At 41.1% G+C, this 51332-nt stretch overlaps 5 protein-coding genes across 5 annotated transcripts in view; 1 reads left to right on the top strand and 4 right to left on the bottom strand.

Annotated features, from left to right (window-relative positions):
• The first annotated feature begins 7648 nt into the window (after nucleotides 1–7648).
• On the top strand, nucleotides 7649–9247 carry ndufc2 (NADH:ubiquinone oxidoreductase subunit C2). Its single transcript, XM_042064744.1, has 3 exons — nucleotides 7649–7902; nucleotides 8809–8952; nucleotides 9074–9247. Exons 1-3 carry the CDS (start codon nucleotides 7764–7766, stop codon nucleotides 9121–9123), a joined length of 333 nt encoding a protein of 110 aa, XP_041920678.1. The 5' UTR covers nucleotides 7649–7763; the 3' UTR covers nucleotides 9124–9247.
• A 1643-nt stretch (nucleotides 9248–10890) lies between these two features.
• On the bottom strand, nucleotides 10891–11647 carry LOC121684670 (thyroid hormone responsive). Its single transcript, XM_042064743.1, has one exon. The coding sequence runs from the start codon at nucleotides 11630–11632 to the stop codon at nucleotides 11096–11098; it is 537 nt and encodes a 178-aa protein (XP_041920677.1). The 5' UTR covers nucleotides 11633–11647; the 3' UTR covers nucleotides 10891–11095.
• A 4514-nt stretch (nucleotides 11648–16161) lies between these two features.
• Nucleotides 16162–19273, bottom strand: guca1c (guanylate cyclase activator 1C). The gene is made up of 4 exons (XM_042064742.1): nucleotides 18748–19273; nucleotides 18117–18266; nucleotides 17176–17263; nucleotides 16162–16999 (listed from the first exon to the last, which is right to left on the bottom strand). The coding sequence occupies exons 1-4, from the start codon at nucleotides 18940–18942 to the stop codon at nucleotides 16869–16871; spliced, it is 564 nt and encodes a 187-aa protein (XP_041920676.1). The 5' UTR covers nucleotides 18943–19273; the 3' UTR covers nucleotides 16162–16868.
• A 10575-nt stretch (nucleotides 19274–29848) lies between these two features.
• LOC121684666 (TPA-induced transmembrane protein) lies at nucleotides 29849–39446 on the bottom strand. The gene is made up of 8 exons (XM_042064740.1): nucleotides 38921–39446; nucleotides 38277–38354; nucleotides 36199–36279; nucleotides 33974–34106; nucleotides 33081–33223; nucleotides 32378–32448; nucleotides 31473–31657; nucleotides 29849–29965 (listed from the first exon to the last, which is right to left on the bottom strand). The coding sequence occupies exons 1-8, from the start codon at nucleotides 39011–39013 to the stop codon at nucleotides 29940–29942; spliced, it is 810 nt and encodes a 269-aa protein (XP_041920674.1). The 5' UTR covers nucleotides 39014–39446; the 3' UTR covers nucleotides 29849–29939.
• A 5037-nt stretch (nucleotides 39447–44483) lies between these two features.
• The window catches only part of zgc:153184 (uncharacterized protein LOC751652 homolog), a 20037-nt gene continuing 13188 nt past the window's right edge, over nucleotides 44484–51332 (bottom strand). The window contains exons 5-7 of the mRNA XM_042062814.1: nucleotides 48805–49020; nucleotides 46387–46803; nucleotides 44484–45752 (exon numbers count right to left, since the gene is read on the bottom strand). Of these exons, the coding sequence (XP_041918748.1) occupies nucleotides 45747–45752; nucleotides 46387–46803; nucleotides 48805–49020 (639 nt within the window). The 3' untranslated portion in view covers nucleotides 44484–45746. The remainder of the gene's footprint in view (nucleotides 45753–46386; nucleotides 46804–48804; nucleotides 49021–51332) is intronic.

Consider the following 51332-nt stretch of genomic DNA (forward strand, 5'->3'; position numbering starts at 1 on the left):
TACTTTGCATCACATAGCCTAACATGCATCACAGCTAAGATCTTTGGTTGCTATGAAGGCCAGTCGTTAAATGGATGGTTGCTATGGCCAAAGTTCAGTTCTATCTCTGCCATTTTCAAGCGGGCATATCCTAGAATTCAAATTCTTATCGTATTTGAAACATCTCTATTTTACTTAGACTACTTCCATACAGTGGGTCCCATTAAGAAGTGGCCACTTCATTCGCGCTTACTGTGATTCACGCAGCAACATTATTAAATGAATCTGTCACCATATGCCTATGCCTACGTTTGCAAAGAGGAGAGCATTTTAATTTGATTCACAATGAAACGTTACATGTAATGTACACGTTGACAATAGGTTCGTTTTGGTTGTTGTTGGTGGTGTTACTGCATCTCTTAGTTATGCAATGCAAAATTGTTCCCTCGCAATTGGAAGCTGTAGACGCATTTCAAAACATCGCGACATGAAATGACATAAAAAAACTGTTTCTGAATAGGTCTTAGTGAGTTAGGAGTCCTCGCGACTTCTTTTAAGCTTGTCACCGACGTAGGTGCTTTAGGGCTAATGCTTTGTGAATTACTCTTAGTAAAAAAAAAATAGGAGTCCTAAAGTTACTAGTGCAAGCATCTCATATCAAATGACCATGGCATTACGCTAAGCAACAATAAATCCCATACATGGCAACATAGCCTACATCTCCTCCCTATTGATGGGTTTCATCAGGTCCCTTTCCACTGTAGGCTATTAATCAAGCACCATGCAGTCTGCATTGATAATCAAGGTGCTTGATTTTATACACCTGTGGAAAGGGACCTGATGAAACCCATGAATTAAGTTGCATAGGCTACAACTAGCCACATAAAAAATTAATGCTACTAAATCTCTGCTTAACATGCTAAATCTCCGCTTAGCATTCTAATAACAAAAGGGGCACATTTATGTTGACCACTACAACATGACTCATTATGTCTGTAACTCTATGTAACGGGTGGATCAAGTGTACTACATGTCCCAAGATCCCTGCCTATGCTCCGCCTTCACCTGGCTGCGAGGCTTACCTGACGTAGGGCATTCGTCTTTTTAAATTAATGACCCCGCGAAAGCTCACCTGTGCTGTCTTGCTGGGAGAATTGTTTGGTGTCGGCGTTTGGTGTCTGCTTTCTCGTTGCTGTCCCTCCGAACTCATCTGCTGTACCCTTTGTGTCGTTTCAGTCAACGCGTCTTTGGTATGTGTTACTTATTTTATCAGTATAAACAGACATTCACACTGGCGGGATGTTAATCCTGGTAATCACAACCAGTATTGCAGTATTGCTTTACCTCTGTCGTGGTGACTGATTCAGTGACACATAGCTTTATTCCACGTTGTATTTTGTTGCAGCTCAACCGTGTGTTTTTGCGACTAGCGACTGCGGTTGTGCCGGTAGCGCGACTCATCTCTGTAGCCTACGGCCTGGCTGTCTTACTGTGGTGATCCTAAGTTCCCGAACCTGGTAGGCATTTGTTTAGAATGTATTGTTGGTTGCCTACCCTTTGTCTAGTCACCCCAGATGCTCACTATATTCACTGAATAGTTTTACTGCTTGTATGATTATGTTTAAATAGCTCTTTTGAATGTTGTATGTCACTTGTGATTGATTATGTATTCAACTACTCATTTGGTATTGAACGCATATCTGACTAGTGGCATGTTATGCACCCTCACATTGGACTCCCGAGTTCAAATACAGAATTTGGTATCGATATGTGACAGTGTTCCTGAGATATGGACGACTTCCTGTTTTGGAGCTTCGCCACCGATTTCTTTTGGCTGTGACAGGCAAACGCTTTCGAAAATTTTGTGAGGCTTGGTCCAAGGATAATGTACGTCATGTTTCGTGGCGTTCGGACCAAATTTGTGACCTGTGAAAATTTAGTTTCGCTTTCTGTTCAATCCAATATGGCGGACAAACGACACGCCCACCTGATGTCATCTTCGTGAGCAACTTACACCGGTACTCACCGGACATTTTAAAGTTGGAACGGTGTCTCTGTCTCAAAGGGCCTAGGCGCTAGAGCTGACAAAAAATTAGGGAGACTGGAAAAATAAAACTTAAGAAGAACAATAAGTGTGCTGCTTTGCAAGCACACTTAATAAATATAACCGCAAGCGGTGATTTAACGGGGTCCGAGCAAAATGAACATGAGGTAGCATAGCTTTTTAGTTTACATATGCTTTGATTGTTTGGGCCCAATTGTTCAAAAAAACGTGATTGGATTTCGGTTATCGGATTTCCGTTACCGGATTTCGGCTATCGGATTGGATCAAATCTTGAAAATGGGTTGTTCAAAGGGAAACAAGGATCCTGAAATTGGATTAGATCACATAATCTATTCTTGGTTTTGATCTGGATAAAACCTTTGTGTTCAAAACTTTTGAGTTAGATTGGAATAAATTTGATCCATAAAATTAGGATTACCCTGTGCTGTAACATTATAGTGTGCTAACCTCCACAACCCAACAGTATTCTAACAGTACACTATTCTAGTGTGCTAATCTTTACAACCCAATAGTATTCTAACAATACTTGATTCTACAGGACTATGTATTTGTCGTGGATAAGATGAAGGGTTTGATAATGGAAGGCAGTGTTTCCTAGAGAATTTAATTGTATTTGTGGTGATAGGTGAAGGGGGGGGGGTTCTGTGTTGGAGTCAATAAGATACACAGCCTATAATCATACAGTTATACTTGCCTTGTGTGCTAACCTCCACAACCCAACAACATTCTATTCTAGTATGCTAACCTCAGGGGTGAAAGTAGTTTTTATTTCTTGGTGGTACTATGATATAGAGTTATAATGCGCGCCCAGAGCGCGCGCCGAAAATTTCACTTAGCCTAATTATTTATTATTTATTTATTTGTTTATTTACTGTATTACAGTCTACTTATCAAGCATTCACTAGGACTTCTTATCACTCTAGTATCACTCTTTAACCCACCTGCATCTGTTTTTGATTATGAATAAATTGCAAACACTTAATTTCAACATTTATTTATTTATTTAACCTAGTTACTCTGCTCGCTCCCACTTCCAATCAATTTTTTTTATATAGGCTACTGTATATCATGAAACACGTTTCTTTGAGTCATGCCTTTTTATTTGGGAGACTGCAACATACTTCTGTCCGCTAAAACACTTTCATTATTGCTGCGCAAGATCTGGTTAAGCCGTACACGCGCTGTCTGTCTTTTGTCTCTCCAGCAAAACACTGCACACATAAAAGCAGAATAGGCTATTGAAACATCTACATATTTTTCTTTGGCCTGTATGTTTTTTTTATTTGGGAGACTTTCCAAGAAACGTCCGTCTGCTAAAACATTTTGGATACCAGTGCACGTTGGCGCAATTACTGTAGGCACGCTATAGCTTGCTCGTTGTCTGTCCAGCTGCACGGGAGGTTTAGACACAATTCAGAACGATGTATATGAAATATATTTTGGGGGAAACGTGTTGCTTCTGGTAATTTGACATTAGCAGTTGTGTTGTCATGCTGAAAGTGCTATATTTTTCAGAGACAGTATAGTTTTCTTTCCGGTACGGCGTACCCTCTCCAAATATTTTAGTGGTACTCCGTACCGGCCAGTACCGGCTTACTTTCACCCCTGGCTAACCTCCACAACCCAACAGCATGTGAACTCTAATGCTTCAAGTGGGATTTGAACTCTCAACCTAAGGATCACCAGTACAAGGCATTATCCCACTGTCAATACCACATGTTAGCCAGTCACATTCACATGGTGAAAATGTGTATTGGTAAACACACAACAAGAAAAACTCCAAGCATACATTTGACAATAAAATGAAGGGCTTTCCTAAAAGAGTACAGCTGAAAACTTTTTGAAATTCTGGGGCAATTAGACATTTGTAGAGATGAACACTAATGGATGAAATATAAATATGATAGACATAATGATGAAGGAAAAATAGTAAACAAAGAAGTTCCCCTAAATGTAATAGAGAGTCCCGGCATTCTGATTCTTGGCAACTGATGAGAGTGAATGTTAATTGGCTGATGTCATTCAGATGTTGTTCAATGGTGTGAATCTTAAATGACAAATCCTAAAGCTCTAAGGGGGATTCGAACACTCAACCTAAAAAACATCAGTACAAAGCATTAGCCCACTGAGCCACTGACAATCATACACATTGGGCAGTCACATTCACATGGTGAAAATGTGTGTTGGTAAACACACAACAAGGAAAAACTCCAAGCATACATTTGACAATAAAATGAAGGGCTTTCCTGAAAGAGTACACCTGAAAACTTGTAGAAATTCTGGGGCAGACATTTGTAGAGAAGAACACTAATGGATGAAATATAAATATGATAGACTTAATGATGAAGGAAAAATAGTAAACAAAATAGTTCCCCTAAATGTCAGAGTGTCTCAGCATTCTGATTCTTGGCAACTAATGACTGTGTATTTTGATTGCATGATGTCATTCAGGTGCTGTTCAATTGTGTGTATCTTCAATAACCAATAGCATTCGAGCATGAGCCTAAAGCTTGACCAGGGATTCAAACTCTCAACCTAACAAACACCAGCACTAGGCATTATCCCACTGAGCCACTGTCAGTCCTAAATAATGGACAGTCACATTCACATGGTGAAAATGTGTGTTGGCAAACATACAACATCAAGAAAATTCCTAGCATACATTTGACAATAGAATTAAGGGCTTTATAAAAAAAGAGTAGAGATCTGAAAATGTGCACTGTTAATGGTATCCACCTAATGATGGTTGTATGGTTGTTATCCAAGGAAAAAAAATACTCATATAGGAATATAGGTGATATAGGAGAAATGGGCTGAGTGGTCGAACTTTATTGGCCTATATCTGTGAAATGGAACAACATATCCAAATTATTTTGATAACTTGTGTGAGGCTTGGTTTAAACATTGTCTGTGAGAATTTTGGTGAAGATGTGATAATTTTTGAAGCCTGTGAAACTTTTTATGATGTTTGGCTTTTCTCTGAAATTGTGGCAAAAGTAAACATTTTTAGAGCATAAGACCAGGGTGAAAAAGATGCATCTGAATTTAGAGATTAATATGATGAAAGAATTTTGAGTCTAGGTCAATTTGTTAAGGAGAAATAAGCGTTTTTGACAAGAGCGCCACCTTTGGGTGCAGTACCCCAAATTTTGGGTTATGGGTAGTGGGGGGTACTGGTAACAATACTTGAAAATGTCAAGTTTCGAGGACTTACGGTTTAAGTGGTGTAACTGTATTGGCCTATATCTCTGAAATGGAACGAAATATCAAAATTCTGAGCAGTAACTTTTGTGAGGCTTGATCTAAACATTGTCTGTGAGAAGATTTGATTCTTTTTTAAGAGTGTGAAACTTTTTATAATGTTTGGCTTTTCCATGAAATTGTGTCAAAAGTAAACATTTTTAGACCATAAGACCAGGGCCAAAAATATGCATCTGAGTTTAGAGATTAATATTATGAAAGAATTTTGAGTCTAGGTCAATCTGGTAAGGAGAGATTAGCATAATTCACTTTTTTTTCTAATAGCGCCACCTTTGGGTGCAGTACCCCAAATGTTGGGTTATGGGTAGAGGGGGGGTACTGAAAATTTGAAGAGTTTTGGAGTTACGGTTTAGGCTGCAGTATGACTTTTACAGAATTTTGGCCAAAAATTAACGGTACAGAAACAATATGAGTCCTGCAGCTACGCTGCTCGGACCCCTAATAATAAGAAAACTTAAGAAGAACAATAAGTGTGCTGCTTTGCAAGCACATACTTAACTAGATGTACCGCATAGCGGTACAAAATATGACCGCCGCTCAGTCCTGTACATCCGTTCCGCGAAAATAAATCACACTTCAATTTGTCTCCATATTTTACTCCATCCCCCACTCTTGAAACTTTTGTGTATGCTTGTTTGGCATGCCTGAGTGTGTGTGTGCGGCTGCACAGAGAGTAGCCTACTGGTGCTGAAAAGGTGAATAGATTGTAGAATAGCCAAAGAAGATGTAGCATTGTTATAAAACCTTTAACATCTCTAAACAATCACAAGTAGGGCAGTTCATCACAGTTCATCCATTGCAACTGGATTGATGAAAGGTCAATTACACCTGTAGGCTACATTGTATTTGGGAAAAGCAAAAGGTATCAGCATAATGTTATTTATTTATTTATTTATTTATAAACAAAATACATTTTTGTTTGCGCCATCTAGTGGACAAACGACTACTTATCGCCAATACTGGAAATGCAGCCATGATGATGATGATGAATATATATTTTGGCTTTCTTTTAATCCTACTGAATTTGTAATTATGTATCGGCCGTTCTAATACCGATAGTATGTGGGTGCCTGTGTGTGTGTGCATGTGTATATGTGTGCACCGCCATCTACAGGCCAATGAGTGTACAGTCACTAAATGTACACATAATCTATTTTTTTAAGACCCCCCCATGGATGAAATTCTACGAAACTTGGCATACCCCCAGAGAATGCCAGGTCAATCATACAAATAAAATTTGGTGCAGTTCTGAACATCTTAACTGAAGATAGGGGCGATTAAAGCAGAATAATATTGCATTTTCATTTTTTACCGGGGAGGTGCAAATCACAAATGAGTGATTATGGGCCAGATTGATGTGGGCCCTTGAGACCAACATACCATAAAAGATTCTTCATCCTCGGTGCCACGGTTCAGGTTCAAAAACTGCTTTTTTTGCGGTTCGGGGGGCCCAGCACGGGGGGGGGGGGGGGGGGGGGGGGGGAGTGGACCCCGGGAACGAAACGAAATTTTTCCGTAAAGGTCTAGTGGGGCTACATACCCACCAAATTTCATGTGTCCCGGTGGTTCGGTGTCCCGGGTATCGTTGACCAAAAATGACCAAAAATTCAGGAAGTAGATGACGGAAAAAAAAAAAAAAACTTTGACAATCCCTATATGACCCTATATGACCGCTTCGCTAGCTTCGCTAGCGGCGGTCATAATTAGCTCTCCAAGTACTACCACCATTATTACTGGCATTAAAATGCAGTAGCGTAGGCCAGTTTAACATAATTACTACACGTTTTGTGTCGTTTGTTGTTGGTGGAAGCATCAGTCACTTCTGCTGGGCTTATTGTCACCTACTTCCGTTTCGGCTCGACATATTCACCACCCTTATCTTTCCAATACATCCTATGATTTGGAGCCATGATTACATGAATGTTTCTGATCCATCATGTTTGCTTCCTTTTCCTTTGCTGCCATCACAGCTTTGCTTGTCAACCATTTGCTAATGCTCCATACAGTTAAACTATGAAAGACAAAAAATAGTTTAAATTTAACTTCAGTGATCGCGTGGTTAAGGATTTTGCATTTTATATATTTTGATATAATTTTAAGTGTCATCTTTATTTAAAAAAAAAAAAAATAAAAAAAAATTGGAGACTCTTGGAGTACCACTAGAAGGAGTCCGCGTACCACAGTTTAGGAACCACTGTCTAGTGTAATTATGAAGGCTATAAAATAAACAAATAACTCTAATCGCATACATGAAGTTGAACCGGCTCTGCATGAATTCAACGAGTTTCACATGCAGAACCCATGTTTCATTAGTGTAAGTTCCTACCCGGGACGTTGTGTCTGGCGTACATTTCCCTCCAAACACTGCCCTTGGTTTCCTCTGCGAGGTGAAATACTCTCCAGTTGAGTTGGTGTCGGTTGTGTTTGAAGCAAGGCACTTTAACTCCTGTCTTTAAAGATGGGGCTTCTCCCCGAAGAAGCAAAGGTGCTCCCTCCACCTGGGATTGCGAACAGAAATTCAGTTTGGCTCGGCATGACTGGTTTGTTGACATCAATGCTGCACAACACTCTGAACCGAAGGCCTGCCCTGGTGTCCGGTGAGTGATATAGTGATAGCTAACGTTAGCCACAATTGCTAGCTGCGGATTTTATTTTTATAAGTAAAGCGTACAGTCAATTTAGATTGATTCGAAAATTAATTGTTGAGTTATTGAAATAACAGCTGGTTGACACTTTAACAAACATGGTTGAATTAACGGTTGTTAACGTTAGCTTATCGTAAGGTAGCACTACAGGCAGACAGAAATGTTATATTGTCTTGAACGTTAAGTTAATGTCATTCAAGTTAGCGTTATACGTCTTATAAACAAAATAAACACATGGTTCTTTCAAACCAAAGACCAGAGTTGGACGAGAGTGACCTGTGTTCAGCCCTTGGGCAATTCAAACCAAGTGAACGTGGGTGCTCTGTCTAGGCTACTCCAGAAGTCATATAATGTCACAATTACAAAAGAAATGCGCCAGGGTGGGTTGGAGTTTGGAGTACAGACATGCCACCTTTTCCGCCTACTCGGAGTTAGCAGGCCTGAAGGCCATTCACACCTACATTGACCCTGGATGTACATTGGTTCAACCCAGGTAGAGAGATGGGTTGCCAAACAACACTGGTCAAAGCCTTGGTGTGAAAGTGAAAGGAGTGTATTAGCCCTGTAGGGAGTCCATATTCTTTTTATTTGTAAAAGTGTCAGTGTTCACAATCAGCTAGTTTTGATAGCAAACTACCTAATGGTAAGGTAATGTGATGAGTGTGGCTTTAAAACAGACAATACAGTGTACCTGGTATTGTCATAAATCCTGACATCATTTGTTGTATTCCAGTAGGCTTAAATAATGTGATTAGTAGTATTGGCTGAATCGAATTGCTGCTTCCAATTGGCATGTGTAGTTCAGATGTATAGTCTACTCGGACTGGATTGCAAGTAAACATGTTTTCTCCTCTGAAGGTCTCCATCGGCACACCCTGCTTGCAACGGTGGGGTGGTTTGTTGGCTATCACGTCACCAAAATTGTGAATTACAAGCAAGCCAAACTGGACCGGGACATGATGTCATATATCCGATCCCACCCTGAAGAATTTCCTGAAAAAGGTAACCTCAAGTCTATGATTATCTCCCACATTGTTTTGTATTTTGATGCATCTGAAGAGGCCATACTAAATATATGTTAAGTTTCTGACATTATGTCATTTCTGTCATTTTGTTTCTGCAGAGAGGAGGACATATGCTGAGATTGTGGAGCCTTTTCATGCAATCCGTTGATGCATCCAAGAATGCAAGTGTAGACGTTCCACGGATGGGTGTAGTCTACTGTTGTGTGATACACTGCTTCTAATACAATGTATTATATTATACGTCATATAAAGAATAAATATTGTTGTCCATATTTGGTCATTGTTTTGTACTATATGAGAGATATATGATATGTCAGATGTTGATTCATTTTGAATAGTACTGTGCAAAAGTCTTAGGCCCCTTACATCTGTTGCTTTACCAATGCTTCAAGGACCATATATTTACAGTACATACCACTGTTTTCATCAGAATAAGGAAATACGGTGTATGTACACAATATTTAAGAAACACAAAACATTCAGTTTTTTTTCTGGTTCCATTCTAATTTCAGTCTCAGGCCTCCACTGGATTTGTTTGGGGCATCCGTAGCCCACTGGATAGGGAATCCGAAAGGTGGCCGGTTTGATCCCTGACTGGTAGGGAAAATGTGGGTGGGGGGAGTGATTGAACAGCTCTCTCCCACATCCACGGATGAGGTGCCCTTGAGCAAGGCACCTAACCCCCAACTGCTCCCCGGGTGCCAGGATTTAGGCTGCCCACTGTTCTGGGTGTGTATGTGTGCTCCTAGTGTGTTCACTGCACTGAGGGTGTGTGTGCGTGTTTGAATGGGTGTACACTTTGTATGTGAGTGTGTTGTACACTACCCCGGATGGGTGAAATGCAGAGAACAAATTCCTTATAAGTATACTTGGCCCATAAACCTCATTTACATTAACACTGTTATAATGACGAATCTTGCAAAGGGGAAGCTTTGAAAGGGCAGCCATTCCCCACCCAGGCCAATGATCCTGGGCATGTCTAGCCTGCTAGAAGCTGCTGGCAAGTCCAGCTGTGATGGTATCTCAAGATCAGTTGTTGACTTCACCGTGGCTCACCCAAAAGCTGCCCCTGCCCCTGCGGTGTTATGAAGAGCATATTGGCCAGGCACAATGAGGAGGGTCCACCCAAAACGTACTGTATGTCTCTGGTGACCCTCTTCCTTGTAAACCCACGTGGGAATATAGTCTTAGTTCACCTCAAATATTTTTCCATGCCTTTCCCACTTTAGCTGAGGAATAAACTCTTGCAGCTGTAGGTCACTGATAAGATCTTCGATCTGTCAAATGTGTACTCTGCTTCTTCCCACCTCTAATACCAATGTGTCAGAACCAGCAACTTCAACAGCTTGTGAGATTTGTTATAATAGCATTGCTTAAACAACAAATATAATGCTGACCTAAAGGTAACTGCAGACTGGGCAGACTTCAAAGCACTAGCAATGCCACTGACTGGCCACTTAGTTAGTTGTTTTGTGTAACCTTTGCATGGATTTTTTCACTTGATATAATAAGGGTATATTTTCCCTGCAGTTTGTGAGTTCTTGAAAACATTTAATTAGATAAACCATTGTTGTTTGTTGGCTAAAAATACATGCAGGAAATTAGACCCAGTTTGTTTTGAAAACATCTTGGCTACCAGTCTATTTAATGTATGCCCGCCAGGTGGCAGTAGCTGACTTGAATAACTTAAAGGAGGTTAAAACTCTAGGTTAAAACTCTAGTGGTTTGTGAGTTTATCTGATACTGGTGTTGATACATATCAACAGCAGCTCATGGCAATTCAGAGGAGAATTGTGATGAGCTTCATCCCTTCAAAACAGTTTGACAATAGAAATGGATTGCTGTTGTTACTACTGTAGAGATAGGAATGGCTTTGTGGAAGGTATATGATAAAACAAATACAGAGACTCGGAGCTGAAACAACCATTACTTTACTTCACTTTTACAAACTCTGCTACTTTCCATAAAGCTTATGTAAACACATTGACTGGTATGGTTGGCTCTCAAGGTTGTTTTCTGAAAGATGTATTGTTCAAGAAACACATTGTTACATAAGTCATTAAGAAGAGAGATGTAGCTTATTGGCTGCATGTTACAATCGGTCTTCAGCGTTACTTTTTTTAGTTGCTAATGCCAATGATGTCCATGTATTTGGCTGTGAGGTTCTTGGAGCTCTTGGTGAGGTGGCCCATGACTGTGAACAGCCCCTTGAGGTGGAACCGAAAGAGCACATCGGGGTCAGCGTCCAGTAGGGGCTCCAGGCTCTTGTGCAGGCCGGCCTGACCTCTGACCTTGGTGTCGTCGTGGGGACTGACGAGGCCGCTGTCCACCGTGTTGCGTATGGACTTGAGCATCAGGTAGCACTCGTACAGGTCCTTGGCGTCCTCGAAGGCGGTGTCCTGCTCCAACACATCATCGGACGGCACCTCACGCAGCAGGCTGGGGATGAGCACCGTCTGCTCCATGTTATGCACGGCCATACTGTAGCGCTTCAGCAACAGCAGCAGGGAGTTGCGACTCAGCTTGGCTTCGGCAGACTGCATGGTTCCTGGATGTTTTGAGGGGCGCTTGTCCTGTCGGTGTCCAAATGTGTTGTTGGTGGTGGTGGTGACAAGACAGGCAGCCAGCAGTGCCTTGAGCTTCTCAGGGCTCTGCATTTATAGGTGCACAATGGTAGGGGTGGAAGGGGTGGGTTGCTCCCACCAGTTGGGTAATGCAATAGCCTGATTTTGGAGAGAACACTGGCTGCCAGAGTGATGCAAGCTCTCCCACGGGTGTTTGACTTTGACGAGGTTTTACTTTGGCTCAGGGTTTCTGCCAAGGTCACCAGACAGAAGGCACAGTGGAGGGCAATGAACTGTCACGCAAGTTTAGCTTGGCCCATCTCAACCATGCAATGTGTCATTGTACTCGATGGAGTAAGAGTCTTCTCCCAAGCATTGTTCTGTTTGCTTTCCTTTGACTATGCCATGGCATGTAAGGATACCTATGTGATTTGTTTGATAGAAGCTAAGTAGTTTGGTAGAAGCTAGATACTATTAATATAAAAAGAAAGTGAAAAACTAATCTCAAATATTTTTTTATAGAATAAGGTTACAGGTTTATTATAAGATGATACATGCATTATCTGTGGATAAGATTGTCTAATGATGGACCTAGAAAAAAGTATAGGTAATCTCTTAAGAAAACTTTTAAATACAATAGCGTTTACTCTTTAACGGCTTCAGTATATGATCCCTATTGTAAAACTCTATAAATGTTGAAATGCTTATAGTGCTGAAGGCCGGTTTGTTTTGGCAGGGTTACTGCCGTACAGTTTGAGTCGTGCATCTCTTATCTGTCCAGGACCTTTTTGCTCTGGAATCATTTGAAAAAAAGCAAACAAAGACAGTTGGCTAGCTCACTTTTTTATTTGCTCACAAGCTATGTCCAAATGTATGTTAATAGACTATTGTATGTATTTAGTTTGACTTCTTTGTGGTTAAATAAGTTCATGTTAAAAGTACCTAAAGGGATATTATAAAAATATAATATTTTGAATTCATGCCAATAATGTGTTGAATATGTGTTCTTTATGTGGATTTAAAAATATCAACAGTGCCTGCTTCCCTGCTTTCATGCACAGTGCACAGAAGGCAAATGCTCTTTGACAAACTGATTCTCTCTTAACAGATGGAATGACCAAGAGACCAGCATAGAAAAAATACAATTTGTGTTGCAGGTGATTTCATTATGGAGAAAAGAATGGGTGACAATACAGGGACAGCCGTGGCCTACTGGTTAGGGCTTGTAACCGAAGGGTTGCCGGTTCGATCCCCGACCCAGTAGGAAAAAAATGGGCGGGGGAAGTGGTTGAGCACTGCTCTCCTATGCCCACATCCACGGCTGAAGTGTCCTTGAGCAAGCTTGAGCAAGGGTTGAGCACCTAACCCCTCACTGCTCCCTGAGCGCCGCTGTAGCAGGCAGCTCACTGCTCCGGGTTAGTGTGTGCTTCACCTCACTGTCACTGTGTGTGGTGTGTGTTTCACTAATTCACAGATTGGGACAAATGCATAGACCAAATTTCCCTCACGGGATCAAAAGAGTATAATACTTATACTAGACACAGCCCTGTGTATTTAAAACACTGCTGCTGATTTAAGACTGTTCACTCTGACGTGTTTGGTGTTGAAAGTGTTCTTAATCTATTACAGCAGGGTTGTGTTATACAGTATGTTGTGTATGTGCTTGGGTAAGAGTGGTTCAGGCTACTATTCTGTAAATGCCTTGAAACAGTAATAATAGTTGATAGGTACCACAAATAAATATTTTAAAATGTTGTCATTAATTCATATATTCTTTCATAATTCTAAATTTTATTTGTGTCTGGATTCTTGCTAGCCTGGAAACCAGGCGAATCTGAGAGTTCATTGTCCAGGCTAGAATATTGGAGTCTTTGGGAGGATGTTTGACAAGAAGACTTCTTTCAACAAAAAAGTTATGAAACTGAGACATTTCACCATTCCTAGTTGTGAAAGTTAATCCCCAGATTCTAAACCAGCAAGGCCTGCCAAGTAATCAGGAAAGAATACAGAATACCCCTGATAATATGATGAGACTAAGGCCTCTGTATTATATGTACAACAGAGGGCCTCAGCCAAGGTATACACTTCTCATCAGTATCTGAAGATTCTCTAGTGTCCATAGCCTGTTTCTGGTATCTGTACTTAACAAATGTTTCTTTCATCCATGGCTCTGTAGCCAAAACAATGGCTAATGACTGAAATGCTGTTGAGAAGAGGTATTACAAATCTGTAACTACATGCAGCTATTACAATTAAATGCACTTTACTTACTTTACATGCAGTGCTCCTTATGATTACATAGATGAATGGACAATGGCATTATTTGCCCGGGTGGCCAAAAAGTCACACCACTGCTTCCCAATTTAAACTGTTTGCATCATACAGACTGATTATATCAGGCACCCAAGGCCTGATCACAATGCTGCTAAATGCATCTCCTGTGTCCTTTGATCATTTGACTCAGCCCTTCACCAGGGTCAGAGAGACTCAAGATGAGTGGTATTTTGTACTGTAATGTAAAATATTAATGTTTGGTCTCTAATTGATCCTTGTTATATTGGCAGCAGTCTGATCATGGTTTCATTACAATCTGAAATATGTGCCATATTTTTATAGCCCAGCTAGTCCAATGTGATCTCCTTGATTAATGGTGTTATAGTGTTATTTTAGGGCCTCACAGGGATTGGTCACTGGCAAATGCATATGAGTTTTGGCGTATAAAACCAAACACCCGAGAGTGTTGGGGAAATTGGCTTCTCTTCTCCGTCCTGCTCATCTACTCTTTCACACTCTTTGTCACACCCCTTTTCTCTCACTCATTCATCCCAGGTTTGGTTTTGTGTTTACTTGACATCTGTAACATTTAAGCTAATGTGTATTGCAGTATTAAACTGCTGATCTACCATACCGTTGCCCTTGCTCTGTTCCTTGATCTACCATACCATGCCCTTGCGTTTAACATTTGGTTTATAACCTGTTTAGTGATATTGTAGGTTATTTACTAATTATGGAGTCAGATTACATGTGTTTTCTACAATATTCACAAGTCTAATGCATCTTACTGTCCCATAAAGTTATGACACACCTGAACCTTCCCGTCAGCTGTTTTCCAGCCGTCACCGTCAAAGGGGCTGTTCCAACATTTTGACGGTCTTAACAATTTCACAGTCAAATATTCATTTTATTTTGCTTTTTGTCATGGCTAAAATTGTTGGTATACTCTTCCATGGAAATGTTTTTGACTCAAACAAATGAAAATGGCACGTACAAAAATGATGGTACCCATTACCCAATAGTGTGTTGCACAAGCAATCACTGCCAACAAGTGTTTTGTGTAGCTTTTAATGACACTTTGCAACTATCAACAGGTATTGTGGCCCACATTTCCTGTCCTCCAGCTCTTTCCAGAGATTCAATGGGATTCAGATCATCATGAAATAATTGAGGGCCACTTTATGATAGTCTACTGTTTATTTCATGGCCATTCTTGAGTACTTTTAGCCGTGAGTTTTGGTTCATTATCCAGTTGGAGGACCCATGACCTGAGACTGAGCTTTCTGACACTGAGCTGTATGTTTCACTCACAGATGCCTTCCAGTCTTGAGATTTCATTGTGCCCATCACAGACTCAAGGCACCCTGGACCAGACAGGGCAAAGCAGCAACAACACATAACCAAGCCTCCTTTTTTTTTTCAAAATTCTTCTCCTGGACACCTTCATTTTTTTCGTCTGTGAACATAGATATGATTTGCTTAAAATTTTTAAAAAAAAACTATGGTTTCGTCTCAGTCCAAAGGACATTTCTCTTATAAGGATTGTGAGTTCACAATGTGCACAATATGTGAAATGCTCAAATTTGCACTATCCTTCTATCCAGTCTGAGGTCCGTTTTCCTCTTGCAGCTACACCCAGTGAATCTGTCTATGGTCCTATGCACCTGAAAAAGCCAGTCAGTGACACATCACACTGCTTGGCTTGAAGATGTTCTTTAACATACGAATGATTGAATAAAGGATCAAATATGTTTGCAATATTAATTAAGGTGAAACAGTTAGTTCTAATGACTTCTAATCCAATAATCACATCACTAGACATCATCACCATAATGTTAATCATATTTTTATAGTGACAAATCTGTCAAATAAACAACCAATTACATCGCTTTTAAGGAAGAAATTAAGCATTCTTTCAATAATCTCTAAAGGTTCCAACATATCTGCCACAATTGTAAATATACATATAGGCATATAGCAAAAAAAAATCATTTTAGTTTGAACACTTAAAGTTAGAGTATTTATCTTTGTGGTTGTTTTGTAAATATTACATTTCAAATGTAAAATATTTTACATTGAGTTAAGACTCAAACTTTAAAGGCAAAGGTTGCTTTTATTGGTACCACAAGTGTACATAGCAATTGCTTATATAAGCACATCTGACCACACACTCCTGTTGACACTAAGGAATGCAATTACAGATATTTACATGTGTTTGTCTTACAATTCTTTGTGAAAGCAATCTGGAGAAAAAAAAGAACCAAGGTCTTTTCCAACGATGGCTTTTTCAGTCGAACTATCCATGACTTTCTCAGTAGAACCAGAAGATTGTTCCATAGCACTCAACATTTTAATACATTTGACATGCTTTCAACTTCTGTTCCACCAATGTCATATGACCAGCATTTAACATTGAACATCACCACAAAAATACACTTTGAGATGCATATGTTACTCCTTAGTTTTACCTTGCCTGTGCTTATCTTCCGCAGTCAACATAGGCAGCTTTGAGATCCTTATGGCATTAAAGGATAAAGGATCAAGCCTATATAGCACTCTCTCCCACCTCAGCTCTTGATCTGTAACCAAGCGATTATATAGCGTGTCCATGGTTGCCAACCTTCTCTAGCACTGGGACCATGAACTCCCAACTGGAAGGAGACCCAAACCAGACCCATGACTGGATGCTGGACCAAAAGACCCAGTGTAATAAATCTCAGTGAGATGACTTCTCATAGAGAGCCGATTGGCCCAAAGAGATGTCTGATCTTCTCTGAGAGAGATTGTAATGGCGTCGCAGGCACCACAGAGCAGAAGTTGATGTAGGCAGAAGTGATCGGGGCATGCTATCACAGTCCACCATTAGAAGATTTAGCCATTTCCTTCCCAAACTCGCCAAGCCTCCAAGTCAGTCCCATTCCCTCATACATTGTCTTTTTGTCGGTTTTACCACAATACCTTCTTCCTGTAAAAAAAACAATAGGGTTGCATTCCTTGGGGCCAACCCTCTCAAACAAAATGTATTTTAAAAATATGTTTTTCCTTCTTGTGAAAGTCACTGTTTAGGCTTCTGGCCCATGACTATGATTTCCAGGACGTGAGTGAGATCCATCATCTTGCTGAGCATCTCCATGATGTCTGGATGCTCCCGCGCCCCACTGATAAACTCTTCCAGGGTAAGTTCTCCTGGGGAAACAGGAATGAAGGGAAGTGTTGGTGAGCACAACCATTTTCAAAGAAGCATAGTGTAACACCATGAGCAGCACAGTTATAGAACCCAATTCTAAAACGTGCAGATTTCTATGAGCTCAGGTTTTCAACAGACTTAAAAGAGCTAGAAAACATCTGGATGCTTGTCATACCCTCGCCGTTGACATCAACCTTTGTGTAGATGAGTTCCACTATTTCTTCAGGAGGGACATCATATTTCCGAGTGATATCTTGAATGGCCTGGAAAGACAGTGGAGAATACAATATTTGAATCCACTGGCATTCTCCAGGTTTTGTGAAATACAAAAGAACACTGAAAAATACCACATACCTATTGCTAATGAAATGGCCTACTTCAATATCACAAAATGCAAACGATGTACTCTTGATTGGAAAATGCAAGACCTTTGATGAACTTTCTTCATGACTAACATTATCACATCTTTTCAATCTGTCAACAAGGCTGGAGTCAAGTACTGTAGAGACATCTAATCTGAGAGCTGCCAACCCTCACGCATTTGATTAGTTGGAGCGCGTGGAGCCAATCAAATTAATGAATCTCACTCTCAATGTGTGAGAGTTGGCAGCTCAAAGTGGGTCCACTTGCCCCAGACTCATGCAAGGAAAGCTGCTTTAGTTGACCATTCAGTGGCAGGAGTGTCTGTGTCATTTACTCATTTGGTCATATTAACCATCTGTTAAAGATAAATAGCTGAGAATGGGACGATTAACCGTGCTATTCTGGTTTAGCACACAGAAAATCCAAATGACACTCAGCTTGCATATTTTGGACTATGAAGAAAACATATTCTTAAAGGACTACAACATACATAACCAGCACATATGAAAGATTATCTGTTAAAGGTTACCAAAAGGCCATCAAGGATTTAGCTCAGACTTAGGTCAGAGGGGCAACAGACCGTCAGATTAGAAGTAATTGCGGGTCTATCAGAAGCCTTTAGAGGGGGTAATCTCTGCGACTAAACGCTATTTTTAGAGAACTTTTCTCAGAAGTCCACTGCTGAGAGGGACCACTTTGCATCATAAGCCCCATGCCTTGCCAGTGACATACTTCAGTACAGTGAAGACGTACCTTGAATATTGTCTCCATTTCATCTCTGTCTATTTTTCCATTTCCGTCTTGATCAAAGAGCTTGAAATACCATTTCAGCTTCTGATTGACTTCTCCTTTCAGTAATAAACTTACTGCTGCTATATATTCCACAAAGTCTATATATCCGTCCTGAAAAAGAGAGAGATACACGTGTAAGGCATATATTTTGCACATGGAATTAGGAAATTAGGAAAAGATGTTGGAATGCAGTAGGTTTTAATACTGTATATGCTGTACATAACTGACAAAAACTGAAAAAGACTTTAATGTATTGTACAATTTAATGTATTGTACAATTACTAATATGACTATCTATTATTTTTCATAGTACAGAAACATTCATTAAAATATTACCAAAAGTTCTACTCCTGAGATCCTTGTGCAGCACACAAATGACCATATGTGCAAGATGGTCCGTGTAAGCCACAAAAGGATGTGCGTTAAACTAAACCAAGAGCAACAGCCAGCATCTACAACTGCTCTCTGGAAACACAATTCTCCTAAATGTTGTGGTCTTCATAGGCATTGCTGTTCCTGCTAGTTACCCTGCAGGTTGACATCTGACTAAATGCCATCAGTAGTGTAGCCATTCTTAGCTGGGATGTCTTACCCCGTCCATGTCAAATGTAAAGAAGACTTGGTCCACGTAGCTGCTGGCTTCCTCGGTCATGCCCCGCATCTCCAGCATGGCCTTGAGCTCAAACAGTGTGATGACTCCTGACGGGGATCCCTTCATGAACTTGTTGTACCAATGGTGCATGTCCTCCGCCAGGATATCATCCATGTTGGAGCCATGAGCACCCATGGTATTCTATGAGGATCAGGTAAGCTTGAGATGGAAATTAAATTAAAAAAAAAAAAAAAAAACAATAAACAGCCCAAGTTGTTTTTGCTATCACTGTCGTTGTGAATTGTCTCCCTTTTGCTTGTTGTTGTATTTCAATGGCCCAGTACTTCCAGTAGTTTCGAGGTGCAGATTCAGCCAGCAGAGGAGTTCGGATGCAATGTGCAGGAGCACTACCGAGATACCTCCACTGACAACGCAACTTCAAGACAGACTAAGAGGCACTGAGGAAACTGAACAAATGTAAGCCTTTCAGCCCCTTCACATCTAAAAGGGGCACTCACTTCTTAATTGGATAATTAACGAACTCTTCTGAGAAGCTGGGACCTTCTACAGCAACAGGAGCGGCTGGCAAACTCCACCCCTTGTCGTGACACACACTAAGTCCCTCCATGGTCCTAGCCCAGGTCTAATGCGAGATGGATTAGGACCATTCAGAAGCACAACTTAAGCCCTTTAAGAAGTCCGGATGTCACATTGGTATCACCATCTCAGTGGTGGTGTAACCTTCTGAGTGGAGGCTGGTGGATACTGGTAAAGTTTGTTGGGATTCCCTGAGAGGGAAGCCCTTTCTGGGGAACTGTGCGGGAGTCCTGTGCTATTTGTGGGTACATTACCAAGAAAAGGCTATTTCTGTTACACAGAAGTTATTATAAATGCAGAATTTATATGTTTTTATTTAAATGTTTTTGCTTTAAGATTTCTTCAGCTCAAAACTACCTTTACTAAGAAGCAGGGCAGCTCCATGTCATAACTATGTAGCAAATCTAAATAGAATAGACGGAAAAATAACAGATCTACAAAAAGAAATAAAATAAGATATTAAGAATAAGTAAATTAGATGAATATGTTCAAGGTATCTAATAATTTAAGCAGATTTTGATGATAAATGTTGTAGTTCCCTTTATTAGCTTGTAACAGGTGCACTTTAGAAGTTGTTGACTGAAACTGAAATGGTGAAGGAGAGAATGAAGGAAATAGGTATATTGGACTGCAGAAAATAAAAGAAATCCACATGCAAATGCATTAACCCTTCCATTCTTGTATTGTTTTGCTTTGACTCTATAAAGGGACCTTGAGTTTGAGAAAGGCGCTATATAAATAAAACATATAATAATTATAATAATAATAATAATATTAATATTAATACGGTAATAATAATACCAGTTAACAGCTTTTGGAGTTCCACGACTCTTAAAAGTCATCACAATGCATGACACAATGTAAAGTAATGAACGGTATCACATCAGTAAAGTGATTAAACTCCATGAACAATGCCACTAAAAAAAGTTAAATGTTACTAAATATCCTACTGTCTAAATGTTTTTTAGGCTTGAACTGTCTTGTTTCTCACATAATATATTTCAACTGTTAAAATACCAGTACTGATCAAATATATTTCAACTCGTAAAATATGAAATGCGTATCGACCGCTTCATAAGAATGTGCTGTTAGATATCTTGTCAGAGGTCAGGGACAGGGCACATGGAACTCATAAGAATCGGTACATAAGCCTTTGGTGTTAGAGCAGGCTTGACCAAGTCCAGACCTCCTGCAGAGAGCTTTGCATAAAGGAACTATATACATTATCCCCAAGTAGGAAGGAACTGCCCTGTTGTTTGAGGAAATCCGTAGGCCTACTAATACTCATTTTGTAAATCATATTTTTTGTAGCCTGGCCCTACCCTACTCATTCATGACGTGAATAGAGTCTGGGAACTCTCGACAGGGAAATGTTTGCAACACTTGTAGGTTAGGTTGTAGGTGGTTCTGCCAAAATGTGCTGCTGTCAAGGCAAATGTATGGGAGAATAAAAATAAAATAAGGCATAAAAATAGAAATCCACAAGGTTACAGTAAGTAACTGATAATAAAACAAAACTTGACATGAATCATTAATGACATGTGAGCCTATAAAATAAGATTAGAAAACATCTTGTCCCTAAACTGATTTCTGAGGAGTGGAAAGAGCAGTTAAGGCAGAAAAAAATCAGGTGCCAAACTCTTTTTAATTGAGATTTGATTAGGCCTTGTAGGTAGTAGATCAGTTGTTGGAAATAAGCCTGCTGTAGTTTCCAGGTCTGTTGTCCAAACTGTTGCATGTCATTCAGTGAGTTGACTGTAATAAGGATGTGAAAAGCCCTTAATCAACTTTAAACAAGCTGTAATCCTGATGGTGCTTTTACCATGTCAGTAAAGTTGCTGTTCCCCCCATGCCGTGACACACACAAAGTCCCTCTGTGGGCCTAGTCCAGGTCTCCTACATCTCCTGGAGATGGATTAGGACCATTCAGAAGCACGATTTAAACTCTTCTCAGAGGTTGAGGCGTCACATAACCGACTTCTCCATGGTTGGAGGCGGGTGGATACTGGTTAAGTGTGTCAGGATTCCCTGAGAGGGAAGCCCTTTCTGGGGAACTGTGTGGTAGTCCTGTGTTATTTGAGAGTACATTAACCAAGAAGAAGTTATTATACAGAAGATTCAGAACAACTTGCTGTAACAAAAATATATAGGTCAAAGCAGAGATTATAGATATTTTTGTTTTCAGATTTCCACAGAAAAACTATATTTACTCAGGAAGCTCAGGGCAGCTCCTTGTCATAACTGTATTGCATTTCCAACTTCTAATATAATAGACTGAATTATTAACACCCCTTAATTTAAGTATATATACTTTTTTGATACCGTGGGGGAAATTTGGTCTCTGCATTTAACCCAATCGGTGAATTAGTGAAACACAAACAGCACACAGTGAGGTGAAGCAAACACTAATCCCAGCGCAGTGAGCTGCCTGCTACAATGGCAGCGCTTGGGGAGCAGTGAGGGGTTAGGTGCCTTGCTCAAGGGCACTTCAGCCACAGCCCACTGGTCGGGGCTCGAACCGGCAACCCTCCGGTTACAAGTCCAGAGTGCTAACCAGTGAGCCACGGCTGCCCAATTTTGGTCTGTCGGTACCATTCAAGGAGAATTAATGTCACAGTAATTTTTGGCAAGGTATACCACTCTAGAATTATGTGATGTCATTGCATTGGTGGTAGCTTTTTGTGTTTTATCACCTTGTATAAATTATCCATGTGCTGTGCAGGTGTATAACTGGTGAATAGGGATCCCCACAAAACCTCCCTGATTTCCTGCTTTTAAGAACATAAGAATTAGAAATAGCAGAAATCCACAAAGTTAAATAACTGATAAGAAAACAAAATTTGACATGAATCATTAATGGCATACGAGGTTATAAAAATATTATAAAATACCTGGTCCCTAAAATGATTTGTGATTTAAAAAAAAGGTTGAAGACATATAAGAAAGTTGCTTCACTTGACATCTCCACAGATTATGTGGCACATAATGAGGTCAACAACGATACACTCTCAGAAGATGGTTTTGAGTGTAGGGCTTATCATTTAGATGCAAAAGATTGAAAACAATTAAGAACAACTTAAACTTACTAGTCTGTAGACACGGAGGAAGACTTTTGAACCCAGAGTGGGAGAGAGCATGTTCAGACTGAAGGGTCTCGAAGAAAATGGACTTTATTGAGTTTCCTTGCAGCACTGCAGTAAACATTGAAAGGAGTAACTGATACAGTCAAAATATTTACTTTTTTCTTTCGTTTACTCATAGTGTACAACCCCAAAACAGAAAAACAGAAAGTCTGCTAGTTTCCAGGTGTATTGCATGTCATTCATGAGTTGACTGTAGGACGTGAAAAGCCCTTAATCAAAATTAAACAGACTGTGATCCTGATAGTGCTTTTACCACGTCAGTGCACTTTTCTTTAAAGGAGCACATAGACTACACATTACAATGGAGTTTGCCGAGTTGCAGAAAACTTCATAAACAACTCTGGCATGTTGGCCTAGAGAATCCTCTGAGCCTCTTTATGGTTAATGGTATGATTCTTCATACGTCTTTAGCCTGACAACCCCAGAGGAATCAACAGATGGCAGGTTTAACCTCACTTTGGGTGATAGTAGGGGAACTCTTCTGCGTGATCCAGCACTGGCAAAGTCAACCTCTGTTAATAGAAGTCTGCCCTTACAGGATTAACAGCAGGGATTGATTGGATCCTACCCATGAACCCAAAAATACATGTGGTGCCATGTCCAAGTTGGCATGGCAAGGCACGTTTATTTATAAATAGCATGCTTATACACAATGGTAATTCAAAGTGCTTTACGAATGAACAAAGAAAAGAACACAGATTTAAAAGTAAAGTGTTTTCAATCAGTTAACAAATAATGGTGTCTTACAGTTGAGTCTAGACAGTTGGAATGCCTTTAATGTCACAAGCGCTGAGCACTCATTGCATCAACAGATTTCTTGCAGTACTCTGAGAGGTAGATCAGGTGTGTACAACTGAAACATATGACAGGTATTTTGGTCCTGGCCTATTTAGGGATTTATCAACAGTTCACAAACATTTAGGGTGTCAAAGTAAAGCTTTACAAACGAACATGAGGATCTGCTTGAGGTTTCTTCCTATATGTATCTCCAATTCTAGGGAGTTTTTCCTCACCCCTGTTACCCATGGGCCTTCCTTCTTTCTTTCTTCCTTCTCTTTTCTCCCTCTTTTCTTTTTCTCTGTTTGCCTACATTCTGTAAAGCGCCATGATACATGTGTAATGTTTTGGCGCTATATAAGCACAATAAATTGAAATTGAAAACAAATTCCGGACCATTTAAAGGCCATAGTCAGTGAGTTTGCATAGGTATGGCACAATACATTGAATAACTTCCTGGTATTGTTACTCTTTAAAAGTTGAGATCATTCCATTTTGCCATGGTTATTGTTATATTACAAGAGTATGGACAGAAGAATGCTACTTACACTGTACCTGTTTGTTGTTTAAATTGAGTTACCTATTGTTACTCTAACCATGCACTTGAGTTGACTACAGTGGACATGGGCAGAATGTAATGTAGACAAGGTCAATGTCAACAGAAAAGATGTTACATGTCGTGGTCTGCTTGTAAAGCACATTAAGGAATTATTGGTGTCTCACGTCAGAGGATGCCCTGCTCTCGGACACTGCGGTTTTATCGACTGCACCTCCAGACATCCCCCTGATGCTGACCCCCCACATCACTCCAAGTCCAGCTATTCATCAGAGCTTGAGAGACCCAACTGATCATGATCCCAATCAAAGGTTCAGTTCCTAGAAGACTTAAGACCCCCTCAGCCAATGGGTGGCTGGCAGAGGAAGTCACTGATTAACCCTCTTGAGGAAGTGACATCAATCAGCCACTAGTCTGTAGACACGGAGGAAGACTTTTGAACCCAGAGTGGGAGAGAGCATGTTCAGACTGAAGGGTCTCGAAGAAAATGGACTTTATTGAGTTTCCTTGCAGCACTGCAGTAAACATTGAAAGGAGTAACTGATACAGTCAAAATATTTACTTTTTTCTTTCGTTTACTCATAGTGTACAACCCCAAAACAGAAAAACAGAAAGTCTGCTAGTTTCCAGGTGTATTGCATGTCATTAATGAGTTGACTGTAGGAACGTGAAAAGCCCTTAATCAAAATTAAACAGACTGTGATCCTGATAGTGCTTTTACCACGTCAGTGCACTTTTCTTTAAAGGAGCACATAGACTACACATTACAATGGAGTTTGCCGAGTTGCAGAAAACTTCATAAACAACTCTGGCATGTTGGCCTAGAGAATCCTCTGAGCCTCTTTATGGTTAATGGTATGATTCTTCATAGGTCTTTAGCCTGACAACCCCAGAGGAATCAACAGATGGCAGGTTTAACCTCACTTTGGGTGATAGTAGGGGAACTCTTCTGCGTGATCCAGCAGTGGCAAAGTCAACCTCTGTTAATAGAAGTCTGCCCTTACAGGATTAACAGCAGGGATTGATTGGATCCTACCCATGAACCCAAAAATACATGTGGTGCCATGTCCAAGTTGGCATGGCAAGGCACGTTTATTTATAAATAGCATGCTTATACACAATGGTAATTCAAAGTGCTTTACGAATGAACAAAGAAAAGAACACAGATTTAAAAGTAAAGTGTTTTCAATCAGTTAACAAATAATGGTGTCTTACAGTTGAGTCTAGACAGTTGGAATGCCTTTAATGTCACAAGTGCTGAGCACTCATTGCATCAACAGATTTCTTGCAGTACTCTGAGAGGTAGATCAGGTGTGTACAACTGAAACATATGACAGGTATTTTGGTCCTGGCCTATTTAGGGATTTATCAACAGTTCACAAACATTTAGGGTGTCAAAGTAAAGCTTTACAAACGAACATGAGGATCTGCTTGAGGTTTCTTCCTATATGTATCTCCAATTCTAGGGAGTTTTTCCTCGCCCCTGTTACCCATGGGCCTTCCTTCTTTCTTTCTTCCTTCTCTTTTCTCCCTCTTTTCTTTTTCTCTGTTTGCCTACATTCTGTAAAGCGCCATGATACATGTGTAATGTTTTGGCGCTATATAAGCACAATAAATTGAAATTGAAAACAAATTCTGGACCATTTAAAGGCCATAGTCAGTGAGTTTGCATAGGTATGGCACAATACATTGAATAACTTCCTGGTATTGTTACTCTTTAAAAGTTGAGATCATTCCATTTTGCCATGGTTATTGTTATATTACAAGAGTATGGACAGAAGAATGCTACTTACACTGTACCTGTTTGTTGTTTAAATTGAGTTACCTATTGTTACTCTAACCATGCACTTGAGTTGACTACAGTGGACATGGGCAGAATGTAATGTAGACAAGGTCAATGTCAACAGAAAAGATGTTACATGTCGTGGTCTGCTTGTAAAGCACATTAAGGAATTATTGGTGTCTCACGTCAGAGGATGCCCTGCTCTCGGACACTGCGGTTTTATCGACTGCACCTCCAGACATCCCCCTGATGCTGACCCCCCACATCACTCCAAGTCCAGCTATTCATCAGAGCTTGAGAGACCCAACTGATCATGATCCCAACCAAAGGTTCAGTTCCTAGAAGACTTAAGACCCCCTCAGCCAATGGGTGGCTGGCAGAGGAAGTCACTGATTAACCCTCTTGAGGAAGTGACATCAATCAGCCACTAGTCTGTAGACACGGAGGAAGACTTTTGAACCCAGAGTGGGAGAGAGCATGTTCAGACTGAAGGGTCTCGAAGAAAATGGACTTTATTGAGCTTCCTTGCAGCACTGCAGTAAACATTGAAAGGAGTAACTGATACAGTCAAAATATTTACTTTTTTCTTTCGTTTACTCATAGTGTACAACCCCAAAACAGAAAAAGTTGGGACGTTGTGTAAAATGTGAATAAAAACAGAATGTAATAATCTGCAAATCTCTTAAACTCATATTCAGTTGTAAAAATGGACACAGACAACATATCAAATGTTGAAAATGACAAATTTTAATATTTCATGGAACATATAGTTAATTTTGAATTTGATACGAGCAACATGTTTCAAAAAAAGTTGGGACGGGGATAACAAAATGCTGGAAATGTTGTGTAATGATAAAGAAAACAAAAGAAGGAATGTATTCATCACTCTGTGTAAACCTGTGTGCACAAATGATAAAACAATGTCATTTTAATGCTTCTTAACATGAAATTGTGAAGTATTTGGGGAGTTAATCATCTACAGGACATAATATTCTAAAATAATTCAGAGAAGAACATTTTTGCAAACAAGGGAAAGAGCTGAAAAACACATTGGATGGTTGTGGTCTTTTGGACCTCAGATGGCACTGCATCAACACCAGACCTGTTTCCAGACCTGTCATTGTATGGGCTCAGGACAACCTCTGATAACCATTGTCTATGTGCACAGTTTGATACTCAATTCAAAAACGGCAGCCAAAATTGTAACAGCCAAAACAGTCAAAATTGTATTGAGACATGATACAGAAAATACCACCATCTTATCTGGGCCTAAGCTTGTTTAAAATGGACTGAGGTAACAAAAGGTCCTATGGTTAAACCAGTCAACATTTGCCATTCTTTTTGGAAATCATGGACTCATCTGGACTAAAGAGGAGCGGGCATATCCAAGTATCCAACCTTTCCATCTTGTTTTAGCGCTCAGTTCCAAACCTAATATCTATGATGGTGTGGAGGTGCATTAGTGCCTACAGCATGGGTATGTTGCACATTTAGCCAAGCACAATCAATTCTGAATGATGCATACAGGTTTTGAGCAACATATACTGCCATCCAGGCAATGTCTATTCCAGAGAAGACCATGAATGAAAACAATGCCAAAATGAATTCTGCACATATTTAAAAACATGACAAGGAATACCCCATACTGTTGAGCAACTGAAATTCTGTATCATGTAGTAATGGTACAACATTTCATTCTCAAAACTCTAGCAAATGTTCTCCTCAGTTCCTAACATTTACAGAATTTTGTTAGATGAAGAGGTGAAGCAGCACAGTGGTAAACATGCTCCTGTCCCAACCTTTTTTGAAACATGTTGCTGGCATCAAATTCAAAATGAACATACTGTATATTTCCGATGAAATAGTCCAAATTTTCATTTTCAACATTTGATATGTTGTCTAAGTCCTTTTTGTTACTAAATATGGGTTTACGAGACTTGTATATTATCACATTGTGTTTTTATTTGCATTTTACACAACGTCCCAACTTTTTCTGTTTTGGGGTTGTATATTTATAAAATGATTTCAATAAAAAAAAACAAGATTTACAGGATTATGGTTTTGTACATTCTCAAGATACATTCTCATTACAAGAAATCTAACCATTACAACCACTGCAACCATACAACCACAACCATACACAGCCTTCCTCTTTCAAACAAAACACACTCAACTAGCCAGCCCTTTCTCAGAACCCTAATTAAAGAACTGTTGCAGTCCACCTGATATTTCTGTCTCACTGGCATCGCTGCAAACCAGACAAAGCTGTTTAGTCCAGTCCAGGCATCACCGGAATCTTATTAGTCCATCCATGTAGACACTTGTTTACATGGCACAGGCCAACCAGAGTACTACTAATGCTTGGGCTGGCAGTGAATCTTCCAGTGAGTGGCACCAGGTCTAAAAGTGGGCAGAGTGAATCCTGCCACTCCATGCTGAAGAAGTGGTAGGATTAAATGGCAGGACAAACAAGCGGCTTACCGAGAGCAATCACATTAATGAGTGCAGCCACTAAGCAGCCTTAGCTCACTAGGGAAGCACTGAAGCAGCGCCGTCAAGCAGCAAAAATTCAAAAAGGCACAGCGCATAAGAGCCCCCTTATGTAGGTCAGCAGCACAGGACAAGGGACAAGACGCTCTGATCACAACATGATAGGGCAGAGGATGGAATGCAGAGGTGGAATTCATTTTCAAGTTCAAGGCCTTATAAAAAATATTCAGCATAAAACATTGTACCACATATCAAAACAGGCAAGGAAAACAATAACTGGCAGGAAACAGGCAGAAGGCAGAATAACAATGACTGCAATAAGGACTGTATCTTGGAGAAATTAGTGATGACACAGCAATCATTCATACTTTTCTATTTGAATACAAAAGAGTTGCAGGGCAGGGTTTTTTTTTTGCTGAAAAGGGATTGATACTACACAGTGACATATAATGCACACACCACACAGGGAGTCATCAAGACTGACACATAAACAATGATGTAGAATTCATATCTACTAAATACAGTTCATAATAAAAGAGGGGTCTACTCTAAAGGCATATCTGTTCAGCATGTACTTAGTTAATTAAGCATTTCTTATGACTTAAAATTATAATTTTCAGTCTGGACCTTGTTGCCAATAAATAATATAATGCTGCAAATGAGACTGAGTCTATATTTCAATATGCACAGTTATAGACTTCAATTTTAAAGGCCAAAAGGTAATATCAGTTTAAGGAGAATTTAGGACATTATTTGGTACAGTGCAATTGATACAAGGATAAAGTAAAATTAGACAAACACTCTTGCACAAGGCCTTAATCGCAAGGGATCAATATCAAGGGACCAAATATGTTTATGTGAGATGAATCGGATATGCCGCTGCATAGTCAGAAAGACCATCTGCAGCTGCCCCTGTACTTGGATAACAAGACAGACACTCTTTGGCCTTTGGGTGAAACCTTTGTACCACCTAGTGGACACTTTTATAGTTACAACACTTGACTGAAGAAGATGAATAAAAACAAAAAAAGAAACAATGCAAATAAAATGCATTAAAATATGATCAGATATCAAAAATTATAATAAAATGAATTGAATATCCCAGGGATATTCAACTCAGGAATATTCAGCCCAGACATCCCTTCTGAAAACAAACATGTCCACACCCTTATTGATCTTGGGGTGTATCATATTGACATTAACTGCCCTGGGAGTCTGCGTTCTCCTCTCCAACTGGGTTTCCATGGCTGCAGGGATATCCAACCCCTTTGTGTTGAGTCCAGCTATGCCAGAGCATAGCAATGCACTGAGGAGAATTTCAACCTTTCAAATATACATCCAGTGTCCATGTGGATAAAATGCTATCAGCATATTCCCACAGTGGCCTGGTGGGAGCTGATAGTCGGGAAGCAGAGAGCAGGGCAGACCGAGAGAGTGTAGAGTGTTTGTGTGTGTGTGTGTGTGTGTGTGTGTGTGTGTGTGTGTGTGTGTGTGTGTGTGTGAGAGAGAGTGAGAGAGTGAGAGAGTGAGAGAGTGAGAGAGAGAGAGGGCTCAGATGGATGGTAAACTTGGGAATGCTCTGGAGTGGATAGGTTTGCTTTGTGTATTGGTGCTTGCAGATCCTTATGTGTTCTCATACAGGCCACACATAATCCATGTGGTGATAATGCTTATTATCGGGGTGTGCTGACACACACACACACACACACACACACACACACATATACACATACATACATACATACATACATACATATATATATATATATAGTCCATGGCACCAATGAGGAATGAGGAAGGGCTCCAGCATTCAAAGGTAGTGGTCCTGAAACGCTCTTCAGTTACATCAGCTGTTACAACTAGACCCACCATCTGAAACAAACAAACAAAACAATCTTGTTAAATGCAGCTTCCGGACATGCACTGTCAAAGTGTAAAGTGTCAAAGTGCAAGACAAAGATGTACAAAGAAATACTGCATTAGTTTGCAAGTGTAACCTGCACGACAGGGTAATGGCCTATACTTGTGCAGGGACAGTCTATAGTCTAATATCTAGGTTCAGTGGAGATTGGTGTAGGTTTTTTCTAGACTAGATTCTAGTACTCACCCCAAAGACAACACACACACTCGTGGATAAAGTTTATAATAAAAAGATATATTTTATTTCACAGGTCAAAGTCATTCAATTCAGTTTAAATTATTTCAATATCAATATTAAAAGAGATTTATTATGTTATATCTGTTTACTATTCTATTATGCTATTTTATATGTTCTATTCTAATATTCTATTTATTGTATTTATATATCCATGTACTACTTTATATTTTTTGTTCTATTTAATATCTAAGTCTAATTGTATTTTCTTTTTTAAAATACTATTAATATATTAACATAACCTTATACTATATTACCTAATATCTTGTCTTATATTTATTATCCAATATTATTATATACTATAAATTAAACCAAAATAAAACCCAACCCAAAACAAAATGTGAGTGCACTCAAGAAAATAATAAAGAAAAGAAAATAAATGAAAAGGGGAAATGGTTCAGTCCAACTTGTGCAAAGTGCAATGTCTAGATCCTACCACAATCACAAGGGTAAGGGGATGTGTAGCCTAACAGGCAGTCCAAAAGGAAGGGGCAAGTTAATGTAGATGGTGACGATGGTGAATCCAAATCCAGGACGATGAGGGAAATCCAGAAGGTATCCAAGAGTTCCAGGGCAAGGCAACGGGGTTTGTTCGGGGTACAACAAAAACCAGTCAGGATTCCAGTACAATACAAAATACAAGGGAAAAGTCTTCTTTCTTCTTTTCTTTTCAAAGGGTGATCATCAAAGCTTTGTGCGGGGGAAAGAGGATCTTTATACTGTTTTCCAATTTTCGTTTTTAAGTATCCAAGTGTCCAAGTGTCCGTAGTTCCAAGTATCTATTATGATTTCGAAGTTGTCCGTATTTTAAATCTTCTCAATCTTTCTCTCAGTCTCTCATCAGACGTAGTGCTACTTCTTCTTCATTTACCGATTGACGGTTTTCTGTTGTTTTTTAACATTTGTCTCGTGTTGTTTTTTTTTAACATTTGTCTCGTGCACGCATCTAGGGGCTACCAGGGAATTATTGTGCATCATAATGGGAAGTGGCAATTCATTGGGTTACACAAGCATGGGAACACTGATAGCTACGATAGTGTTTAAACTGAAAGTGACTAAGTAGTATCAAAAAAGGAACTGTACACTACTGTACATTATACACAAATGGAAACCAATTTCTACAATCTGCAGTTGTGGGCACTTTCCAAATGCCTGGCTAGATAATGATTAGTTACATTACACACAATAGATAGTTGGTACCATAACCATAACCCCTCCGCTCACCCTGTATCCTGACTGAGGTGGGGAGTATGTACAGGGGATCCCCACCACCCCTGGTGTCCTGATCGTAGAGGTGTTGGCGCAGCACACTGGAGACCATCTCCTGGCTCAGGGTGTAGCGCTGCAGCTGATCAGAGTCCAGAGGCATGTGGAAGGCCAAGCAGAAGTCAACGATCACGCTGCCATTCCTGTAGGGAGGACGGGCCGAGTGAGTCAGCAACACAACATGGCCTTGGGAGATGTGGAAGGGGCACAGAAAGGGAACTGTTCCGCAAGATTTCAAGTTTGTCATGTTTGAGTATGTGTGTGTGTGTGTGTGTGTGTGTGTGAGAGAGAGAGAGAGAGAGTGTGAGAGAATACAGTGTGTGTGAGAGAGTGGATGAGTATGTGTGTGTGAGAGAGAGAGAGTAGTGTGTGTGAGAGAGTGGAGTTTGTGTGTGTGTAAAAAATTGTGTTTGTGTGTGGTGAGTGTATGGTGAGTGTTCAGAGATGTAGAAATAAGTATGTCTGTGTGTGTCTGTAACTGCTTTCAGACATGTCCTTCGCAATATATGCAGAGCTTTGTCAAACGGAGGTGAGACCCTTCGGGTGATTCAGATATGATGCTAGCATGCTGACATTATGCTGTCATATGTGTGAACGACACCATACGCACATTAACAGAATCTCCGTGTGGTTGAACAGGTTGAACGTGGTTGAACATGCACATGACACAAGTTCATTTACACACTGTCCATCGGAAATACTAGAAGGGGAATAGTGTAATAGCCAGCTAAGTTCGCAATTCCAAATGGCCGGTTATGTTGTTCATATATACGGCCCAACTGCTTGACATCCGCTGAACATGCGGACTTACACATAGGTCTGAAAGCAGCTTGTGTGTCTGTGTGAATGTATAAGTCATTCACCTTAATGTTTTGATCCTTGCGTGTCTGAAGTATCGTGCAAGGGCATCGGAGGAGTGGTAAAAAGCATTTATCTAAAAAAAAGACACAATGAGAAAACAAAGTGACAGAGAGCTGATAAGTAGTTTCAAAAGGAAGACCTTTTACAATAGAAGCCTGGTCTCTGGCGTGTCTTATGGGCTACTAATGGAATTCCCCAGAACAGATCCACATGTGAGAACAAATACACACAGAGACGTGTAACACTCACACACTGAGGTTAAGTGTCAGACTCTTTACTGGAAACTCTTGACTTTGCACAGGCTCATGTGAGAACTGTCCACATCTCAGTCTGACACTTACTTCTCCTTCCCTGTTATTTTAGCTTCTGCCAAGCTTCTGTATGCAATTCATTTTAAGAAATCTTCAGCGATCTTAATTTAGATTAGACAGACATCTGGAGATTTCCATAAATTAGACCTACTGTATATAGCTTATTCATTTCTATGTTTAGTCTTCACTCTGTCTACTGATGGACTAAAAACAGCTAACAGCTTTAGGTTGAACTTTAAACAGCTCGCTGCAAGTCATAGTATACAAACAATGAACCTGCCTGGCTGACCAACATATAAAGGAGTGCAGGGACCACATTTATTGGACATGTTGTTAGCACGAATTGGCTTCCTTCTGAAACTCCTGGCAAAAAATGTGACCAGACAGCTGATACCTTGTCTTGCAATTGTGTGGCAAGGTCATGCAGGGCAGTGGTGTTCCTGGAGAAGGTCTGGTTGACACTCAAATTTCCGTCGAAGATTCGCGGCACCACAAAAGAGCTGATATCATACTTCTCATCTAGATCCTTGTAAAGCGCTGATGAGACACACAGACGACAAAAAAAAAACCTTACACACGATAAAAGCCAATCACAGTCTCAAGACGCATTCTTAAACAACTATGCATTACACTTCCCTTTCACAATCAGTTCCATATTAAGTCATGAAAGTCTGAAGCCATTTGGCCTATGATGCTAACCATTTTACCATGAAACCTATTCAACCTTTAGACACATCTATATAAACTCTCCATAACATTAGGCATCTCATTATGGTACTATGACTTATTCATAGATAATCATTCTTCCACCAATAAATATCAGGTTGATCTCAGAATGGTTGCCGAGCAACAGCAAGACACAGCAACTCTAACTTTTGTATCAATTTGTGGCCGCACTATAATATAGAACGAAATGTGGTCAATCTGAAGGGTTGTGTTGGGTTTTACAATGGCACTGAATGCAATTTATCCAATCATAATGAAGGACCGGAACTATCTGTTTTAGAAATTTCATTATAACCCTGAAGCCTGCAAAATAACACAATGCCCATGTATGGCAGTAGCTTCCATCTGATGCCTACACTCAGATTATAATTTATCTAGTCATAATGATTCACTCCCTGACATGCTAAAATGCTGATTATTTTTAATGGATCATTATGAATTTAAAAACCTTATTTCATATACAGATCAAAGAGGTCCTCCTGTTACATACTGTATATTATATTACAGCCACACAAAACCAGTGAATTGCCATTTTTTAAATCAATTTTAAGAACCCCGTACCTATGTTGAGCCCGATGGAGAGGATTATCACAAGGACAATGACAAGCAGGAGTATGATGAGGACTATCCACAATTTGAGCCCGCACACCGGATTATTCAGATCCTTCTTTACTCGCCTCACAGCAGACTGAGCCTGGAGAACACAAACAAATCACCATGAATGAATCAACCGGTCCTCACAGCCCCTGCAGAGAGCAGTGGAGAAGGAGACCAGGCCCAGGCGCAAATGCACCACAAAAATGCTTAATTTTTTCCTTGAAAGTAATTCAAAGTAATATTCTCATGTACTGTATAGCTGCATGCCTTTGGTATTTAACAGAGTAAAGCAAATAATGTTTTGTTCATTTTACATGGATGTTCCAAAATGGCCCAGACAGATGTGTTGGTATCCCTAAAAAAGCTGATAATGACTATTGCCAATCTATTGGTATCTGCATTTGTAACAGCCAATAAATATTTTCAAATTAAGTAAAGGGCAACCAACTAGTGATCCTTAGCATCCTAGTGATCCGAGCATTGGTTCAATGGGGGAGGCGAATTTGATAGTTGGTGTATTTGTGAAATATAAACGCAGTTATACCGAGTAACTTCACAACTGCATTACAATTTTCTTTTTGACGGTCATTCCATACATGTTCTGACATAGCTGTAGCTGTAGCTGTAGCTAAGGTAGTTCTCTGTGGTCACACATAAGGGGCTTACAGATAGCAGGTGGTGGCATGCACTGCACTCGCTGCTAGGTTGCACTGGGTTGAGTGAATGGGTCAAAGATTTGTGTTGTGCTTGCTGTTGGGCTCATTTCAAAATAGCAACACATTTGTTTAGCTACACAAAACATGGTTGTAGCTAAAAAAATGTGGAATGTGCAAGAGTGGCAGAGCAGCAAAATGAAAAGATGAGTAATAGGAGTAATGCGAGCATATATCTCTCTTCTTCCCCCCCCCCCACTCGGGGGTGTCCTAATTTTGGTCAGCGTCGCCTCATTTCAGAATCTGGTTGGTGGTTACCCTTATTCAATGTATTTTTGCACAGAACCACTTGACAAGAGGAAAAAACTGGCGTCCCTTATATCCTCTAGCTGGGTTGCAGTTGCAGTTGCAAAAATTGGGTTCTTTCTTTCATTTCAGCCATGACGGTACAGTAGCTCAACCAGATGCATGACTGAGTCTGTAGCCATGCAGATACTTTAACAAAGGCATGAAGAAGAACTATGAAGTCAAACATGCATGCTTCACATGCAGGTAAATCAGAGCTGAGAACTACTACCACAGCACTCCAATAATTACTTGTTGGCAGGCCAGTTGGTTAGTGTGATTGCAAAACATAAAGCATGACCTAACCCTGACCCTGTGTGGTGGGTCATAGGGGGTCATTTACAAGAACGGCCATGAGGCAACACTGTCTGGATGATCGAATGATACAGTTGTGAAACTGCATATGAATTCACTCACCTGACACCCATGAAGAGAATAAATACCACACCCAGTACCACAACAGCATGCAGAGGCCACATGGAAACATTCGACAGGTGAGGTGACACATCCAAGAATTTACGACGTAGCCTGTAAGTGCCCATATACTGTATACTCCTTTGTAGTTATGATGGGAGTTTCAGAGTACAGGCATGATTGGATCATCTGCAATAAATGCTTAATAATAAATAAACTAGTTAATAATTTGCCAATGTTTAAACACAGGGGACCTTCTGTGTATACTACACAGAGGATTGTTTTCATTACACGCTCACTTGAGTTTGAGCTTTGTTTGAATGCTGCGCTTGAGCAGCAGTTATTTGCATGCAAAGTCAGATCTCTGCTAGTGGGCTCTCGTACAACCACAGGAGCACACAGCTCCATGCCTCTTTACTTATTCTAAAACACTTTAAATATTCTCTTTCTCTCCCCCTCTCTCTGTCTGTCTGTCTGTCTGTCTGTCTGTCTGTCTGTCTCTCTCTCTCTCTCTCTCTGTCTGTCTGTCTCTCTGTCTCTCTGTCTGTCTGTCTGTCTGTCTGTCTGTCTGTCTGTCTGTCTGTCTGTCTCGGTCTCTCTCTCTCTCCGTCTCTCTCTCCAAAGCAATCCCCGGCCTGATATGAGTGATCATATACTGTGTAGATCAACCCTTTATGAGCACTTAAAGCGCTATGCTGTTTAGATGGCTGATGCAGATAGCATATAATGACTAGGTGGCCATGGTGATACTCCTAGGTGAGGCATGGCTGTATTTACCTTTGTAACCTCCGGAACTGCAACACGGACAGAGTTGTCCTCCACTGGACTAGCTCCATCCACATTGTTGCCCTCGTCCTCCTACAGAGAGAGAGAGAGAGAAAAAAAGAGGGGGGGGGGGGGTCACTACAGATGTGTTCATAGATCTACAGTTTCAGGCTGAGAGCACCAGCTTCAGTTTCAGGAGGGAGGGACAAGTTAGGAGGGACAATGAGGTGTCTAAGCTGCTCCTAATAGAGTGTCCTATTATGTACAAAACACAAAGCTGTTTTCCAGCACCACGCCGTGGTGGCAACCCCAAAGGGCACTAGCATTCTTCCTAAACCAGACTGAGCCTTCAAGCAGACCGTTTTCATACATTTATCAACATCTGGACACGGAATGGGGACAAAATAGTTCAGAGGATTAAACTCGGCTTTGAGTGCAACAGCAACAAAAACAAAACAAAATTGCAAAACAGAAACTGGTCATGTAAATACCCGGCTGTAGACTGTACAGCATTTTGCATTTCAGTCTTGCCGTTTCTTTTCAGATGGTAAAATCTCTCGAACCAGGGTGGCATAACCTGTTTGGAACAGGATCGAGCAAGATGTTGCACTCCTTTTGATTTCTCAAAACATACACATTAAACCCACTGGCCTGATTCCCATCTACATTCCAGGCTTACTGCTCCAAGAGAAAATATGCTGTTTCCTGAGCCATTTGGTTTCAGCATTCTCTAAGACAGTCTCTGCTAACCGAAGATTATAATGCATCTGTCAAATGTTTCATTTTTTAACACTGTCTGTAAGGGACTCACTAATATGACAACAGATCCAGCACCATTTGCATGTAAACGTTTGTTACAACCTCCGTGGCAAACACCACTGATAAGGAAACTCTGCTGGGTTTGTAAGTTACAGCCTTAAAACAAGTCCAAGAGTTGACCATTAACCAAATTTTAAGAAACATGTGACTGCACAAAGGTTTTCCTGTCTGGCAGCAACAATAAGCGGTTACATACAGTATTACGTGCAGCTAGGAAGTACTTCTTTCTGTTTCTGCAGAGAGAAATACACACGAAAGGCAAAAGCTTGCGACATTGGGGGGGGGGGGGGGGGGGGGCGGAGGTCATGACTGCTTACCCTCCTTCATCCAAAGAAAGTCATAGACAGGTTTGACACGCCAATCCAGAAAAACGCAGCCACTATTAAAGGCTGGAGTTTGTTGGTGCTTGTTGGAGTTTGCTGGGACAGTGTCAACTGACAGATGACTAAGTTGAGTAATTGAATAGAAATGGAAGAGTCAAGCTGGAAGGCTGTTCCTTGTTGTGTTTATGTCTCTGAGGAAAAGTGGACATCTGTAATGGTTTCCTGTCACTTGGCCCAGTCTAGTAAAATCCAGTACAAGTGAACCGTGCCCAGTGTGAGTATGCCCTAAGACTCTAAAATAAATGGAGGAAGCTGATGTTCATTCAACTCACATTTTTTCTATACTACAGCAAACATATCCACAAGCCTACTGTTATTAGGCTGTTAGACAAATACTGCAACCTATTCAACTAATTTTGTACCCTTCACATCATTACTCTATTCTTCATTGCCATCAGTTTATGGACCCTTTCAAGAGAGTTCCATTATCAGCATCATAGTTGGCCCCACAAGACTTCCTTTTTAACATTCCATATGTTATCTTAATGCAGAGGAAGTAGGTTGGGGCCCAAATAGAACGTTCAAGCATTGTTTTTGTTTTTATTGCTGAAAAGGTCTATACATTTGATTAAGGAAGCATATAATGATCCACTTAGAATGTCCAGTGCTAGCTATTTGTTTGTGATTAGTAATGTTCCCATCCTTCATGCTGTGCTAAGGAATTTTATGTACAGATGTATGCACCAATTAAAGAATACAATTATAATATAACTATAACATAACCTACTCCCTTCATTGGAACACACACAATGAGTTTCAATTACTGTGGAAAGTCATTTGTTTGTCTGTGCATGTCTGTATGTATTCTTTATGCAATATGTTGTATGAGTTTATATCTGGACTTTGAGTCCGTAAATGAAGTATAATCCACTTGTGGTGCAGACTTACCTCTATATCAAGCAGAGAGCTTGTCTCTGATACTGCAGCAGGTGTGTTTGGAAGGAAGCCTCCATTCCCTGATGCTACCTGGAATTTCCAATGATTTCACTTATATCAATTAATAGCGTATAGTACATGGGGAAAGAAATAGATAACACACGGTAGAAAAATGGTTTCTAACCAAATGGCTGTGCAAAGTCTTCTTGCTCCAGTTTAATTAATTAAAAGCTATTGTAGGCCTACTACACTGTGATCCAGTATGTAATCGCTCGTAGGCTACAATGGACTGCTGATTATTTCAAGATGTCACTGAGTTTCATGCCATTTACAGAACTCTGTATTACTTTTGTATTAGGCTACTTTACCGACCTAGGCTATCTCCATTTCGACATGGACCATTGATAACAAGATACTATGCTATGGAAACAAACGTTTTCAATGACAATGGCTTCACACATTAGATTACAAGGAGCGAATATAACTGTCCTCAGAATTAAGCTATAGGAAATAATAGCAAACACCTACGGACGTTGCACGCGCAATAAAATAATCTAACTTAAACCGAACGACCCTGGTTAAGAAACGGAAAAAAAGGACAGGGCTTAATCATTTAGTTGTTTTAAAGAACAAATTGAGACTTGAGCCCTACAAACCTGTATCTTGTCAACTGTTTCAGCGGAGATATTATTGTTTTCCAAGGGTCGTAATTCCATTGAGTCGCCCATATTTCCTAATGTAGCCGACATCCAGCCAGGGAACACACCTTTCCCCCACACTCACACACCCGGAACTACAAAAGCGTGAATGCCAAAGTTAACACCTGAGATGCAACGAAACTTTATCCATCGTCCAAGTTTCAGTCAGCGCTGTAAAGCGAGTTGCAAATTTTTTTTTGTAGTAGCCTGATGTGTTTTTATTATGGGCATCATCCCTTGATTTTCGACCATCTATGTGAGCTTCACTCGAAGAGCTTAGGCCTACAGGTAAAATGACGTGGGAAGTTCTTCTTGGCCGCGTAGAAGACGCCATCAGGGAAACTGCAATTCCTTCGGACAAGTGCAGTCTATGACGCATCGCTCTGTCAGAGGAAGTGGGCCAGCCTGCACGCTTTTACATTTCTTACACATTGTAGCCTAGCAGCCTAGACCACACTGAAATTAAGCTACTAATAAACACAACTATATTTAAAGGGATAACAACCTTCCTCTCGAGATCATTGGCGAACTGCCCAGGTGACTGGTATGTTCCCAGTTAGTAGGCCTATGCAAAACACACTCCCGTCGATAACATAAAGTCTCTGAGGAACTGTGGTGAAAGCTGAAAAGGTCGTTTACCTCATTTTGTAAACTTCAGTTTCACTTCTAACTCCCACAATTCAAACTTTGAACTTAGACTAGTCTACTCTAGTTTGCGAAATTGATTCGCAAGTGGATTCCTAAATGCTTTGACTGCCTTCTTCTGGTCGAAACTGGTATTGTATGAGCAGTCACGAAGGGAAGATCAGCCTGATATGGACAAACAATTTTGTAGCAGGTCAGCAACAATGTCAAGGTTTCGTGATCTGTCTGTGATCTGATCTGTTACACATTGAGTTTTAACGTTTTATGTCTTTAAATGTGTCATTGATTGTTGTTGAAAAAATCGTGAATTTCACACATCATAAAGAACTAGTAGGCAATTAGCCTACATGCCCGCAGGTATACCTGCTTTAAAAATAGAATGATAAGGAAAACATAATTCCAGCTGAGCATTCAGTAATGAATACTGCATATTATATATTAGGCCATAATTAATATGAAGTAGGCCTAAGCAGAATTAAGGCATGCATGTGACATGGGGGCAGCCGTGGCCTACCGGTTAGCACTCTGGACTTGTGACCGGAGGGTTGCCGCACTTAACCACTGCTCCCCGAGCGCCGCTGTTGTAGCAGGCAGCTCACTGTGTGTTCACTGTGTGTGTTTCACTAGTTCATGGATTGGGTTAAATGCAGAGACCAACTTCCCTCACGGGATCAAAAGAGTATGTTTCTGGGTAATTTAGACCGTCCAACATTGTCAAAACTATCTAATTAATGTAATTTAATATAATTTATATTTAATCTATTGGCAAAAATAAGCATGAGGTGATGACATTTGTTGCCGTGATGACAAATCACTGATCGTAATCTATTGCAATTAATTTTTTATAATTTAGAAACCCAAGTTGAACTGACTTTGTGCAAAAAAAAAAAAAAAAAAAAAAACAATAAAAAGAGTACTTTAAATGTATCTACAAAAGTGTCATCACCAACACAGTCGTCATTATCACTACATTTCATGTGCTGGTAATGTTGGTGATGACATTTATACCGGAAAAACTACCCTGCAGCAAAAATGATCACCATGCAAGTGTAGCTAGATTTCTGTAATGTACACCATTTAAACTATTAAAGTCATTTTAAAATTTCAGGAATATTCAAAAATACAGAAATACAATGCGTATGGTAATGACACATAATAAGTGTACATGCCCAAAATGAGGGATAAAGAGTAGATTTTCTTATGTTTCTGGACATTAAGGCATCAATCTTTCTGCTTGACCCCCATGTATTCCACTGTGATATTAGGTGACCATGGTTACCAAATATTTTTTTGATGAAAAAACAGTAGCAAAGTGCCTCTATGTAGAGTGTGCTGGTAATGACGGCTAAACCATGGGACAGGTAAACATTAAGCAAAATAAAGCAGGAAATGGATAGGCCTATGCATAATGTGTGCATGCAGTTCATTAGTTCAGATAACATTTAATTCATATGCATGATTTTTGTAATTCATTTTTGATAAATAATGTTTGAGATATGGCACAATATGTGAAAACTCTGGTTGTGGACAACACTAAAACACTGATATTGTACCATAAAACAGCAATAAAATGTGTCTAAATCATGAGTAGGAGCAACCATTAAAAAAGTCTAGGCTTGTTTTTCTTTATGCTAATTAGTGATGCTAAACAGTGTTTTTAATAGAATTACACCCTGTGGACAGAAATAGGCCCAAATTCTGGGAGATTCTACAGATCAGAATGACTTACAGGTGTTGCACCGAATTCTGTGACCTGTCGAAGATGCTCTTAAGGGGAGCTGTCCACTTTAATAGTTCTGAAATATTCTCTATTTTGATGGTAATGTCAGGTGACTGCAGGGCTACTGTTTTAACTTGCGATCTAGGCCTAGCCTACACATTAATTCACATCAATACGAACATAGAAAAACGTTGACATCTGCATGTAAGTATTGGCAGTATAGGCTATATACCACACAGCGACATAAATAATAGTAATTATATAAGATTAGATTGTTGCACCGTTTTTATGTTCGTTGGAAGATATGTGAACATATTAAGCTTAGGCTATGCCTACTCGATACATCAGTCATGCCTGTTCTTTGCTACTTGTGAGAGTCCTACTGCGAGTGCTGCCTGTGCAAGTGTTTCGGGGTGTCACTGAAGAAGACGTTTGAAGAGGAGGAAGAGGTCGAGGAAGAAAGTGAGGAAATCGCTTATTACATAGGCATAGGAAATTGCAAATATTTATATTTTTGTGTAATTTTTCAATATTTAGTGTAGTCATTCCAAATCAGAACCCCTGAAGTAGGCTACAAAGCCTATACGATGCTTTCGGGGAACCGGGCCCAGGAATGCAGACTGAGACAGATAAATTATTATCCCTTTGTTTGGCCTATATGTCATTGTTTAATTATTCCACAAATTTGAAATATATTTCATTATCAATTATCAACCTACAATAGGTTACCAAGTGATTAAGTGTACCTCTCATATAGGCTACTAATAATATTAACTAATAGATAAAGACTCACAAAACGTAGCCTACTATTTCTGTTATCTATTTATCCATTGATTACTGTTAAGTCAATTATGAACTCTATAATTCATGTTTTGCTTTCTTTTGTAGGCTAATTATTTCTTTTTAAGGTCTAGATCTATCTACAGTAGCCTATGTTATATGTCAATGAAGTAATTCAGACCATTTTAAAAAGAGAGGACTATTTATTTTTTCTGAAAAGTCGTCTCAGCAGAAGCCTGAAGGGGAAGCATCCGGAGCCAGAGGACTCCTCCCGAGGAGCTGGTTGCTCCAGCACCGCCTTTCGAGCGGTCCGATTCGCGCTGGCGAGCCTTCTCCAGTAGTTTCTCCTCTGTGTGGTTTTGGGGCTGTTTTGGGCGATGTTGGCGATGAGCGCCTGGTCGCCGCTGTTCAGGACCAAAGGCAGAGTCTGGGTCCTGCAGGCAGCGTTCTGAACACCAGGTACCGGGATCAGTAGTCCCTGGGTGCGCTCGGCAAGGGCAGTAGCGGTCTCAACGAGCACGTTCTCAGTGGGCTCCAGGTGGGCCTCACTGGAGGTCAGGTCCTGTCCTACTGATTTTTCTTTAACTGGAATCTGAAGGTTTGGGTCAAAGTCATCCAGCACCTCCCTCTCCACATCCACCAGGACAATGTCATCCTGGACGACTGCCTGAGATGCCACCACAGGGAGTGGGGTAGGAAGTTCAGCAACAAGGGGGAGTCTGACCTGCTCAGCCTCCTCTGGAGTGACATCCTCAACCATAAGGCTATCGTCCAGAATAACGTTGCCCAGGGGAAAGATGGGGGTCACCTTACCAGGGTTGGGTTTAGAGAGGGGACTGGATGGATAAGACTCCTGGACCTCCACCCAACAAAGTCGTGGGCTGGGTGACTTACACTCAGGAAGTGGCGATGTATCACATCTGCTGCAATCCATGGTTTACTGTGAAGTGTCTCCTGCAAATAGTAGGCTAATAAAAGTGACAAAATGACACCTTGCAGCTCCACATGACGTAATTGACCAAACCCGACGTCACAAATGACCCTTTCAACAATAAAAACAAAAACAATGCTTGAACGTTCTATTTGGGCCCCAATCTACTTCCTCTGCATTAAGATAACATATGGAATGTTAAAAAGGAAGTCTTGTGGGGCCAACTATGATGCTGATAATGGAACTCTCTTGAAAGGGTCTATAGGCGGAGCGCTCTAGAATCTTTGGTAAAAACTATGGAAATATAAATATGAAAATATGAAAAGTTTCATATTTAAACATAAAAATGGTAATATAACTCATAATATAATAAAACAATTGTAACAGAGAAATATGAACGTCTGTTGAATATTATGGCAGAATTAGTTGGCGAATTAACCCATGCTGTTAAATAATATGGAGGAATTATTTGCCAATTTCACCCATATTTAAGGCTATGTAAAGAGAAATACCATCAAAGGTGCAAACATACAGTATAACCTAAACCTTTGCTTCTGGTTACGTATGAGACTAAGCACACAGCCCAAGTATGATTAACAGGGTAACATATTAATTGACAATAGGCCTATCCAATGCAAGGTCACAGAATTCAGTGCAACACCTGTTAGCCTAACAGCTGTTTTGGGTTAAAGCTATATGTTTATTGTTAAGCTTGTTGAATAACTTCCTGATACTAAAGACAAACCATTCTGTAGAATGATGCATCATAGTTTAAAATGCTGCATGGTAGCCTCTGGTAGCCTAGGATATAGCCAAGGCCTATAAGTGACATCACGCTCTGTCTGCCACTCGTTGTCTGTAGGGGAGCGTACCTTTGTTCCCCGGGTCCTATGTTCCCAGGGATGGATAACTGCACGGGCCTACCGGGCCCAGGCCCAGGGGCCCAAGGGGTCAGGGGGCCCTGAAGCCAGGTCAGACATGATAATCATCCAAATATCTTGCATCTTGACCTGTGCTGTGCCTTGATTCAGTGCTACCAAAAGTCCGCTTATCCTCTCTGCCTCTGTGCTGCTGTGTGATAGGGGGAGTGGCTACGGCAGAGCAGAGTACCGCTACTTCTTGTACCAATATATTTAATGATATATTTTGCATTACCTCTCCAAACAACGTCAAACTTGGCACTGCACTTACTCATGCCAGTAGCAAGACACCTGCAAAGTTTGAAATCGAACAGACGAACAGTTCGACAGATATGTGATTAACAGACACACAGGCCTACACAGACAGACAGACGTTCCTGCAATTTATAGATTGACAGATGTGAGATTTTTCATCCATCCAGATAGAACACTATTTCAGGCTTGCGCCAGTGTTTCGTTCTTCCTCCAGTTTGATGCCTGTTGCTATTCCAAAGTCTTTCATTCCAGAAGTATCATTGAGTTATGTAAAATATAAATCAAGCTCTTTATTTGATTAGATATTTACAATACAAGGTCATAGAGTAATCTACAGTAGCAGTTGAAAATGCTTTGATGTCCTTAAATCACAGGGAAAGCCCCTTTCCCCCGAAAGTAGCTGCAAACAGTGTAAAGAAAACATCGTCCACAGTGGACATTATTTTAAGGAATCCTGCCGAGGGACATAGGGATAGGAAGAAATAGGGATTCGTGTGCATGATTTCTTTCATTTGTGTGCACAATTTGTTTTCCACCCTTCATTTTCAACAATCAGATCCTCGTAAGCATCCAGTAAAAAAAAAAGCAGCCTAATCATAATGATGCAATCCATGTCCAGTGGCCAGTGGTCTGCCATCCTGTACTGGGATGGGAAGAAATAACTAATTGTAAAAGAAACATTGTATGAATCCTAATTTGGTGGGCATAGATTAAAGAAACCATGTGCACAAAGTCCTATTTCATGGGCACAGATACTGGGACATGGAGACATGGGTCCTATGATAAGGTCCTATTTCATTCACACAGTATAATGCGTACAATTTTTTGCCCACGTCCCCTACACGGTTCCATAGTACTTTCTTGTAACATATTTTCCATTCAAGTCACAGACAACCAGAAGCCCATATACACTTTCTGTCAATGATATATTAAGTTTCCATACAAACCCTCTTTGTAACAGGTAGATACCAAATACCCCCTCATCTTACACCTTACCCCCCCCCCCCCCCCCCCATTTCAAAAAAAGGCATTTAAAAATGTAAATTAAGCCATTTTGCAAAAACAAGACTGGTGGTCCTTATTATTATCAAACAAATTCACTGATAAAGAGATACACGTAGAATGGTTTTGCTCAGAATATTAATTTTGACTGAGTTGCCCAGATTTTCTCTCTCAGGCGCCAGACCTGCATGAAGGGAACAACGCTCCCAGTGGCCACAGGTGTGTACACCAGAGGCATCCGCTCACCTCCCTAGCAATATCTAAAGGGCAGTACAAGAACACAAGGTGGCAGTCCAACACAAAGGGGTAAACAGAACAAGAACAAAGAAAACAACCATCAGTCTTTCCGGTCTGACCGAGACCAACTCATGTCTTCTTCCATTTGTGTTTGTGGTGACGCATCCCCCCTCAGTTATTGACACAAGATTGTCATGGCATTTGTTTTTCTTCATTTTTCTTTTGCTTCATACTTGATGCATGGCGAGTTTTTTGGCTTGCATGTGTCTGCCTCAGTCTCCAGTGTTTTTGGTTCTAGTTCTGCAGGGGAAACAAATAACACATAAATCATCCGATCATATACCATAACCTAATAGACCTCGCCTACAAAAAGTACCCAAAGCTGCCATCTTTGCCCATATAAGGAGATCTGGGTGTTAATCGAAGCTTACTACCAATGGCATGTTGCGCTTCAAGTTAGCTCTGGGGTAGCAAAAATCAAAGTTCGCCATCTTAACGTACCGAAGATTACAGTACCCACTCGATGGCACACGACAAAAGAGTGTAGAGCAAAACGTCTGCATTGCAGACTTCATCCCCGCAAGAGTTTAATAGGTGTGGTCATTCAAAACCCCCATGTTATTTTCCCATAGGAAAAATCGGAAGATACCGGATATCCTTATATGGGCAAAGCAAAAACGTTTTTTTGTTGGACAACTTCAGAGGTCTATTGTGCCTTACGTGACCTGAAATAAACTCTTGAGGACTGTAATCTAGTCTGGGATGTTTGGGGTGGTTGTGTTTTGACCACGAGACATTTCCACTTACTGTACAGCTCTCACTTAGAAAGTAACTACAAAAACAGTTACTGTTTTACTAGGGGGAAATATTCTTTAAAAATAGAATTTAAGAAAAAGACTTTCCCACTCCCTCTCCCAGCAGTGCTGCCCAGTACCTTTCCACTGCCGTCCCCTCCCTCGGGAGACGACCCCTCCTCTATCGTCCGAGCTGCTCCCTCCTCCACCTGGGGGCTCTCCTCCATCACCACCTCCTCAGGGTCCAGCTCCTGCTGCTGCTGCTGCTCCTCAGCCTGCACCTCCACACCTGTCTCCACAGGGGCCTTCTTGTCAGTGTCCTGCCCACCAGACGCGGCCTTCTCCTGGGCCTCGGCAGAATCCTTTCCTCCTTCGCCATCTTCCTCCGAGGTTTCCTTCACGATGGAGGGTTGTGGGGAGGAGCGGCCCTCGGCGGGCGTGTCGAACACGTCGGCGTCGTCTCCATTGGGCTCGCCGGTGGGGGAGAAGTCCTCGCTGGCCGACTTGCGGTGCTGGCGGGTGGGTGGCCGTCGCTTGAAGGAGAGACGGGCCCGACACTGTAGAGTGGGAAGGAATGGGACAATTTAACTGTGTGTGTGTGCGTGTGTGTGTGTGTGTGTGTGTGTGTGTGTGTGTGTATAAAGGGTGTGTGCCGTAATCCACTATTTACTACTTTTTTCAATACAACCCTGCACACCACACAGATTACCATTCCATTCTATTTTTGTCAGCGCCACTCAATAATCCACTGTTTATGGAAAGATTGTCAAATTTTGGCTTGGTGTGTGTGGGCAAGTGACAGATAGTGTCTATGCACGCAAGTCAGAGCCAATATATGGTGAGCTTAAGTCTGTGTGTTAAAGTGTATTTGTGTCAGAGTGTCTTTGAAGCATGTGCAATGCTGTAACAAATAAGGAAAAACACATTGTGTTTGTGTGTGTGGGTGTATATGTGGTAGGAGTTGAGTGTGAGAGACAAGGGATATGTAGGCCTTCAGGTGTTCATCTCAGGGATAATGTCTGAATAGTGCTCTATCCTCCAAATTTGTAAAGTAGGTGATGGTACAATCAAGACAATACCTTGCTGTGGTCTTGTCATTCATTTTTTTACTGACAAACACTTTCCCTGTACGTTGTTAATACCACTTTAATGCCTCTTCTGCAGAACTGAACAGAATACTTTAAACAATGCTCAGCGTAACAAATCCGTTACTTACAAAACTGCGCTTGGCTGACCATCCTAAATAGCTTACAGTGATCAGAGCTTGGGTAAATTGAGGTGACAGTAAAGCAAGCTTTTCCACGCTAAAGTGGCTTCAAAAAGGATGAGAGTGCTTGCAAACACCAAACACAAGTTGCCTGCGAGCCTCCATTTCACATAATCAGATCGGCATTAACCCGCCACCCCCCTGATTCTGCTCAAGGCATTAGTTCCTGCGTACGATATGTGGACACAGTGCAACATGCTGTCATCTCTAAAGCATGATGTTGGGGGCAATCTACGGCTACTCCGCCGGCGGCAGCTTCGCTGTTTATTGGGGGGCCGTGGAGCAGGGAGAGCAAACAGATGGAAGTGGACTGTGGGCCGCATCGGAGCCAGATGGGGGCCAGATCCGTAACAGGAGCCGTTTAGTCTCTCTGGGCCTTTGGAGCAGCAGGGTATGAGGTGGAAACAGGTTAAGTGGATTACAGCTCCAATCCCCTGGTTGCTACTGTGCTCAGGCGCACTGCAGGGGGCAGGGGGGGCAGGGGGGTCAGCTTAATGAGGACCCTGTTTAAGTCCCCGGACATAGGACACCCACTGCACAGCACGTGTCTCAGGGTGTGTGGTAACGTGGAACGGGCCAATGGGGTTGGGAATGTGGTGTTGTTTTGACGTCAGTAGTCACTTCAGGAAAGACCCTGACTCTAAGCATTTAAGCTGTAAACTGTTGTAAAATGGTCTATGCACGGATAATTACATAATGGCTAATACCAAACCTGAATGAATAGAATTCAATTAGTCATTGTCATCTAATGAGCTATGCATCTCCAGGGATGATCATGGATTATGAAGATGCAGGAGTAGATCCCCTGTGTGGATACACAATATATCTAAGCATTTTCACATTGAAATCAATACTAATTAGAGCTGCAAATAAAACTCTATCAGTATCTGTCCTCCGAATGCAGCATGGATCCCAATTCCGGAGGCCTATGCAAAGATTGGTTATACAAGAAACATGTATCTAACTAAATAACTATAACAAACACTTATAGCACTCATAACACTTACATACAGTAATATCTTTGGTTATATTGAACCAAAGGTAAGTGCTACCTATAACAATCTCCAAAAATGTTTTGCCCTTTTCAATTCTTTTTTTTATGATATAAGCCTACATCATTAAATCGGCAGTATTTGGTGTGCAAGTTCATCCTGGTCTGGCCGCAGTACTTCAAGTTGGAACTACCGCATCCGCCCAGCCTTGGTTTAGGGCGCGACACCCAATTGACATTGTCATTGAGTGCACATTTGTGTTTCTGTGTGTGTGTGTGTGTGTATCTACAGGCATTAACCTTGTTGATGCTGGGCAGGGGCGTGCCCTCGGCTGGCTGCTCGAAGCTGATGGGCACCTCTTCCTCGCTGGCGTGCCGCTGCGGTGGCGGCGGCAGCCGCAGCGTGGGGCTAAGGGGCAGGGGGCTGCACGGGGACGTGGGACCGGCGGGGGTGAATGGTGTGGCCTGGAGCTTCACATCTGGACTCAAGGCAGTGGGGGACAGGGCCAGGTTCGCCTGCACAGGAAGAGGGGAGGGGAGAAAGGACAGAGAAGGTCAGGAGAGAGACCATCTTGGTTTTCATGGACAACAGGTTACACAGTAGGAGCGTACAGTCTGGACCCAGAGCTACGGGAAACAGAGAAAGAGATGGAGTCTGGACATTTACATCTACTCATTTAGCAGACACTTCTATCTGAAGACACTTACACTACATGCTAGCCCAGCGCCTTAACACTGCTCGTGGCACCAGATAGGCTACTGGACACCAGATCCTGCTCCCGAAAACATTAAATGCTTTACTACCGAGCGTGTGCTATATCTGGTGTGCGGACTCTATCCTTCTTTATTGACGTTCTCCTGTGTCCAGCACCTAGAGTGTAGCCGTGTTGGATGTGCCTGCTCTTTGTTGACCTTTTCACTTTTGCCTCCGGAGAGCAACAAAAGAGGACAGAGGTATGAGGCAGGTGTTGGTAGGGGTCAAGGACAGTTCAAGGCAGCAAGAAGGCATGTATATGTATTGTTTTAACACACGTAGGCTAGTAGAGAGTGCAGAAGTCAGGGCCGTGGAGGAGAGCCAGCTTTGCGCGTGAGAGAGGGAGTGACTGAGGAGAATAGGAGGAAAAGGGAGTAAGACAATAGGCAGTAAAAGTCTTCTGACATCTGGATGGGTGAGTATTAGCACGGTTGGGGAGCGCCGTGGGAAGTCTTGTCATGTGTTTAGCTTGTTTATATTACAACAATCCATCCGTGGGATGGGATGCAAGATATGCTGGAATTTTCACGGCTTATCACAAGTTGTTCAGCCTTAACAGCAATAACACAGTGCAAATACTGTATATGGCAATGAATACACACACATTTCACATTTTACAAAAAGGCAAAAGCAAAACTGAAGATGAAGATAAATAGGCAATGCAATAGTCAACAACATGTTTTCTGTTGGATTTTTCACTGGAGTGAACACAGAATACCAATGATGTGTTGGTATTCATGGACAAGTAGGGGAAAGGCACTCTCATTTGGTCACGCTAGCAAAAGAAGCGAAACATTGCTCCAAATCAAGAGACGTGAGGAACAATAATAACAGATGTGAAGAACAATAGTGAGTCATCACCCTGATCTCTCGCGCTATTTAATCCTAATTGACATTGAGCTCACATAGGTATGGCATCTCTCTCCTTTCCCTGCGCACATGCAAAGGCTGCATGCAGGTCGTTGTGTACAAGCTGTGTTCAATCAGATTAGGTAGTGGCCTGCTTTTCTTTCCTTAATATCAGCTGCGCCACCAGCACTGACCCAGGCTCTCCTACGCTCTCACCTGCAGCAGTCACCAGCAGGATACACAAACAATAACAAAGCACAGGACGTGTCTGGCGAGTGGCGAGTGGCACGCAAATGCATACATTTGGAGTTATTAGGTTCTTCAGCGCTTCAATCTTAAGTAGTAGAGAAGGCTTGTGCCTTTGTTGAACAATAACACGCAAATGTGTTTTCTGCTTGACACAGTATTATGTTTTGGCTCTATTCTGCACAAATACACATTGAACTCCACCACCCAATCATTAAAATCCCAGATCACACAGAATCTATCTACCCAAGCTAGCAGGCCTATTAGCATGAGGCTCCCACCACAGTGGCTAACATCCAGAGCCAAATCCAGTCCTACATGTCAGGGTGTGTCAGCCCTGCTCAGGCCTGGAGCGAGACGCTGAGGGTGTGGAGGAGAGGAAAGGAGAGGAGAGGTGAGGCCCCTACCTGTACAGGTGAGAAGAAGAAGACAGAGAAGCGGCAGCCCTTCTGTCCCATAGCTGAGTAGTGTGTGCCCTGCACTACTGCACTGCCCAGAGAGACTCCGAGCTGTTTCCTCACAGCTCGCACTCTCACTCAGGGCTTTGTCCGTTATCCCATTAGCTTGTGAATCTGAGCCCCAGCTTAAGGATATTCAGGGAGGGAAGGGGGAGCAACCCCACCCTTCTCTTTTCCTCTTCCTCTTTCTCTCTTTCTCTCTCTCTCTCTCTCTCCCTCTCTCAGTATCTGTCACACATACCTGTATGACACATATCATTGTAGTACAAGCAGAAGTCCACTAGATGGCAGCATATCATCTGAAGGAGAAAAAAACTAACACCCTACATAAATTCAGCCGCACAGCCCTGGGAGTTGTGGTCAGGGTGTGTTTTTACAGAAGTGAAACATTATGTGCGCCTAGGAAGACTAGAACAAACCATGTTTTGTTGTAGAATGTGTGTGACAACCATATAAAAATGTTCCACTCAAACAAATGATATATGTGCCAGTGGTCACACACAGTACCACACATAACAAAC

This window comes from Alosa sapidissima, chromosome 15 (genome assembly GCF_018492685.1).
Source record: "Alosa sapidissima isolate fAloSap1 chromosome 15, fAloSap1.pri, whole genome shotgun sequence".
NCBI lineage: Eukaryota > Metazoa > Chordata > Actinopteri > Clupeiformes > Clupeidae > Alosa > Alosa sapidissima.

Excerpts from the sequence above, each read along its gene's own strand:
- LOC121684666 (XM_042064740.1), bottom strand. The coding sequence starts at position 39,013 with ATGTCGGCTACATTAGGAAATATGGGCGACTCAATGGAATTACGACCC. Across the intron at positions 33,224-33,973 it reads CTCCATCGGGCTCAACATAG|CGCTTTACAAGGATCTAGAT; the intron begins GTACGGGGTTCT and ends GTGTCTCATCAG. Across the intron at positions 32,449-33,080 it reads CCACACAATTGCAAGACAAG|ATAAATGCTTTTTACCACTC; the intron begins GTATCAGCTGTC and ends TCTTTTTTTTAG.
- LOC121684670 (XM_042064743.1), bottom strand. The coding sequence starts at position 11,632 with ATGCAGAGCCCTGAGAAGCTCAAGGCACTGCTGGCTGCCTGTCTTGTC.
- ndufc2 (XM_042064744.1), top strand. The coding sequence starts at position 7,764 with ATGGGGCTTCTCCCCGAAGAAGCAAAGGTGCTCCCTCCACCTGGGATT. Across the intron at positions 7,903-8,808 it reads AAGGCCTGCCCTGGTGTCCG|GTCTCCATCGGCACACCCTG; the intron begins GTGAGTGATATA and ends TCTCCTCTGAAG. Across the intron at positions 8,953-9,073 it reads TGAAGAATTTCCTGAAAAAG|AGAGGAGGACATATGCTGAG; the intron begins GTAACCTCAAGT and ends TTGTTTCTGCAG.
- guca1c (XM_042064742.1), bottom strand. The coding sequence starts at position 18,942 with ATGGGTGCTCATGGCTCCAACATGGATGATATCCTGGCGGAGGACATG. Across the intron at positions 18,267-18,747 it reads TTACATTTGACATGGACGGG|GACGGATATATAGACTTTGT; the intron begins GTAAGACATCCC and ends TCTCTTTTTCAG. Across the intron at positions 17,000-17,175 it reads GGTTGATGTCAACGGCGAGG|GAGAACTTACCCTGGAAGAG; the intron begins GTATGACAAGCA and ends CTGTTTCCCCAG.